At 39.2% G+C, this 72,089-nt stretch overlaps 2 protein-coding genes across 2 annotated transcripts; one reads left to right on the plus strand and one right to left on the minus strand.

Moving 5' to 3' along the window:
- The first annotated feature begins 1,915 nt into the window (after positions 1–1,915).
- Positions 1,916–4,817, plus strand: LAMC1_19 (Laminin subunit gamma-1). Its single transcript, XM_051208623.1, has 4 exons — positions 1,916–4,396; positions 4,449–4,657; positions 4,690–4,744; positions 4,793–4,817. The coding sequence occupies exon 1, from the start codon at positions 3,403–3,405 to the stop codon at positions 4,012–4,014; it is 612 nt and encodes a 203-aa protein (XP_051070828.1). The 5' UTR covers positions 1,916–3,402; the 3' UTR covers positions 4,015–4,396; positions 4,449–4,657; positions 4,690–4,744; positions 4,793–4,817.
- Positions 4,818–4,940: 123 nt separating this feature from the next.
- POLR3B (DNA-directed RNA polymerase III subunit RPC2) lies at positions 4,941–54,764 on the minus strand. Its single transcript, XM_051210808.1, has 14 exons — positions 54,728–54,764; positions 40,608–41,107; positions 38,516–38,898; positions 34,752–35,012; positions 28,158–28,499; positions 27,323–27,525; positions 25,845–26,073; positions 24,971–25,177; positions 20,795–20,953; positions 20,084–20,279; positions 13,690–13,868; positions 8,713–8,985; positions 6,373–6,612; positions 4,941–5,422 (listed from the first exon to the last, which is right to left on the minus strand). The coding sequence occupies exons 2-14, from the start codon at positions 40,981–40,983 to the stop codon at positions 5,051–5,053; spliced, it is 3,420 nt and encodes a 1,139-aa protein (XP_051070829.1). The 5' UTR covers positions 40,984–41,107; positions 54,728–54,764; the 3' UTR covers positions 4,941–5,050.
- Between the last annotated feature and the right edge of the window lie 17,325 nt (positions 54,765–72,089).

Consider the following 72,089-nt stretch of genomic DNA (forward strand, 5'->3'; position numbering starts at 1 on the left):
CCTACCAGAGAAGAACATTATTCTCGTAGAACACTGGTGGAGTCAGAGTTTATGGTGAACTGTCATTGGTTATTTCAAGTGGTGTTCGTCAAAGTTGTTCGTTCTCTTCACTTTTATTTAACTTTGTCATAGACATGTGTTTAGAGATGACACTCGTCTGACTTTTCAGGAGTTGATTTTCTACCAGGAGATTCACTTATTGACTAAAGATACACAAGTGATATAGTTCTGTTTGGTGAAAACGCTGACAAAATGTAGCCTACTGACCACCTTAAGCAACAGTGCAAGCATGTTTGGAATGGGGTCCTCTCCCTCCGAATTTATGATATTACCTCAGGATTGGCTTGAGTCATCGCCTAAATTGATGCTCCACTTATATTAAAAGTCTCGTCAGTACTGATGCTACAGTGTGACGAGATCTCGGCACAAATTCAGATAGCTCGATTAGCTTTTGTCAACTTGTGTCACTTGTAGCATAAGTGAGATATTCGTCTAACAACTAAAGGGAGAGTTTACTGTGCAGCAGTTTGTTGTGTTCTCCTTTATGAGTATGGGTTCATCCATTCTTTGTTTCCCCAAGAAATTCTAAGTCCATAACTTTTTTTATTCTGTCAATTTATATTTACTTTTCGAGTCGTACACTCGATGCCTGATCTTTCCTAATACCTCTGATACTGTTAATACATCTACTACCCCTGGGATTTGGCCTGACGACTTCATCTCTCTGTGTTAATGGGATATGGCAACTTGAACCGATCATTCAAAGTCAAGAGCTAACAGTGAGGGAATGGATCGATACGTTGATATAGGACTATACTGACTAGTTTTTAATGTGATAGTATGTCTATCCCACACTATTACATATATGCCCTGAATACCCGGTTTTTATGACAAGAGTGAATAATCAGCCAACGAATAAAATGTCAGATGCAACACTATTCCTGTCTGCAGCTAGAACGGAACAAAAAAATTGAGACGTCTGCGCCTACTTTATGGTTAATTTCTGTGGTGTTTGTATGAAAACATGATGGTTGATTTCGAATTCTAAATTCAATACGTTCATTTGTACTCACCTAGTTTTATTAGGCTTAAGTTGAACTGTTTCGGGAATTCCTATTTAATACAGTTTTTTGCGGCATACATAGTGGCAAATATAAGTTACATTTGAACGGCTAGTTCTCGTCCGTGAGTGTAAACCTCACCCCCATTGGCAATTTTAACCTTGTACCTGGTGACCAGCTAAAAATGAAGTTGGGATTATTATCTACACCATCGTAATTTATGATCGAGGGCGTGTTTCGTTAAATGTTGTTTTTGATGTCTTTCATGAAATGGATGATAGTCCATAGTCTGTAAACTGGACGTAATCCCATTTGATTGGCCTCGGTCGCTGATCGTCCAAGTTTATGAGGAAGGACAAATATTCTCTTATGACAATCACAAGGGAATCAGTTCAACTAATATAGTATCTATAATATTGAAGATGATGATACTTCGAGGTCTAACTAAAGCTTGTGAAGAGCGAACTCGAAAAAACCAAGCCGGTTGCAGACCTGGACGTTGATGTATACACTAAATATTCATCCTTCGGCAGATTCTGGGATATAGACATACTTTTCAACGTCAAAGTATAGTTGTGCTCCTTGACCAAAAGACGGCGTTCGACTCTGTTGATCGAGAGATTTCGTAACAGTGTGTCTTCGAAAGGCCTACCAGAGAAGAACATTATTCTTGTAGAACACTGGTGGAGTCAGAGTTTATGGTGAACTGTCATTGGTTATTTCAAGTGGTGTTCGTCAAAGTTGTTCGTTCTCTTCACTTTTATTTAACTTTGTCATAGACATGTGTTTAGAGATGACACTCGTCTGACTTTTCAGGAGTTGATTTTCTACCAGGAGATTCACTTATTGACTAAAGATACACAAGTGATATAGTTCTGTTTGGTGAAAACGCTGACAAAATGTAGCCTACTGACCACCTTAAGCAACAGTGCAAGCATGTTTGGAATGGGGTCCTCTCCCTCCGAATTTATGATATTACCTCAGGATTGGCTTGAGTCATCGCCTAAATTGATGCTCCACTTATATTAAAAGTCTCGTCAGTACTGATGCTACAGTGTGACGAGATCTCGGCACAAATTCAGATAGCTCGATTAGCTTTTGTCAACTTGTGTCACTTGTAGCATAAGTGAGATATTCGTCTAACAACTAAAGGGCGAGTTTACTGTGCAGCAGTTTGTTGTGTTCTCCTTTATGAGTATGGGTTCATCCATTCTTTGTTTCCCCGAGAAATTCTAAGTCCATAACTTTTTTTATTCTGTCAATTTATATTTACTTTTCGAGTCGTACACTCGATGCCTGATCTTTCCTAATACCTCTGATACTGTTAATACATCTACTACCCCTGGGATTTGGCCTGACGACTTCATCTCTCTGTGTTAATGGGATATAGCAACTTTAACCGATGTACATAAGCATAGGTTCTACGTTGTGCATAACTGACGATGAAGATATCACACCATCATACTAACGATCTGTCAAGTGTAGGATAGTCAGTTTTGAAGGAAAAAATAACAACATAACAAAAGACATAGGGTCAATAAATTGTATGGTAGAAAGCATCTCGAAACATCTACAATTGAGTGACAGGATAAAGGAAAACATAACATAGCCGCAATGACGGACTAAGATACTGTTCGATGAATTAAACACGTGAAGTTTATTCCCAGCGGCTCCCGTTCTATATTTTAACATCCATAGATAATAGCCTATTAATCAGAACTATAAAAAAGTGGGGAAGATACGTGAAATAAACTCGTTTCTCTCCTTTGCGTCAGATACTCTGTCTATTACGCAGGACACCAACACAACTCTGATCAAGAACAGGTGACTGACTTGACCAGCATGTGAATATATTTCAACAACTGATTATCATATAATTTAAGGTAGGGAAATATATGTAACACATCAAACACCTGTCAGACTATCTACTAGCGTGACATCCAATCGTTATTTTGCTCGCCCACATATCAATATGTTCTCATTGGCAATTATTAATACTTCGAGTAACTATTGAATAGACTAGCTCCATTGAATCCACTGGACAGCGAAGCAGCACACATAGACCTTCCTGTAGATATCACTCCACCAACGATCGAAGAAATCAGGAAGGCTATCAGATAAATCAAGAGCGGGAAAGCAGCAGGAAGTCAGACATTGGAGTAACTGAAAACATGCTTCACCTTCTATTCAAGAAGATTCGGAAAAACTGCAGATGGACTAGAAAAAAGGACAACTCATAAAGACACCAAAGAAAGGAGATCTGAGTAAATGTGGAGTCTACAGCGACATCACACTACTGGCAGTACCAGGCCAAGCTTTCAACGTAGTGTTGCTGAGCCGGATGAAAGACACAGATAACCTGGACCTTCTATCCCATGCACACGAACAAATGCAAGTGAAAACAACTAGTGTAGCAGCAGCCTCTGCATCAGTAGACCTCAACATACACAAGGGGAAATGCAAGATCCCTAAATACAACACGACGAACACCAACCCAATCACACCTGATGGAGAAATTCTGCAAGAAGTTGAAACTTTCACGTATCTGGTCAGCATCATCGACGAACGTGGAGAATTGGACGCAGACGTAAAGGCGAGGATTGGCAAAGCAAGGGCCGCATTCCTACAATTGAAGAACATATGGAACTCAAAACAACTTTCAACCAATATCAAAGTGAGGATCCTCAATACGAACGTCAAGGCAGTTCTACTGTACGGAGCTGAAACTTGGAGAACTACAACAACTACCATCAAGAAGGTAAAAGTATTTATAAATGGTTGTCCACGCAAGATACTCAACATCCATTGGCCGGATACCATCAGCAACAACATTCTGTGGGTGAGGACAAACCAGCATCCAACTGAAGAGGAAATTAGGAAAAGACTTTGGAGGTTGATACGGCATACATTGCGGAAATCACCAAACTCCATCACAAGGCAAGCACTAACTTGAAATCCTGAAGGGAAACGGAAAAGAGAAAGGTCGAAGAACACACTACGTCGGAAATCGGAAGCAGATATGAAAAGGATTGCTCAGGACAGGGTCCGATGTAAAGTACTAGTGTGTGGCCTATGCTCTCGCACGAGGAGTAACAGGCGTAAGTAAGTACCTGGTCACAATAAAAGGTAGTCCTAACCACTAAACTGAATTTGTCATTTACTGATAGCAAGTCGTAGAATGTATATGCTATATCACTCACGTGATGAATAGTGGCTATTGTTACCAACATAGGCAAGATCATAACGAGATAACGCCTAGTCTTGTTCATAGAACGAGTATCACTATTGTCCCTCTAGAAATTTGAGTTATACTCTATTATTTGAAAGGTAAACATGTATGTCTGACAGTAATTCTGATGTCAAGCTAATTTTCATTTGACCGTGTAGATTACCATTATATCTCTCCGATACTTGCCATTATTTTGGATATACATGATTAAAGACTCATATTTAGAAAGTAAGTGAATTTTTATTTACCTGGTTTTAGTATGGAAAGTAGGTTGATCAGCCATGAGATCAATAGGAAGATTTACGACCTCATCAAACCTTGTTTGGGAAGTCAATGGTTTTTACGTTTTGTCAATATCATGATGATAGTAATTCTATTGAATACATCAAAATATGATAGGTACCCTATCAAATTAGTTTCCATACTACTACTTAATGAAAATTGTTATTTTAAGGTAAGATAAATAATTTCATTACATTTTTATCAAGTATTTAAACACAAGCGTATTTAGATAGATGAATACAAGGAACATGGACGTCTTTCTTCGTTTACCTTTGACTTGTTAACCCGTTTAAAAATTTCTTAATTGGTTCTTAATCAGTTCCCTTATGTTGTACTCACTATCGATTCGCAGTAAATGGAAATAAGCATTGATAAATATAAGTAAAACATGTTCAAATAGTGACAGCTGATTTTATACAAATTCATAAGAATTATATAGCAGTTATCAACAACAATTAATTTGAATATACAAAATGAATCACCTAGATTTAGTGTGTATGCTGCTATGATAAGCAGTCCTTAAACGAAGGCGCGGCAGAATCCTCATGCACATCAGTTCTTGGAAAAGCAGCTTGCAGGCATACGGCATACGGACAGAAACAACTTGACGGCTACTTCGACAATACTGACACCAGTTAGGTGATGTAGCTAACAAACCACATTTTTCACATACACATGCATCATAGGCATCGCTGGAAAGCAAAAGACGTTCTAATAGTAATTGTGAAGTACCATAAGCAATAAAACAGTCTCGTTCCATTTCTCCAACTCGTAAACCTCCTTCTCTACTACGACCCTCCGTCGGCTGTCGAGTCAATGCTGTGACGGGCCCGCGTGAGCGAGCATGTACCTGAAAGTGATAGTGCAATAGTTTAAGAATAACAATACAATGTATCCAGTAAGAAAAAAGCAAATCAAGTCCATAGACACTGCGAAAATTGTACTAGGCAGATCGACAAAACACTACTCCCAAACTTTAATCTGTTCAAAGTAATGGGATAAAATATGTTTGGATATATGCAACTAAGTACTAGGTATGTATTCATTCAGAAAAAGTAAAATGTTTTATATTGAAGCAGAATTATATGGGATTCGACGGTTTGATAACAGTGATAATAATTCAATTTGCGTTTCTAAATGTCACCGTTATATTAACACCAACAGTAATAGCCAAGATCCTCAAACGAAGGGAACAGCAGTGACAATGCGAAAAGATACAACTATCTACATTTTTGTGATCAAGGTAAGGTGAGGTAAAACTGTGGTGTATGCTATGTCTGTCAACATAAGTAGTATGTAACACCAATCAGAAGTGGAATAACTGACAGAAGAAAGGGTAAAGTCCTCAGATTCACTAAGCTTGAGAAATGTAGACATATTACTCGAAATATTTGGAAATATTTTGCAAATTTTGTCAAATAAAACATAGCTATAGGACGCTAATGGTTTAAAAGTTGATTTGCATCTACTTTTATTCTGAAAAGAAGTTTTTTTAATGTTTCATTCTAGACTCATTTTCAACTAAAGACACCCTAAAAATGTTTTTCATATTTGACCAAAGCACTCTCTAATTTTTACATTAAAAACAGTAAGTTGGTTATCTGCACTAAGTCTTCGTTCACTAAATAACCACTTAGTATTTCGGTGGTTTTTATTTTATTAGGACTTTAACCTGTTTTCAAAAAATCTATATGACTACTCTAATTCCAAACAGAGGAAAAATAAAGGCGAAAGGAAACTAATCACGCACCCAGCAACCTCAATCTATATCAAATAAAAAATAAAAAATTCGACACTTACTTTGTCCATAACCATATGCTTAAGTCGCTGGTAATAAACAGGACCAAAGTAAATAAACGCTTCAAGCGGGGCTCCAGTAACTCCAGAATACAAAATCTCCTTGCCAAGATAATGATACCCATGATCAATGAGTACTTGTGAAAGGACTTCAGCAGGATCCCCAGAAAACGCTGAACCGTCTCGAATTTTTCCTTCGATGGCCCCGGCTTTGCTACCCAAGACTTCTAACAATTTACCCACCTTCAAAGTAAATACAGACAATAAATTTGCGTAAAAAAAATAAAATAAAAATTAAAAACATGCTAAGTATGAAGAGTTGCGAAATGAGTTGATAGTTACCAAACAGAATCAATCCCTCAAAGTTACAGAAAGTTATTCCACGATGGTATATTCATCAGTTTACAGATAGTGACTTCTAAATACTAAAAATCTAGGTGACGAATTCTAACAGAATGTATATAGATTATTTGTTTGACATCGATTGAACAGAATCCACTTTAATTAAAAAGCCAAATCAGCATTTCACAATTTAAAGCGATCTTCGGGAACGCAAGCTACTATAAAAATGAAGCAAATATTTGCGAAATTCTAAGATTACTCTTTCAAAAACAACATAAATTACGTAATACTTCGGATGAAAAATATAGCATTTACATTTTGAGGATGCTAGATCCCCAGAATTTATTTAGTAAGCTTTTCTTTCCGTAATTTTATTTTGGAAATTTGAATTTCTCGTTTTTGCGCCAAAAGCGCCCATTCTTAACTTTGGATTGTATTTCCCACATGAAAGGACATTAAATGTCATTGGTTGGTTGCTTCTTTTAATACGCTATTGTGTGACGTTGTACATATACGCTTGAGTTGTATGCTTGTTGTTGTTCATGATTCTGGCTGCTTATGGAACATACTTTCCCTCATCTGAACCTGGAATTCTCTCTCTTGTTAGCTGGACTGGGACAAATTAGAATAGTTCAGCTGTCTTGTCGTTGCATCGCTGATCCTGCGTCCCGTTCGTCGATTTTTAGGTGATCTCGTAATCTCTTCAAACATAGTGTTACATTCACAAGCACTACTTATGGACAGATTTATTTTGTTCAAGATTACATGGTTGATATAATTTTACAGCGGTAACTTTATTGGGAAATCTTCTTAAGCTCATTACCTCATCCTAAGCATTTATCTACATAGAAATGTGTTTGAAGTAATCTATTCCTAATAGCTCGACGAATTTGAAAATAAATTATTGATGTTTCATGACTATGCACGTTGGTTTTCTCCAAAGAATCGATCTCAATCGCACACAAGTTTAAAAACGTTAAAGCAAGAAATTAGATCAAAACGTAGATGAAAACAAGATTAAGGATACTACTTCCATAATTATCAAAGGTGAACATTCACGATGCACGTTCCTTGTGTTTGTATGTTACACTGTGGAGTGATTAAATTTGTGCATGTATTTCGTAGCATAACAGGTGAAAAACAAATCACGCAATCTAGATGGATAGGAAGGTTTCTTTTATTGAAGTCTACAAACTTCCTGTAGAGTTTGTGTATTCTTGGACCAGTAGGTTTACTTTCTGATTTTGGATACGCAGGTAACAGTTTTGTCTGGATAAAATTCTGCCATGACACAAAACCTTTTGAACTTAATTATTTAAACACAAACATTGGTACAAGAAGGCACCAAATAGATATGCGCCACGTAAATCATTCGATTTGAGTGAGGGCGAACTTTCTGAACACCGTACCCAAGTATGATTGAATGTGTTTCTCTCGTTTCTTCTGATGAATGTCGAGCTTGGATATCATTCTGTAATTCATATTTCTCGGATTCATTCCTTATATTTGAAAAGTATTCTTTAATGCTTAATCATTTTAATCATTATTAATACTGTAGTTATTTCGACTTTGTTTATCTTGGTAATCTCATATTGTGGTGCTTATTTGGTATGGCAACTTGGGCTGACATACATTGGTGTCAAGCTCTGTTGATTATGACTGACTGAAGTTCAGTTTTGTGTTGAGACGAAGTGAATTTTGCAATTTATTTGAGAGAAATTGCTAGGGTTGAAGTTATCACAAGTTCACTTAATCCCCAGCAGAAATCATTTTGGAATATGTTTAGTGATTTACAAAGGGTTCTAATCTAGTTCTGCTTTAGGGTTCGTTATAGATAAGACTATGCATTATCTTTACTGATAGCTTGAAAAATAATAGGAAATCACGATACAGTTAAGTTTATCAGGAGGAGTTGAAAACAATGGAGTGACCGAAATCTTTAAACCGTATATCCCTTGATAACAATGGTTCGAAGGAATTTTGTCAAAAGCATTTACTTACCGTCATCCTACTGGGAAATCCATGAGGATTCATTATGATGTCAGGAGTAAGGCCATTCGTTGAGAAAGGCAAATCTTCTTGACGAACAATAAGTCCAACGACTCCTTTTTGACCATGGCGACTGGAAAACTTATCGCCAACTTCGGGTCTTCTAGTTTGACGCAACAATATCTTTACTACTGCTTGGTTTCCTTCTGATGTGGAAAACATAACTTTTTCTACATAGGACGGTTCTATCCCTTTGTAGTCTACGGGACAACGCTTAAATTCCGTCTACCAGATGAAGAAAATGAGAAAGAATATGGTAGGATCAACGGGGAGAGATTTGGGTTCGATGTTGATTTTTTATTAGAAACAAATGAAATAGTAAATGCACCAACTTAAAATGAAGAAATAAACTAGAATAAATCATAAGATTTGCGTCTGAATTTAAATCTAAATACAAAAAATTAATTTCACTTAAAACCATAACCGATGGTGATTTACAATGTTCAAATTAAGTCTAGCGCAAATCAGTAATTAACATAATATCAACTTTGTCAATTCATGAACTAATTTTTGTGAGCTTTTCTCATTCTCCTTTTACAATGTAAAAAAAAGATGAGTGTTAGAAATATTTAATCATCACAAAGAATGTTACACAAGAAAAGTGGTACATATTTTGTTAATAGCTTAGTACAAGTATTGAAATATGGATACTTTTATAGTTCAACAACACCAATAATTTATATATTGTTTTCAGTATCAAATGAGTTCTCTTGGATTGACACTATTCACTGATTTTCAGAGCATTAATATCAGATACTATCAATTGTGGATTGTTTGTATAAATATAAACAAAATCCCAATATTGCCAATCACTTTCTATTGCCGGTGGTGGGTAACTGTCTCGCACCTAATATGGCTGAACTTCACTGGTCACGACTTCTCATTAGGATTCTGAAAATTTACTTTCGAATTAATTCACTAGTGAGTACATGATAATTATCAATATAGGAGGGTTTACGGAGATTATTGAATGTTATTAAAATCACCAGTGCTTCCTGATCCTTGATTGTCATCTAACTTGGTTCTGTTTGTGATCTCAATCACACTTTGTTGATGAGACACAGAATATTCCCTGGAAAAAGCCCAAAGGGGCCCTGAAAACGCTGGGAAACATTTTATCCAATCTGCAATGAATAGAAATTCTTCACAAACATCTATAAAGTGAAGAGTCACGTATCACATTCCTGAATGGATGATTGACCCATCCTGCTACTATGTTTAGTAAGGTTCCAGAACCTTCTAGAAACCCAATGCCATCTGAAACGCTATAAATATCCTCGTTTTTTTTGTACATAAACGAACCTAGGAGTAAAGCGTTCTTTCCATATTTCGCACCTTTTCTCTCGTGTCGTATAGTGTTAGCCTGGGTTATTAGAAGAGCTTATGAAATAAATTCCAGCGTTCATTCAGAAGATTACTTACTTACTTACACCTGTTACTCCTCGTGAAGGAGCATAGGTCGCTCACCAGCATTCTCCATCCAACCCTGTCCTGGGCAATCCTTTCCAGCTCCTTCCAGTTGTAATTCATCCTTTTCATATCTGCTTCTATTATCCGACGTAATGTGTTCTTTGGCCTTCCTCTTTTCCGCTTCCCTTCAGGATTCCAAGTTAGAGCTTGCCTCGTGATGCAGTTTGACGATTTGCGTAATGTATGTCCTATCCATTTCCATCGTCTTTTCCTAATTTCCTCTTCAGCTGGAAGTTGGTTTGTTCTCTCCCACACAAGGCTATTGCTGATGGTATCCAGCCAATGGATGTTGAGTATCTTGCGTAGACAGCTATTTATAAATACTTGTACTTTCTTGATTGTGGTTGTTGTAGTTCTCCAAGTTTCAGCTCCATACAGTAGAATTGCCTCGACGTTCGTATTGAAGATTCTCACTTTGATATTAGTTGAAAGTTGTTTTGAGTTCCATATGTTCTTCAATTGTAGGAATGCGGCCCTTGCTTTGCCAATCCTCGCCTTTACGTCTGCATCTGAACCTCCATGTCTATCGACGATGCTTCCCAGATATGTGAAGGATTCTACATCTTCCAGAGTTTCGCCATCAAGGGTGATTGGATTGCTGTTCTCCGCTTTGAATTTGAGGACCTTGGTTTTCCCTTTGTGTATGCTGAGGCCTACTGATGCAGAGACTGCTGCTACATTGGCTGTCTTTATCTGAATCTGTTCACGTGTACGTGATAGGAGGGCTAGGTCATCTGCGAAGTCCAGATCGTCTAATTGGTTCTGAGCTGTCCATTGTATTCCGTGTTTTCCTTCAGATGTCGAGGTCTTCATAATCCAGTCGACCACCAGAAGAAAGAGGAAGGGAGAGAGTAAACAGCCTTGTCTGACTCCGGTCCTTACTTGGAATGCATCTGTCAGCTGTCCTCCATGCACTACTTTGCACTGTAGTCCGTCGTATGAGTTCCGGATAATATTGACAATCTTCTCAGGAACTCCGTAGTGTCGAAGAAGTTTCCATAATGTCCTCCTCTCTACACTGTCGAATGCCTTTTCATAATCAATGAAGTTGATGTATAGTGATGAGTTCCACTCAACTGATTGTTCGACGATGATCCGTAGTGTTGCAATTTGGTCTGTGCACGACCGATCCTTACGGAATCCAGCTTGTTGATCTCGAAGTTAGGCGTCTACTGCATCCTTCATCCGGTTCAGCAACACCCTGTTGAAGACTTTCCCTGGTATTGACAGTAGTGTAATGCCTCTGTAGTTTTCACATTTGCTCAGATCTCCTTTCTTTGGAATCTTGATGAGGTGTCCTTCTTTCCAGTCCATCGGCACTTGTTCCTCCTCCCAAATCTTTTTGAATAGAGGGTAAAGCATGCTTGTGGTTACTTCGACGTCTGATTTCAGTGCTTCAGCTGGTATGTTGTCGGGTCCTGCTGCTTTCCCGTTCTTGATTTGTCTGACGGCCATTCTAATTTCTTCCGTCGTTGGTGGGTTGACATCTATAGGAAGATCTGTGTGTGCTGCTTCGATGTTCGGTGGATTCATTGGAGCCGGCCTATTCAGGAGTTCCTCGAAGTATTCTACCCATCTGTTTCGCTGTTGTTGAATTTCAGTGATTGGCTTGCATTCTTTGTCTTTGACCGGCCTCTCTGGTTTACTGTATTTCCCTGATAGTTTCTTCGTTGTATCCTAGAGCTGTTTCATATTTCCTTCTCTAGCAGCTTTTTCTGCCGTCGTTGCTAATTCTTCCACGTATTTCTTCCTGTCGGCTCTAATGCTCCTTTTCACTTGCTTGTTTGCTTCTATGTATTCAGCTTGTGCTTGGACTTTCTCTGCTCGTGTTCGGCTGTTGTTAATTGCTGTCTTCTTGTTCTTCCTTTCTTTGATCTTGTCCAGTGTTTCTATAGAGATCCATTCCTTATGATGGTGTTTCTTTAGACCGAGAACCTCTTGACACGTTGAAGTCAATGTTTCTTTGATGCCTTTCCAGTTGTCCTCCATGGTGGTTTCTTCTTCCTTCAGTAGATCTTGAAAGGCTTGGAATCTGTTGTTGAGAGCTATCTTGAATTCATTGAGTTTGTCAGTATCTCGAAGGAAGGCTGTATTGAACCTTTGTATTGCTGTTTGTCCACTTGTCCAGTTCTTTTTAGCTTCAGTTTTAAATTGGCTACAACTAGGTGGTGATCTGAAGCTACGTCAGCTCCTCTCCTGGTTCTCACATCTTCCATTGTCCTTCGGAATTTTTTTGATGCAAATATGGTCTATTTGGTTCTCTGTAGTGTGGTCCGGTGAGATCCATGTAGCCTTGTGTATACGTTTGTGTGGAAATATTGTGCCTCCTATGACTAATTTGTTGAATGCACACAAATTTGCAAATCTTTCTCCATTTTCGTTCCTCTCTCCCAGTCCATGTCGTCCCATAATATCTTCATATCCAGTGTTGTCTATTCCGACCTTGGCATTTAGATCTCCCATCAGAATGGTGAGGTCCTTTCTTGAGCATTTCTCTATGATTGACTGCAGCCGCTCGTAGAATTGATCTTTAATGTCGTCGTTGCTATCATTGGTGGGTGCATAACATTGGATAATATTCATTAAGATCCCCTCCTTCTTTGTTTTGAATGATGCTTTGATGATTCTGGATCCGTGGGATTCCCATCCTACAAGTGCATTTCGTGCTACTTTGGACAGCATTAGAGCAACTCCCTGTGTGTGTGGAGCATTTTCCTCTTCGTGACCGGAGTATAGCAGCATCTCTCCCGTAGCTAGCCTTTTCTGTCCAGCTTGAGTCCAGTGGGTTTCACTGATTCCCAGTACTGCCAAGTTGTATCTCCTCATTTCCGTTGCTATTTGGCTGGTCTTCCCGGTTTCCCACATTGTTCTAACGTTCCATGTACCTATAAAAATTTTTGCTCTGGTTGTTAGAAGGGGCATCGGCCTCGTGGCTTCCGAAGGAATTCGGCTTTCACCATGAAGCGTCATAATTCTTCTAAATGAAGACCTTCTAACTCTCAGGGCAGAGTTAAAATGGTTTGAATTATTTTTTCTGGTAAGCGTTTTTTTAGCGAGTTAGTTTTCTACGGGATGGGGACGCTAACCCCATGCCCAACCCTCCTCCTTTACCCGGGCTTGGGACCGGCAGTAACTCTAGAAGAGCTACAGGCGGAGTTTCATTCAGAAGATATGTCATATTTAACAACCATCAAGAACACCATATACTGATGATGTCTCAGCAGTTTACATATGAAATGTAAAAATACAATTATTGGACATAACCGTTCATATCGAATTTGTTCTGAATAGCGAAGCAAATATGTAATGATCATCATCTGGACACTTGGTCACAGAGTTTATTTATAAAACTAATAAGAATGAATGTATTTTGTACTGTATATTCCCTACTAAGATTTTCATAATTAGTTCAGTATTGAGAGAAAAAGCGCAAAATAAGTTACAAGACATAGAATTTACCACGTTCTCAGGTGTATTCACATTTAAACTAAGCGATCCCGCATTATCCAATACAGCGCTTGAACTAACAACAGGCATTTCCTTATTGATAAGGATTTGACGGTCGTTAACACAAGCGCCAATGTACGCAACTCCATCCGCCTGAAGCACCTCATCTCCACGACGAAGAACGCCGGTCTCTAAGTAGAGCAAAATATAGAGAGATACAGAGTAAAGACTAGAAGGTGGATACAAAGTGTCGACAACAATGTTTTGTATCATGATCTAGATGAAATATTTACCTTTCGTTGATTAAGACAAATAACTGAATGGAACTCTGACGCCTGCAAGAGAGGAAATACCTTGAAACACTAATGTAGAAAAAAGGATACAGCTAAATAATGCCTATTTCAATATGGAAATGCAGAAAATTATCTCACGTATATAGAAATGAATGCTTAAACTATCGTAATAAAGCTTCACCGTAAAGAGTCTTCCCAACTGTTGCTGCTACCTTGGCGTGGTGGTCGGGCTTGTCTATCGTGATGAACCAATCGGGCTATACTGGCTGATAACCACCATCATACTTCTAACATTACACAAGACCACTGACCTCATAATTAATTTCCTCTTATACTGACTATCAGATCTAAACTTACTCCTTCGACTTTCTCCTCAAATGTCATCATGGCCACCAACTCTGGTGCACAAATTACTGTCCCAGGTCTACCGAAACCTCGCTCCAAACTACACATTGGAGCCATCAAAATACGCATCCTATGTCGAGTCGGCCAGCAAGCCTCCTTGGCTAAAACCATAGAATGTCGTGCTATTCATGTGTTCTGTGTCGTCGAAACACGAATACAGGATCCTAGTGTGGTCATCCACTTGACCTCATCTCGCCAAAACGTAGGGCCGAGGAGATACACCCTCTCGTGAACGGACAGGTGTAGGTACAGAACTTAGTACGAGGCCAGAACAAGCACTATTAGGATGGATCCTCGTTAACAGTCACCTATGTGCTGTTCGACTAAACGGCTCCGTAAGAACTCGAAACGTTAGGGACACACGTTGTTGCCTTTTCGTTGTTTCTGCCTACGCTCCCATTGACTGCACACCGGATGAAGTGAAAGATGACTTTTACGGAAAACTTTCTGAACTTCTACATAAAGCTAAACACTCCGGCATAGTACTCATAGCAGGTGACTTTAATGCTCATGTAAGTAGCTCAAACCAAATAGAAAGACATTAAGGTGGGCATTTTAGTATTTCAGCTCAGTGAACAGATAATAGTTATCATCTGCTGCGACTGTGCTCAGACGATCGTTTATTTTTAGCAAGCACAAATGTAAGCATAAGGAGAAACATCATCTAACATGGCCCCCTAATGCCCTGGTACGGCCGAGAGTGGGGATAGTCCGCTCTCCCTCTCGAAATACTCTCACACGGCCGCGCGTATACAGCATCTGCCAGGGAAGTCCTACTCATTGCCTTCTCGTGGCGGAGGTGTTGTTTACGAAAATGAGAGGACGGAAAGCGAATGTCCGGCGCTTTAACCGGATCCCAAACCAATGGTGCACATGGGCTCCAGTATCCTGAGGGAACAAATGGCGTATGAACCAATCGTTGGTCACCGGCTACCATGGGACTGCATCTCCTTACGATGCTCCACTGCCTTGTGGGTTAGACCTTTAGGTCAAAGGCTCGGGGAGTGGCCCTGAAGCAGTTTTTCTGAAACCACGTGCACCATTCAAACTGGCTGCCTTCAACGTTCGCACACTTATGCAGGTCGGACAACAGATAGGGTTGGCTATGTCTTTGGAAAGTCTTCATATCGATGTCTGCTGTCTATCCGAGACCCCTACTCAAGACTCTGGTGAAGTACTACAAATTCGCTCTCCATATGTCGCTTCAAAAAGCTTCTTTTACGTGCGCTTATCCGGGGACCCTGTGGCATCTTCGTCTGGTCTCGCTGGCGTTGGTGTCGCACTAAGCGCTGGAGCTGAGGCAGCACTAATCGACTGGATCCCCATTAACAGTCGGTTGTGTGCTGTTAGATTAGAGAATTCCATCAAAGTGAGAAGAAATCGGCGTGAGAAACGATGTCTTTTCGTCATCTCCGCCTATGCTCCGACAGATTGCAGCCCGGATTCAATCAAGGATGAGATTTACCACCAGTTATCTGTTCTTCCCCAGAAAGTGCATTCGACAGATATTGTAGTACTAGCCGGAGACTTGAATGCTCAGGTGGGGCGTCTAGGCACAGAAGAGAGTCGTTTAGGTGGCCGATGGGGACTCGTTGGTCGTAGGACAGATAACGGGGACCGTCTACTGCAACTGTGCACAGACAACAACCTGTTTCTGGCTAGCACTAACTTTCGGCACAGTCAGCGCCAACGTGCCACCTGGCGTCCTCCCTCTGCATCTCAGTCCTGGACTCAGATTGATCACATCGCGATCAGCTACCGCTGGCGTGGTTGTGTACAAGACTGCCGCTCCTTTTGGAGTACCTATCCGGACTCTGACCATGCCTTGGTCTGCGCCAATCTTGCCTTACTTTTCAGTGGACAACGAAGTGACCGCCACCAAAGGATTGATGTTAGCAAGCTGGTTGCAACTTCTGTTGCAAGTAAGTATCGAACCAAGGTAGCCTCTAGGCTAGCTACCACTCCACCGAAAAGTATAGATGAGCATTGGTTGCAATTGCATGACGCCATGAAAATTGCGGGTATAGTCAGTTGTGGGTTCGCGAAACGTCCGGCTTATAAGCACTGTGTTTCTTCAGGCTCCTTACAACTCATTGAAGCCCGTCGGTCTACTCCAGGTGTCCGTGAGTTTGACCATAAACGAAGGATGTTACGTAAGGAAATTAGGCAAAGCTTGCGTGAAGACCGAGAAGCCTGGTGGTCGAAGCGTGCTAATGAGCTGGAAGCAGCAGCTGCATCTGGTAACTACCAGAAGCTCTTCCAACTCATTCGAGCCACTGGCAGCAAGAAGTCTGGTGTGAGTGAAACAATTTGCGAGGATGATGGGATGCCAATCACTAACATCCATCGACGTCTTAGACGATGGGCAGAATTTTTCGAAGGGCAGTTCAACTGGCCTGCTGCTCCAGCAACATCGGTCAGACTGTCCTGCACTCCATGGCCGGTGACGACTGATCAACCAAATGAGGCGGAAGTCCGCAACGAACTCCAACTCTTGAAGCACTACAAATCACCGGGTCCAGATGACTTACCTCCGGCCCTTTTCAAAGATGGTGGTGGCTTTCTGGCTAACGAACGGACAACGTTGTTTACAAAGGTCTGGGAACTAGAGAGTATTCCAACGTCAAGGGATGAGTCGATAGTTGTCCCTATCTTTAAAAAGGGTTCACGTCGTTCCTGTAACAACTATCGAGGTATAAGTCTACTTCCGATTGCGTCCAAACTATTAGCTTCTGTCATACTTCGCAGGTTGTTCAAAACCCGAGAATGATTGGCTCGCGAGGAGTAGGCTGGTTTTCGTTCTTGTCGAGGATGTATTGGTCACACCTTCACCCTCCACCAAATGTTAGAACACCGCCATACTTATCAAAGGCCAACAATCGTAGTGTTTCTTGACATCAGGGCTGCCTTCGATTCGTTGGATAGGACTGTTCTCTGGGATTGTCTAGTGAAGAAGGGTGTGCCTGAGAAGTTTGTTAACATCCTAAAGGCCCCATATACAAACACCCCAGGCAGAGTGAGGGCATACAACCACCTCTCTCCATTGTCCCATTCAAGCAGTGGGGTTAGACAGGGTTGCCCAATCTCACCATTCCTCATCAACTTTGCCATCGACGACATTCTGGAAACAGCTCTGATGGATGTAAGTAATGGCGGTGTGGATCTGTTGCCTGGAGAAAGACTTCTCGACCTTGAGTATGCGGATAATATTGTCTTACTGTGCGAAAATACCCAAGCCATGCAATCCGCACTTAATCAGTTGGCAATCAGTGTCCGTAGGTATGGTATGTGCTTTGCACCTTCGAACTGCAAAGTACTTCTACAAGACTGGCAGGATTCCAATCCTGTACTCACCCTGGATGGTGAGCAGATAGACGTAGTCGAGAAGTTCGTGTATCTGGGTAGCTGCATAAGTGCTGGTGGTGGCCTGATTGATGAGATCAATGCACATATAATGAAAGCCAGAGCGGTTTATGCCAATCTGGGCCATTTTTGGCGCCTTCGTGATGTCAGTCTAGTTGTAAAAGGTCGGATCTACAACGCGTCGGTGAGAGCAGTTTTGCTCTATGCTTGTGAAACCTCGTCTCTCCGAGTTGAGGACGTTAGACGACTCTCTGTGTTTGATCATCGTTGTCTCCGAAGGATTGCTGACATTCAGTGGCAACACCATGTCAGTAATGCAGAGCTTCGGCATCGTGTGTTCGGGTGCAGAGACGATAATTCAATTGGTGTCACCATCTTGAAACACCGACTTCGGTGGCTTGGACATGTTCTACGAATGTCGTCCCAGAGAATTCCACGTCGTGCATTATTTGCCGACTCTGGGACTGGTTGGAAAAAGTAGAGAGGTGGTCAGTGTATGACATGGTGTCGTGGTATGAAAGAAAGCTGCAAAGGGCTGGCTCCTGTTGGTTCTTCACGACTCCCTGACTGGGGTCCTAGAGATGGTGCTACACAGTGGCTAGAGACGTTATCAGATATGGCTCAGAATAGAAGCCAGTGGCGATCCTGCTGTAACCTTCTTTTACTTTTTCATAAAAAGTGGTTGTGTCTCCCTTACCTGAAAGATTCCTTCTGATTGTACCTTTTCGTTCCCTCATTTCTACCTTACTACCTTACACCAATCTCCTCGTTATTGTTCTCGTTTTTTTGCGCCTCTTAGCTTTTTTTTCTATTTCTATTCGAATTCTCATTGTTTTGTGTGGCGCATATATATTGGCGCTGCCTTGTACCAATATTCATGTGTTCAAATAAATAATAAATAAATATCGCCAACAGTCATCGTTGGAGAGGCTTCATAAAAGACTGTCGCTCGTTCTGGAATACATGTTTGGACTCCGATTATGCTCTAATAGTAGTCGAACACGTCGGCAACTTCACTCATGCTGGAAGTCTGATCAGCCCTAATGGTTTGGTGTCTGATGAAATCTCTGCACAGATTCAAAATGCTTGTTTGGCTTTTGACAACATACGTCATCTATGGCGAGGGCGAGATATCTGTCTATCAATTAAAGGACGAGTATACTGCGTAGCAGTTCGTTTTGTCCTACTTTACGGTTACGAAGCGTGGCCATTAAGAGTAGAAGATACATGTAAGTTACTAGTATTTGATCACAGATGTTTTAGAAATATTGCCAGCATCTGCTGGGATCACCAGGTAAGTAATAGTGAGGTTAGACGCATGGTATTAGGGAATGATGGTAATCCAGTTTATGAGGCTATGAATCTTCATTGACTGAGATGGTAGAAGAAAATTAAGGGCGGCCAAACCAAAACGTGGCATCAGTACTTTAAGTTACTAGCTTCTAGTCTTAGCCATACTGGTAGATGCAAACCACTTGGTTGAAGTTCGTGTGACTATCGTAACGAATGATTGGAGACTCTGGGTGACATGACTCAAAATCGATCACAATGACGTAGATGTATACACTCTCTGTCTTCCCTTAAACTATGAGATTAAAATTGCTTTATACTTTCATTTCTACAAACTAATTCTTTCTTCATGTATTATATCCTTATATGCATTCTTTCTCTTTATATATTACCACCATTGAACTAACTACTTCTATCAACTCGGTGTTCATCTCGTTGTGCTAATGAGGTGTGGCAACTTGGACCGATGCATATATGTGTCTGGTTCTACGTTGTAGCTGACTGACTGACAAATATGTAAGAATAATAAATCATGTATAGAATATAAACCACTCAGTTATTTCAGGACATTGCTTTAAAGATGACATGAGGTAGAAAGTTAAAGAGAGAACAATGTCACAAACAGACGGTCTTCAAACCAGGTAAAGCACTTTAAAACAATGAAAATAAGGTGATTGTTGTTTCAATTACAATACGCTAAGTTCGTCAAACTAGTACAATTGAAAATTCGTTTTTACTAAATGAATGTACCAAACTTGTAATATGTCAGCACTATATGGTAACATTTTAAAAGGCAAAATACATTCATTAAAACAGGATGCATGAAGAAAAATAATAAGTGCACCACTCTCTAAAGTAGTGAACTGTATATATATATTTGTAAATAGGAAGGCCTAGTAGAACGATAATTAGAAGTGGTAAGATTGACTGCTGGCTTATTTCGACACATACTTTGTATGGTAAAAAGCAGTAGTAACTGAAGTGTAAATGAAGGAACATAAGAAAATAATGATACACGCATCAGGCAACATTTAAGAAAGTTACTGTTCACCTACCTCGCTCTATGCTAGGGCCCATTAAGCGATCGTAAACTGCATTTTCATGCATTTTGAGATGAACACCCGACCGACGATAAACACAAGCACGAGCAAAACCTCGATCAATTGAAGCCTGGTTAATAACCAATGCATCCTCAACGTCATACCCAGAATAAGACATTATTGCTACAACTGCATTTTGACCGGCAGGGAGCTTATGTGAATAAAGTACAAAATACGAGACGGTGTAGACGTGAGTACATTAAATCATATTCACTATTTAGACAAACGACCATTAAAATTAACATGATTCATAACAAGCTATATAATTTCTAAACTGTAAAATAAAAAGGAAACAAATGCAAATCACACCCTTATCGTCAATCATGAATAATAAATCATCTTAAGATCTTTAGGGTTATAAGTAACGAATATGAATATATATATATATATATATATATATATATATATATATATATATATATATATATATATATATATTCGCTATAATGTGATTAAATCATATTAATCACTACGAAATAAACTGGATTAACTACTCATAAAAGGCATAAACTGATACTGTTTACCTGCTCTCTTAGTAGTGCTCAGTGGTAAAAGTTGGTTTAGTATCATATGGAAAAAAAATTTGGTTTGAATAAGATTATACACAGAGAGCATATTTTAACGTTAGGTAAAAACAAAACTGCTAATTATATGACAAAAGCTTACCTCATCAAAATGCATCATTTGAATAGTTTTCGACTGAACAAGGGGTTTTTGAGGGTAGACCATTTGACATTGAAGCGTATCAAAACGGATTTGCTGATTAAGTGCAACAGTGCCAATAGCTTGCTTACCCATAGCACATTGATAAGTATTTCGGGGAGACTGTAATATTTGAAATGGAAATAATGAGAATATTTTATCAAATATACACCATAAAAAAGAAAAGAACACTCACTAAAGCATTCATTAAATGTTGAAATTGTAAACATAAATTACTAATTTTATATCTCTTAGAAGATTCTTTGCAATAAAACCAGTAAGAAGAGTAAACGAAAAGCTCTTTTAAGTAAAAAGTATATATATATATATGGAATAAAAGTTAAAGAAACAGTTATGTTCAATCAAGTGTATGTAAACGGAACTATCAAGGATAGTTACACCGAGAGTAACATGTTTTGTGGTATATTAGCAGAAAAAGCTATTTGCGCTGGACATGATATTATTATTATTATTATTATTATTATTATTATTATTATTATTATTATTATTATTAATGGCTTTATTCAATATTATCTTTTTGGTACAATATAGAATTCTCAGCACAGGGTATTTCAACAAGTTACTTACTGAACAACGAACAAAAAGGCAGTAGCAAGCACAAAAAGAAATAAAAAAAAGGTTTTTAAAAAAAATAAAATAAAAAAAACTGTACAAACTTTTTAAAATTAAAGACATGTTAAGAATGTAAGTTATTGACTAGGTTAATTCTAACAACCTGTTCGTCACAGAGTATATTTGCTAGGTAAGGTATTATAGAACTTTTATACTTTTCCTTGCGTGCATGGATTTTAATGTAATTACGTCTCGTTCTACCAGAAGATATACAAGGAGAAAGATAAGAGTGAAGGGGATGGTTAGTATCTGATAAAATGACACCTGCCAGGAGTTTGCATGATTTTAAATGTCTATCCACAACCATATTAATTATGACCTCGAAAGATTCACCACACACCTTGCTAACTGCTTCAGCACTCTTCGCAATACAGCAAAGTCTTTTCTCAAAAGCCCGGGAAAGAATAATGGAGAACAGTAAAGAATAATACGCAATATGCAGTTGACAAATTGTAAGAGTAAATGACGAGTAATTCCAAGAGCATGCAATTTCTTTATGTAGTAGGTCAGACGGAAAATCTTCTTCGATAACGATAAAACGTGGGAAGACCAAGACAGATCAGAGGAAAAGGTGACACCAAGATAATTGACCTTCGACACTGAGTTTATCAAAGAGTCTCCGATGGTACAAGCACTATGGGATCTCAAAATGGTGTTTAGATTCCGTTCATGTCTCATGCTAAAGTTAACAGCTTGACATTTAGACGGATTAAGTATGAGACCATTACCAACAGACCAACAATCAATACGAGACAAAAACTCGTTCATTTCTATGGGATGTAAAGAGGAAGATATAGGCATACATACAGTGAGATCATCCGCATACTTCACAAAAGTGTTTTCTGTGGAAGATGGCAGGTCATGCAGAAAAAAGGAGAATAGAAGAGGTGAAAGAACAGCTCCTTGTGGTACACCTTCATGAGACAGTAGAGACTCTGAACTCTTTCCTCCAAACACAGTGTACTGTTCCCTTCCAGAGAGGTAGGAACATAGCCAGTTGGTTATCCAGCTGTCAGTGTTGACGCTGATTAACTTGTTAAGTAAACGTTGTCTTGGTATAGAGTCAAAAGCTGAAGTATAGTCCAGAAAAGCACATCGAACATACTTCTTACCCTTTTCTAAGTTGAACACTATGTTGTGATGCAGAACTGCAACAGCATCTAAAGTGCTTCTTTTGCGCCTGTATGCAAACTGGTATGGGTCAGTATGTTCTTTTATCGCAGGCTGAAGTGGAAGTATTAATAATTTTTCCATGGCTTTGAGGAAGGGTGAAGTTATTGCAATAGGTCTAAATTTTACATTCTTATCACCAAATGCTTTCTTGGGTACAGGAATTATCTTCATCTTTCTCCACATTTTCGGTATGAGATTAGATGAGAAGGATCTGTTAAATATAGTTGTGAACGGATGACACAGAACGTCAGCACATTTTTTAAAAAGGATGTTTGGGATACCATCAGGTCCCAAACATCGAGATGAATTAAGCGACTGGAGACATCCTCGTACATCAGTTTCAGTGAAAGTAGGAACACAGCTATTTTTTAAACCCGTGGATAGAGGGAGCATCACATCAGATGACTGACGTACAAAAGACTTATTTAAGTCACAAACATTCAGCTGGTTATCGCTTCTAAACTTTCTGTCATCTGTAAGTTCTTTAAAGAATTTCCACATACTTGGAGAGTTTTTGCAAGATAAGAGCTTTTGAGTAAACATACAGTTGAGACGTCTAATCTCTAGGTTTATCAGACCATTTAGTTTACGAACTTCATTAGAGTTCTTCTCCTTGTACATTCTTTCTTTCATCCTTCGTAGTCGTTTTAGTTGTGAAGATGTAAGTCGATCAAAACTTACAAAAATGGTCTCAGTGGGACAACAAATATCAAAACAGAATTTAAGGTAACAAGTGATAACATCAGTAGTGTTTTCGAGTGAGTCATCTGTAAATAATTCCCAGTTAGTCGTATGAAACATGTTTTTCAGATTTCGGATATTTTCTTCTGAGTAATTCCTATATTTGACTTTCCTGGTTTGACGTAAGAGTGTACTCTTCCCATGCTTTCCATATACTTTAGGTAGAACACGAATTATACAGTGATCTGAGCTAGACAATGGAGCACGTTTACGAGTCGCATATATACCCACATCATTAATGAAGACGCAGTCTAGATGAGCATCCAAACGGGTAGGAAAATCCACTACATTTTGGTGACCTAGTGACGTTAGGAAGCTACAGTCACACGAATTGAAATCACCACATACAACTGAAAGTGAATCACTGAAGGCAGTAACAGCGAACTCAGTGAATTCATCAGCAAAAACAGATAGTGCAGATGATGTGCAATCTGGAGTCACGTAGATATTGGTAACATAAACATATTTGTATTTATTCAGATGTTTTGGACGACATCTTAGAGTTAGACAGTCGATAAAGTCATTTGAAAACTTACACAAACGAAGATCGACACCAGTTTATGTTTACAAACGTAGCTACACCGCCACCACACCTCTTTTTATTGTTCGATCGATCCTGACGATAAATTTTAAAATCACGTAGTGATACAAGGCAGTCATCCTGTAAATCATTCAACCAAGATTCTTGAATTGTGATGACACCACAATTACGATACGTATTTTGACTAAGTAGGAATTGCAGATAGTCCACTTTGTTGATTAGTGATCGGCAGTTAGAATTTAGTAGCTCGGGAATTGACATACGATTAATGTTCATTCTCTTTAACGCATATTGCCAACCACCACGATGCCTTTTATAGTACTTTTTCGTAACTTGTGCAGCGAAAGGTCGTAGGCTTTTCATAAAAGCGCCTGAATAGGTTATACGATTAATGGACATAATTATAAATTAAAACAAATGAAAACAGATAACTTGTTGAAATAATCAGATGGCAGAAACAGGTAGCCCAGATATTCAAGCAGGCCGCCTGTAGTAATAACAGTAATAATAATACTAATAGTAGTAATGGTAATAAGAATAATAATACTGTAATGTACCTGTGCTCGTGATTGTCTACCACGAGACTAGATACCCGATCGATAAGCTATACACAGACTGGAATCACGTTATACCGGATAAAGGATTCACGATCAAATAAAGAGAACCAGAATATAGGCTAAACAATATTTTATTTACCACAATTACAAGTAGTCTATACTCAATGAGTTCAGAATCGACATCAATAATCAAGAGTTCACACTAAACAGTAAGTAACCTGAGTGTCTGTCTGTATTCTCTCAGTGGTCAATCATAGCTTACTTTCACTGACCACACATCAATTAGTCATGTGCTTTTTAATTAGGACGCCGTGAAAACAATAAACACGTCAGGTTTTTAATGACTTTTAAATAATTATTTCAACACAAATCATGTTTTACGGTTTGGTAAAGAGATAACAGCTATCACCGTACCTATAAGATCTAGGGTACCTTAAATAAAGCCTATATTGAATAATTCAAGAGATTATTTATTTAATAAAGAACAAAGTTTACTTGATTGTGATCCGGATAAGGAATTAAACCAGCAACGACACCTAAAATTGTGGCGGGGTCGATTTCCATATGAGTATAGTGATTACCGTCGGTTAAACAGGACTCGTCCATTGCAACCAGACAATCGTTGAGTTCATTAACATCCAAATATTCAACTAACCCTTTTTTCAATAGATCATCCCAATTTAGAACATTGTGGCGTAAATCCTACAAGTAGTAATTAGTCATGTCAAAACACAATTTAAAAATACATCAAATGAATCAAGGTACCAATTTATTGGATCACCGGAGAAATTATGACCCAAATTAATCAAAGTAATAACATTTTATTAATGCAGAGCAAGACACATTAACAGAACCAGGATGATCAAATGTTTGGGACAGTGAATGCAACTAAAGTTATGGGATTCACGTCATCAGATAATATTTAATTACCCTGTGAATAAAACAACCGAAAAATCCTTCACTACTACATATACATAATTTAGAGGAAATCATTATTATCAATAAATACATAACGTTTGTTGGTACTCAAAGTTTCAAACTGGTCTGAGTAGTACATCACCAACCTCAAAGCGTTGCCGTTGTACTCGATTTCACTTACTTTGATTCAGATAACCAGATACTACCACTTGTTTTCACAATCGTAAAAACCTAATCAATAACAGACAATATATATTGGTAGAATTCGCTAGCATTAACAAAATGCAATTGTCATAACTCCTCTTTACTAGCAATTTTACGACATTTGGTAATTCCTGAAAAGTAGATCATAACCTGACAGCATACTTACTTAGTAATCTCTATATCGACTGAATTATGTGAAGCACACTTGGCACTCTAGTTAGAAAAAAATGTCGCCACAACAACTCACCTGAAGAACAGATTCCGTTACGAGTGGTCTTCCATTGCACAGAATAATATAAGGCCTGCAGAATCTGCCACCATCACTAACGACATGAACGCACTGATAAGCTTGCTTGATATAAACAGAAACAAAGCCGTGAATTCTACCCGAACGCCGAAGACCTCTAATCAAAACACATAGTTTCCCAGGGTGTTGAGTGAATCCAATCGGTTTTCCATTTACATATATTACGTACCTGAAATTTATTAGATATTAAGGAATGTATCCGCGACTAACATAGTAAATATTTTTATGTAAAACTGTTGAAATAATGACAGTAAGAAAGAAACAATGTGGAACCTAGCTGATAAAACGACCAAGAAGTAGGTCTAACATTTAGGTCCTATGTACTGGGAAGTGTTTTGAAGTACAAAACTGATTTCCTCTAATTACTTATCCCATCTAACCATGTTTACTTGCCTGTTAATTATTTGTACGTAAGCATACTAGCAGTCAACACATTTGTGGACTTATCCTGTCTATTTTTCCGTACATCATCAGTATTTTTCCAAATTTGTTTTTTTGACAGGAAAATCGCAACTATACAAATGTAATATATCCACTAGAGAACACATCTAATCACTATAGAGCAGCGGGGTTAGTAGCCTAACCAATCGATTTGGAAAGCTTATCAAGAAATCTATATCTAACATGTACACTTCAAAGAGTGAATCTCTTATGCACAATCAGTGATTTCAAGTCATCTATACTCAACTGGTGGTAATCTGTACAGATCGTCTGCTTTCGTAGACCACTTGTCGAGATGTCGCTCGTCACCAACCCACCGGAAGTAGTGAAGCTTCTGAAGTACATGAAGTAATCAGCAAACTCAACTACCTTAATCTCTTTATTTAGGATAGGCATTTACGGATACAACCTTACGAATACAGCCTTTACAGGACAGGAAACGGAGACAAAATATTCCTGGACTTTGAGATGGTGGAGAAGATTCGTAGCTCAGGTGGATGATTTCGATGGAGTTTTGTTCTCTGAGCTGGATGGCTTGATCGTGAAGCTTTCAGAAGATTATTTCTCCAGAGTGCTCATCACACAGAACCTTATCATCTCTGCGTTATAAGTTCATGAGAGGGATTTCAGATAGATTTATCTGTTAAAAGTTGAAAGGACGCTTCACTACCTTTACTAGTATCTATATGACAAAATTAAATAAAAGTGTAGCGCGAGAGCGAGCCTCAAGTACAATAATTTAGGTGACCCATTCGAGCGACAATTTACCCAATTCTGATAATTGATTAGTTCACAGTAATCGTAAAATTCAACTATGCTGTTGCAAAACAGCTATAAACAGCAATGCAAATTGAAGGTATGAATAAGATGGCAGGCCTCAAAAATCCACTTGGATTAGATAATTGGTTCAATAAATTTATTAGTCAGAGGAAAATGTAAATTAAAGTAATATTATTAAAAGGCGAACATCAACATACTCATTTTTAGCATATCTCATCTGGTAGAGTGGAAATGTATAATAGTTGCTAATTAGCTCAATCAAATGTGCATCGTCTACTTCGACCGTAACATGACACATGAGAGCAACATTTTTAACAAGTCCACAAGCTTCCCCTTCAGGTGTGTCAGATGGGCAGATAAGACCCCATTGGCTTGCATGAATAGAACGTGGACCAGAGACCTATAGTAAGAAAAACGATACTCTGTATAGCAATGTAAACAATCCATTATTACGAAGAAATGGAAAACATTTATCCGTTGCACCTAGTAAAACAACACTTCAGGAGCGCATAAACTATGATACTATATGACGCGAATAAGGAGTAGAACGTATTACAATGATTCATCTTACTTTGTCTTAGTGATTTCAGAAAACATTTTTGCGTGTTTACATTATCTTTATTTAACTTAGCTAGAGACTACGAATATATTTTCTTTGGAAAAAAATACTGCATACAGAAAAATTCAAGGGTTATGTTTTTTACACAAGTGAATAATGGTGTTCGTAGTCTTTTTTTTACAGAAAATTGACGAATAGCAGTAGATACGAGTCGTGAAGCATGCATTTTTGTAACGCTTTTCGATAGTGACTATAGTTAAAGTGTAAAACGCACATTTCACCCTACACAGGACTTGTCAGCTCGATGTAACTGAATCCAACAGCATTCGTCGATTTGTCTACCGATTATGGTACTTACTTCTGTTTGAGACTGATCGAATTCGTTGTTAAATATGGACAATAGTAAAATACAAACCCTTACAATTAGCAGTAATAATTTTATTCCTCATCAATCACACTTTCCAAAGACTAACCTTACGAGTTTTTTCAAATTGGCTCGTCATTCGAGTCATATGTCCTAAGGCAGCAACGTAAGATAAACGGCTAACAACTTGTGTAACACCATGTCGCATCATACGGAATCGTTTTATGATCCAATTTCCAGAAGAAATTGCTCTATTTAACTGTTCGGTTATCATCCACGTTTTGATATGTCGAGATATATCAAAAGGTGTACATCGGCGTTTTGTATCAATCTTGGACACTGTTAACCAGAGATCTTCGTTAAATGTCTTGAAGACGTCTTCGAATAAAAGGGCCAACAAGCTACCAGCCAATTCGATACGTTTGTTCCCATAAAAATCCCGATCATCTGGCTAACAATCATAAAATTGATTTATTTTGAAAATTGATATACATATTTAAAAATATGCATGGAAAAAATTAATTAGAAGATATTATAGAAAATTGAAACAGAAACGTACAGAGTACGAGGGGATAGTTGTGTAAGTCCCAAGTAACTTGGAAGAAATTTATGTTAGGTCCCTTCTAAAACGTATACGTAAAACTTGTGGAAATGTTTACATCGGAGCCTTTAAACGTTACTACTGAATAATAGGTCGTTTAAGATAGGATATTAGTATGCTTCATTTGTTAGGAAAATAAAAAACAATTCTACCTGGGATGATATCCAACGATGGACCTTTAAGAGGTTAGAATCTTCGTCCTCACAAATCAAGAAGATTGAGGCCAGTAAAACAATACATAATACACGATATTGGTAGAAATAATCTGTTTTAATTACGTCTTATTAAGTGACCAGTTGGAAAAAAATGAGGATGAGAATAGAAAATACTAAAAAAGGGTTGTGCAAGGTAGGACTTTCCCAATAATTTCTCAACTAACAAATTATTTTGTTGAAAGTCCCAGTTACTCAAGCCAAACCCTTAAATCTAACAATTAATGATAATTGTAATAGCAACACTAGCGAGCCTGAGTTTTAGTGAGCAAACAATTTTCTTTAAAGGCGTTGATAAATTAGGAATTGATAGGGCTAAAGTTTTGCCACCACAAATGTTCAGATAAATTTGTTGGTCAAATTCAGTCCTGGATGTCAACCTTAATAAATAATAAATATTGGGACCATTGGATGACGTGTGTGGCTATCATAACATATTAGCTTAATGAGTGACTCGTCGGTGCTTGAGGCGATAGATTTTCAGATTAAATCTTAGTGTGAACATTAACACTAGGATGAATTTACATCAACCCGGTGAGTTTCAAATAGAACTAAATGAGTCTTGGATTTCATTGTTGATCACTATCTAAAACAATCGAATTTCATATGTTACGTATAAGACAATTTCGGTATTTCATGACATTCATTTTTAAAAATACTCTATTGCTACATATCCCAGGAAAGTTGGCGATACATTAACCCTAACCTTGGATCTCGGTTTTAGCGATGAGCGAAAATTTCTCAGTGATATCATAAAGTGTGAAAATAATTCAATCTTAATTGGTTAAATTATGAAACGTAATCAAAAGTTTTTGGTCTGGAAGAGGTACATTGAACACTGATCCCCAAAATGTCGAATTTCTCCTCAAACAATTACTTCAATGGAAGCTAATAAGAAGGTTTCAACTACTTCCAGGACATGGAGTTACTGCTGGAATTTCTGGTATCAGCTATTCAGATTCCAAAGAGAACGCCGTAAGTACACAAATGTACGACGACATTAAAAAACATTATAGATTCCGGTTTTATCCTCTGAAAGAAGTTACAATAAATGAGAAAATAAGTATGCGAATAATAAGCATTGATACAAAATACTGACTTCAAAGATTGGCTCATGATAATCACATCAGTCAGTAGGACAATGACTTGAAATACACTTACACCGATTAAAAACAGGATGGTTTTTAGTTTAGTGTTCATATGTCATTAAATGAGCAAAGAAACGTTTATCCTTCTATCACTTAACTAAGTATTTGTAAAAACCTTTTGTCGCGATCATCATTAGTCGAACCATTTATCCCATGAAATAAACTTATTTACGTTTACTATTCATTCTGGTTTGGTTTTATAAAATTAATTTACCTACTGCAAATAATCAAACGTTTACATTTTTTTCTGAACAAATTTGAATTCTTTATCCTGGTTTGCTTTGTTTTCAAACAGGTATATATCTAAATGTTAAAAACTTGACTCCTATGAGAAAATGTAATCCCATATGTAGGCTTGTATGCCAAACCGAATAACAGTTATTGTGCTGAGGAGAGAGATAACCTTCGACGAACTATATCTTTGTGCGTTGGATTACATTTTCACAAACGACTCAATGATTGAAAGTTGATCTCACGTTACTAAGATACTAAATTAGTAGCATTAAACTCCACTGAATAAGAACTTTAGACAGTCAGTGAGGAACTTTACGATTTCATTATAAACAGGGCTGTGCATAAGCATTTAGAACCTTGCACAACTGGTAAGAGTTATCAAATCTAAACTATCCACTTAACACATAAGACATTCGTAAATAAAAAAATAACCGGAAACATATGAGGTTAAAAATACACAAATACGAATCACTGTTGTAAATCTTACTAAACAACTTGGATTTATATGTACACACACCAATTTTAACGTAAAGAAGGATAGGAACGCCCTGTTGAGATATTTTATGCTGAGAGTTCCACCTCTGTATTAAACATATGATATTGAATAAAGAGATTATTGCTATTATAGATGACTGTATTCTTTAAAAAAAGCCCTTCATCTATGCAAATTTATTAGTAGGGACAAACTAGAGCTTTTAATCCTTAATTTTAGATATGAAATCCATACTTGCAACTAAGTGTACCTGAGACAAATCAGTCCTAAACGCAGCCAAATAGATTGAAATACTAGTTTAGGGTAAAACACCTCATGGTCAACACTTGGTTAACACACAATTAAGTTCAATTATTCCAAGCCCCGAATGCACTGGGATGGCTGAGAGTGGGGTGGGCCCGCCCTCCAACTCGAAATGCTCTCACGCGGCCACGCGTAACAAGCCTTTGCCAGGGAAGTCCTACTCACTGCCTTCTCGAGGCGGGAGTGTTGTTTATAAAAATGAGAGGACCAAAAGCGAACGTCCGGCGCTTTAACCGGATTCAAAACCAATGGTGCACATAGGCTCCAGTATCCATGAGGGAACAAATGGCGTATAAACCAGTTGTTGGTCACCGGCTACAATGGGACTGCATCTCCTCACCATGCTCCACTGCATTGTGGATTAGACCTTTAGGTCAAAGGCACGGAGTGTGACCCCCTAGGAAGACCACCTGCTTTGTTCTGGGAACTCGGGCAGTGTCACAGACCACACACAAATCAAATAAAAGGACTATATTTACTGAAAATACTATTCACGTTTCGATTAAAAGTCAAACAATTCAAATCATTATTATTTTTTACGTCACTTATTCACTCTCTTTTATTCCCGCTCTATGTATCCTTATTTTTCGACTTATACAGTAGCTCGCTTATGGTGGAAACTCGGTTCTATCTAAACGCTCTCGAGCCACTGCCTGGTTGAAAATTGTATGCTACCACCAAATACGAATACTGAAGCAGTTTTTCTGAAACCACGTGCACCATTCAAACTGACTGCCTTCAACGTTCGCACACTTATGCAGGTCGGACAACAGATAGGGCTAGCTATGTCTTTGGAAAGTCTTAATATCGACGTCTATTGTCTATCCGAGACCCCTACTCAAAACTCTGGTGAAGTACTACAAATTCGCTCTCCATCTGTCGCTTCAAAAGCTTCTTTTACGTGCGTTTATCCGGAGACCCTGTAGCATCTTGGTCTAGTTTTTCTGGCGTTGGTGTCGCACTAAGCGCTAGAGCTGGGGCAGCACTAATCGATTGGATCCTCGTTAACAGTCGGTTATGTGCTGTTAGATTAGAAAGTTCCATTAGTCACTGCTTCCCACATTCACAGCCACATTTGGCCAAATTTTGTACAAATGTTATTTTCTACTTTATGCTACGTTGTGGTCTGTTTGATTGGTATATAAACTCAGTATGTTTGAAATATAAGGATTCATATCGCAGAGGCTCGGATTGGTGTTCTGGACTTAACTGGCTGGGCTAGGCGGAAAGGAGGACCAATCAGAACTCTAAGCTGTTCATACGGGTTTACGCGTCATTGATCCGATCGATAAGTCACTAATTGGCGGTCACAAGTTATAACAATTGGAGACGGGGATGGGATTCGAACCCACGCGGGGAAACCCCAAGTTATAACACCTGTGAAGACTGATCAACCAAATGAGGCGGAAGTCCGCAACGAACTCCAACTCTTGAAGCACTACAAATCACCGGGTCCAGATGACTTACCTCCGGCCCTTTTCAAAGATGGTGGTGGCTTTCTGGCTAACGAACGGACAACGTTGTTTACAAAGGTCTGGGAACTAGAGAGTATTCCAACGTCAAGGGATGAGTCGATAGTTGTCCCTATCTTTAAAAAGGGTTCACGTCGTTCCTGTAACAACTATCGAGGTATAAGTCTACTTCCGATTGCGTCCAAACTATTAGCTTCTGTCATACTTCGCAGGTTGTTCAAAACCCGAGAATGATTGGCTCGCGAGGAGTAGGCTGGTTTTCGTTCTTGTCGAGGATGTATTGATCACACCTTCACCCTCCACCAAATGTTAGAACACCGCCATACTTATCAAAGGCCAACAATCGTAGTGTTTCTTGACATCAGGGCTGCCTTCGATTCGTTGGATAGGACTGTTCTCTGGGATTGTCTAGTGAAGAAGGGTGTGCCTGAGAAGTTTGTTAACATCCTAAAGGCCCCATATACAAACACCCCAGGCAGAGTGAGGGCATACAACCACCTCTCTCCATTGTCCCATTCAAGCAGTGGGGTTAGACAGGGTTGCCCAATCTCACCATTCCTCATCAACTTTGCCATCGACGACATTCTGGAAACAGCTCTGATGGATGTAAGTAATGGCGGTGTGGATCTGTTGCCTGGAGAAAGACTTCTCGACCTTGAGTATGCGGATAATATTGTCTTACTGTGCGAAAATACCCAAGCCATGCAATCCGCACTTAATCAGTTGGCAATCAGTGTCCGTAGGTATGGTATGTGCTTTGCACCTTCGAACTGCAAAGTACTTCTACAAGACTGGCAGGATTCCAATCCTGTACTCACCCTGGATGGTGAGCAGATAGACGTAGTCGAGAAGTTCGTGTATCTGGGTAGCTGCATAAGTGCTGATGGTGGCCTGATTGATGAGATCAATGCACATATAGTGAAAGCCAGAGCGGTTTATGCCAATCTGGGCCATTTTTGGCGCCTTCGTGATGTCAGTCTAGTTGTAAAAGGTCGGATCTACAACGCGTCGGTGAGAGCAGTTTTGCTCTATGCTTGTGAAACCTCGTCTCTCCGAGTTGAGGACGTTAGACGACTCTCTGTGTTTGATCATCGTTGTCTCCGAAGGATTGCTGACATTCAGTGGCAACACCATGTCGGTAATGCAGAGCTTCGGCATCGTGTGTTCGGGTGCAGAGACGATAATTCAATTGGTGTCACCATCTTGAAACACCGACTTCGGTGGCTTGGACATGTTCTACGAATGTCGTCCCAGAGAATTCCACGTCGTGCATTATTTGCCGACTCTGGGACTGGTTGGAAAAAGTAGAGAGGTGGTCAGTGTATGACATGGTGTCGTGGTATGAAAGAAAGCTGCAAAGGGCTGGCTCCTGTTGGTTCTTCACGACTCCCTGACTGGGGTCCTAGAGATGGTGCTACACAGTGGCTAGAGACGTTATCAGATATGGCTCAGAATAGAAGCCAGTGGCGATCCTGCTGTAACCTTCTTTTACTTTCTTTATAGAAAATGGTTGTTTCTTTCTTAACTGAAAGATTTCTTTTGATCGTACCTTTCCGTTTCCCCCATCACTATTATTATTATTACACTACCTTACACTAATCTGTGGTTGTTAATGTTCTTTTTTTCTTATACGCACCTTACCTTCTTTTTCTCTTCCCATTCTCATTGTTTTGTATGGCGCATATATATTTGGTGCCCCTTCTTACCAATATTTTTGTGTTTAAATAAATAAATAATTCCAAACTGATGGTTTTTGTTAGAATTTGGAATGAAATCTAATTAAAACAGGACATGAATTAGGTAACATCAAAAATAATAGCTCCCAATAAAAAAACTATGGATTATTTGTATCTTTTATGAAAAATAACGAAACTACGAACATTAGGTAACGAAGCTTTATTTACAATACTTATCGTCGGCGTACCTTACGTTTATGTACCCAGCAAATTGACACTTAAGTTTTAAAACTTACACGTCTAGAGGAGAATATAATTTACTGGCCAGGTTAAAATGCAACACGAAGTGCATGGAAATGGATTCATGATTATATGAGTTAATATAAGTGATATGTATTCTTAATTATTTTTACACTAACTGAATTCAGTTTCACTACTTTATCACACCTGTTTCAATATGTTTTACCATCGAAAAAAAGATTTACAATTTTTCTATTCATGAGATAAAGTAACTGATTTGATGAACTGCATATAACTCAAGTTATATGATGAAATAGGACTTACAGGAATACGTTTTTCGTTGGCTAGTATTAAATAACGAACCATCTGACCCAAGAAGAATGCACGCGGCGCAAAGTTAAGTTTTTCCATTTCAATATGTGTAATAATTATATCTCGTAAAAATCTCTGTATTTCTAAGATAATATCTGTCTCTAAAATATTAGCAGCAGTTCGTAGCGTCCTACTAGTTCCGAAAGCAGTGCGATATCGAGGTTGTCTTAAACGTGAATGTAACCAATTGCAAGCATCTAAACAGGTATGGATCTGAAAAAAAGAAAATCCAAAGTTGAGTGATTTTAACAACTTTGAGTACACTTTAAAGATGAAACCATTTACAAAATAACTTTCGTTATCATTTCACATTAATGGATCATACTATTTCACTTCGGAGTGAAATGATGGCTGCAGTCAAGAGTCAACTGAATTCGTGAATAACAGAACCAAGCACGACAGCAATTAATCAATTGTAAAAGCCAGTTTCAGTATCCTTTTTAACATGGAGGAGTTATCAACGTTGTGAACCATTGGATAAACACGGTTACAATAATGGTTTAGAACAATCAACATCCAAATTGATTTTTTTGTTATATTTCCCGAAAATTGGTCACATAATTACAGAGTTTTACAAACCATTTGATACTAATTTCTTTAGTTTTAACCTATCGATTTTACTGCGTACAAAAAATGCTTCGTTAGTAGCGTTTAAAAGTAAAAAAACCATAATAGTCAGACAATAGTAACGTAGAACCTGGTACGTATGTACATCAGTCAAGTTGCCATACCCCATTAGCGCAAGCTGTTGGAATTGTTAGGTCAAATCCCAGAATAGTAAAGTAGTAACAATATAAGTAGAGATAGAAAAGACTATGCATCGAAGATACGGTTCAACAAAATATAAATTAGTGAAGTAAAAACATAAAAAAAGTTATGAGGAATTGGGGGAAGACAAAGAATGGATGCATCTGCGCCATTGTGTATAAAAGAAGGGAAACTGATATATATCTGAAGAAAGAAATTCATTGGCTCCTCAGTAACTGTTTTTTTATTTTGTCTGTGAATGGATCATAATTGTTAAGTAAGAATAAGTTTTCTGTCGATAGCTGTTCATTTCAGGGAGTTCAAATCAATAATTTGGATTACGTGAGTACATGTTACAAAACGACTTCAACTTCAAACAACACAACCAATCAGATAGTCATAAACCGACATTCACAGCTTCAGTTATTGAAAGTCTTCATAATACAAATTAGATAAGTTCGAACGAATAACCATAACTGTAAAATAAAAATACTCCCGTGAAATGATATTATGTTTACGATAGTTGTCAATGAAGAAAACTCGTTTACTGCATTCTTCTATTACTTAGAGACTGAATACAATTTATGAAAACTTTACCTAGAGTTATTACCTTTATTCAACTCATCAAAAAAAGTATTTGAAGCATTTGCAAATGAACATGGTAAGGGATCGAACCAAAGACGAAAATGAATTGAACTCGTTCCTCATTTAACTATACTCTCACTATTTATTGTGACTGCAATTTACAAATGTGTGGCATCGCGGGTTAAATAAATGTACCTTGTTCTCAGGAGAATATTTGCTTACATACCCACAATTTCGCACTAGACAAAACTTAAGTATCTTACTAAAGTTAGAATACAAAGACATTAGCACCTACGTAAATGTAGAACGGTAAACAATCTCAAGGTAGGTAATTAGTGAGAAAACATGTATCACAACTCCTACATTTACATATAAAAATAAAGTAAAGGAGACAATACGATAACTACCAATAATTATTTAGTGATCGGCAGAAATTAATAACCACATTTATTTATCAAATCGGCACTTGATACATTTCAAATGTATTGAAACCTGCTATAAATGAGTGAAATAATTTCTATCAAACCTTCTTCATTCTTAAGACAACTTTCTTAGTGCTGTGTACATTCTGCTGCGTCAATTCTTTCAACCCATAAACTGTTATTATGTCTCATCTTTTTTTCATACACATCACTAATTAATTCCCTATTGCTCCGTTTTTATATTACTTCTGATCAAACCGTACAAACATCGCAATTTTCTATTTGTATTGCTGTAGGTCAGATATTCGAGTTATATTACTCCACGAGTTTTTAGCCACGACTGAAAAAAGAATTAATCTTCTTTATGGGTTCGTCTTCTGATTAGACACTGGGTTGGAAGGAGCTCCAGGACTAACAGGAGTTCAGATTTTGACAATTGTTCATTAATCACTAATCGAACTAGCTAATACAACACAATAACGACCTGTTCACAGAGGCCCCAATATAACTCAAGAACATTTTTCTTTTGAAGGTACTTTATGTATTTCAACACCTAAATATTGGTACAAAAGGGCACCAAATATATATGCGCTACACAATATTTGTGTGTGTGTGAGCTGTGATACTGCCCGGGTTCCCAGAACAAAGCAAGTGGTCTTCCTAGGGGGTCACACTCCGTGCCTTTGACCTAAAGGTCTAATCCACAATGCAGTGGAGCATGGTGAGGAGATGCAGTCCCATTGTAGCCGGTGACCAACAACTGGTTTATACGCCATTTGTTCCCTCATGGATACTGGAGCCTATGTGCACCATTGGTTTTGAATCCGGTTAAAGCGCCGGACGTTCGCTTTTGGTCCTCTCATTTTTATAAACAACACTCCCGCCTCGAGAAGGCAGTGAGTAGGACTTCCCTGGCAAAGGCTTGTTACGCGTGGCCGCGTGAGAGCATTTCGAGTTGGAGGGCGGGCCCACCCCACTCTCAGCCATACCAGGGCATTTAGGGGCCTTTTGAAGGTACAACAAACAGTGACAGGTGTGGCGTCATTAACTTAACGGATGCATAAGGAGAAAAAGTTGTATCATCTTTTCAACTTCAAATCAATTAGTCCCAGGACTTAAGATGTATCAGAGAAAAATCCTTTTTCTTTTGAGACAAATAAAAGCATTGTCTCATCAGAAGTTCACGGAAATTCGGCCGAAATTCTTCTAGAAAAATTACAGACAGATAAGCTGAATCAGTCTGGCTTTCTATTTTACACATAAATAATTGATACAATCACTAATATCACTAATGCATTTTATCAAAAGATGAGAAATGAATGTATGACGGAAGAACATATAAGTCAATTCTTAAATGGGCCGTCAGTAAGCAGTGATACAGAAGATGCAGTAGTTGTATTTTATTCTTCCCAGTGATTCAGTGCGGCCGATTTCAAAACCAAGCTCCAGTTATAACTACATTGAAGACAGAAAATATAACTGGCAAGTTGAAAGTCCGCAACAGAATGAGGTCTCATCAGATGTTCATAAAGTTCCAGTTGGAACAATCCTGTAACAGAATAATTGGCTACATTTTAATAGTGCAAAGACCACACAGCATGCAGACGCAGGAACTATAGATAGAACCCTAACTGAGAACATATAATTCTATTGTATGGAGACATTTGTCAGAATATACACCAAATACAATACTATAACCATGGCTAATGTCTGTAGGAAACGAAAAACTTACAATGTGGTGTCATATGCCGAAAAATTCCAGATTATAAAGAATTTAGTACTATTATAACGAGATCTTATACTCTTACTTAGAGGAGGAGACTAACGTTGGCTCTAAATGACTTAATTTGGAGATATAAAGAAGCTTGTATTAAGGCTATTTCTTCGGCCTCAAAACTTAGCCCATAGTATGCTGAAAGGTTGGCAAAATATGTAAAACAAGTGTCAAATGAATCAACTTACATTATATTCCAAACATAATTTAAGGCTAGGAACAAAGTTAGCCCAAACAGATTCTTCTGTCCCAATAAGCTGCAATAGTTCCTGGTCAGAAGTAATGTTCATTGCTTTAAACAATATGGCAATAGGGACATCCACGATGAAGGAATTATGAGAAAGGTAAAATTTATCATCTTTCGTAACGATGTTAGTCTTAGATTTCGTTTGAGCAGAGGACGATGTCACAGAACACACTAATCCACGTTTACTATCTTCTTCAATGATCAGACGATTCTTGGAAGTTTGTTCCTGCATGAGAACTACTTTTTCAGTACCACCAATAATGAAGTAACCGCCAGGATCCAATGGACATTCTTTAAGTCGCATAAGCTCCGAAGGACTTTTACCTAATTCATTTAATGGACATAAAAATGATAGCCTGTAGATAAGTACCCCCAAAAAGAAACGAGTTATATTATTGAGGGCTTCCAAGTATCTAAAATAAAGTAACTTCGGTAGTTGCAAGGAAATTTAATGTGAGAATTTAAACAGACGTGGACCAAAACAGGAAATTAACGAAGGGGATATTTGAAATAAACTGCAAACAACTCGATTATTTGCTTATCACTGCATAAGTAGTAGATAAACTAAAATTTTTGAGAAATTATGGATTTTGAATAGTTAAAAGTAATTTGTTGAGCTAAAAATGAAGAATAGTTGTGACTGGCTAACATGTACTAGAAAATTATGAATCCTTGCATAGAATCCCAGAAATTAAGCAACTCAGTGGCTTGAGACGTAATTAGATATTTGGTCAGAATAAAGGCCTGTATTGATTCTACTACAATACTGTACTTTTTATAAAGAGAGGTTTATCTTTGAGAAATAAATTTTATCTTCGTTGAATTTATGCAGAAACTCAAGACTGATATTGTTATATCCTAGTGAAGATTAAATTACGAGTAACTTCTGAGACCTTTTAATGGACAAATATTATCTATATATTCTTATGTTATAACTATTCAGTAATTAGATTGTGTATATTTATATTCATCTTATTATAAGCTTTATTTTGACCTATAGATTCTTATTGTACGATTTACTGTTCCTAAATTATACTCAGTTTATTAATTATTGTCTCCCACGTTCACAGCTACTTTTTGGCTTTATTGTGTATGAATGTTATTTCCTATTTTATGGTGCGTTGAGGTCTGTTTGGTTGATGTATAAACCCAGCATGTCTGAAATAAATGATTCACATAGTGGAGGCTGTTGTTGGCATTCTCGACTCGGCTGGACGTGCTAGGCGAGCGACGGACCCCTAGCTTTCTTCCAACCTACTCCTACACCAGAAAACATTGCACGTCGAGGCAGTCGGTGGTTGGGCATACGTAACACATGTCCAAACCATCTCAACTGATGAAGTCTCATTACTTCATCATTTGACTTGCTACCCTAACCTAGTACCCGTTTCTTAACAACTACATTACTTACTCGATGGTCCCAGGATATGCAAGCACTGCTTCCAAGACACCCATGATCGAATACTAGTAACCTACGAATATCCTCTACTCTTACCGGCCATGTTTCACTGTCATAAAGTAGGACGGAACGAACTGCTGCACAGTAAACACGTCCTTTGGTTGATGGACGGATATCTCGCCTACGCCATAAATGACGCAAGTTGGCAAAAGCTAGTCGAGCCTTCTGTATCCGTGCTGAGATTTCGTCAAACATCAGACCACAAAGGCTGATGAGACTCTCAAGATAAGTGAAGCGGTCGACCGTAACTACATAAATACATTAGCTTTTTGTGGTATAAAGCACATGATCACCATTAAAAGACGCTGTTTCATTTTTTAAAAAAAGCATTATTCACTAGGTCCTCCTAAAAATACTTTACAAATTCCCAGATCAATTTCAAAAGCACTAACACTTAGGTACTGCAAATAGAGTAGACACAAGACTAAGTAGTGTGACAAATGAAAGTATTGATATATGTTTATACTAGATGTAACTACTAGTATGGAAGATTAACACGAACGAAACATTAAAGAGAACCTAGGAGGATTGAAAAAATTCACATAAATGTTCGTAACCTATCACGGAGGCTTACCATTTAGTACACATATGGAGCTTTTTAGCATGATTGGCATGCGACCAATAAGGACACCTTTTTTCGATACTACTTCGTTCTGTCTAACAAACGTAACGTCAACAAGAATTTCGCCAGCATATGTTAGGTCACGGAGTCTGCAGTCATGAGGAGTAACACGGCTGGCGACAACCCCTCCATCATTTACTGTTGGAGGTTTGATATATATGTCATTATACTCTAACCACCAATTGGCTTCTGGAACACTGACACGACTGTTTGCTCGGACAATATTTTTTATTTCTGTTTGAATAAAATGATTGAAGGAGTCGATGTGAAGTTTAACCAATCCCTTTGAGGCCAGAAATGATGGAACAAGATAATGTTTTTGATTCATAATTTAAATGATGAAATAGAAGATTATAACAACAGACCAGGCAACTAATGAATGACAATTCTCGAAGAACGATAGTTGAGATAACTTGTGTTCAGTGAGATGAGCATGTAGAGCAACCGCTGGCCTAAAAAACAATCATCATGGAAAGGTTTGTAAAATCATGCCAATAAGGGAAATAAATCCCGACTTAACTCATAACCTGATCCCTATGTACATTTTCCAGTAAACTCTATGAAAACCATAGAAAATTAATCGTTGGATTGATCATACAATGTTGCACGTAAATATAGCTTACATATTTCAACACAGTACATGAAGAGTAAGTCTGATAAAAAAACCGTATTTTGTCAAAATCCTCAATGCACTCACTTGACTAAACTAAAGAATTCAGAAGTAGTTACTTTATAACTTCGAAATGTAGTTTGCTTTAGCTCATGAGAGTATGCATAAATGTCTTACCAAAAAATTAGCTTCCTTTTTTTAAAATTTTAGGTGGCTGCTCAGGAGAAAACTTTCAAGTGAGTTGATATCAGGCATAAGACCATTAGGCAGAATAATAAGTTTCCTTTGTAGTAGAATTACATGATTACGTACAAAATGTCTTTTAATCATGTTTATTCTTGTAACTAGTGTCTTGTAAGTTATTTAGGCACCAACGAAATTAAGACGTGAGTAACGCGCTTAATTCATGTCTGACATGCCTTTAGGATCCTGAGGGTACGCGTGGCATACGAAGTTATTTTACTCACTGATTATCACGACATTTCATTCCCCAACGCTGCTTTACTTCCTTTTGGAGTAGATATCTTAGTTAAAAACTTGAAGGGTAATTATTTAAAGAAGTAATGTGTTTTAGCCCAAGTATTCGGGTAGTAACTTGTCCCACATATAAGTAAGATGATCACTGCTAACGAAGAAATATTAAACCCATCCCGCCTAGTTGAACCTTTATTGTGTTATGCTCCGATTCACTATTTATTTAGACACAAACATTGGTACAAGGAGGCACCAAATATATATGCGTCACACTTCGTTATTTGTGTGAAGGCTGGAATATTACCCGGGCACCTGAATCGAGACAGATGGTTTTCTTAGTAGGTCACACTCCAAGTCTTTGACCTACTGGTCTAATCCATGAGGCAGTACAGCAACCTTCCCTCAGGATTCTGGAGCCCATGTACACCATTGGTTTGGAATCAGTTTTCCAACTTCCCTAGGTGGATCCTCTATATCCACCAACCTGTTTGAAACACAGGACATTCGCTTTTTTTCCTCTCGATCTTGTTAAACAACACCTCTGCAGCGAGAAGGCAATGAGTAGGACTTCCCTGGTCGTGGCCGTATATACGTGGCCATGTGAGAGCATTTCGAGAGGACTCTCTCAATCCTCGGGCTGTACCAGGGCATTTGAGGGCAACGACAAACACTTCCTACGGTTGACTAGATCCACTGTTAAAATAAGAAAATTGAAACAGATAGGAAGGTTTAATTGCAAAATCAAGGGTATATATACATCCCTCGTTCTGAATCAGACAAAAACATGTAGGGCAAGAACTTGACCTGGTACATAATCAACTTCTAAAGCCGCGTTTATGATCTCCTACCTAACATCTGACCATGTGATAAAATGTGAAGTGTCTGGCTTTTTCACGCGTACGTAATATATTTAAACTCGTCCGGACTGTCAATCTCCTGACGTCGTTCTATTCACAGTCTTGACGCTATTCTACTAGATTTTTATATAAAGACATATTGCAGTAATCCCCCCGGAAAATCGCCTTCTTTAATTTGGGAATCATCACTATCCATCCGAACTAAATTTATAAGTATTTTATCATGAGCAAACTTATTTTACTTCGGGTTCGAATTGTTATTTTCATTCTGTTAGTAATTTTACTTAACTCACTTGGCAACTTGTCTTTGTTGAAAATTCTACTCTGTTTAAGTGATCATTTTTCAGCATCATAACTGATGCGAAATCTGATAGTTCTCGGAAGCATACGTACAATCCAAAGTAAACATTTATCACATCCACAGTTTTATGATCAGACAAAATCTACTCCCAATGTCTGCTACAACTCACAGACCAACACTGGGAATTCTAGTCAAGTAATCAAAACCAGTTCATTTAACGTAAGCTTATCCAGAGACCCTGTGGTACAGACGTGCAATCTAGCTGCGTTCAGTGATGCACTAAGCATCAAAGGAGAAGCATTATTCAACCGGCCATACCAGGGTATTTGGGGGCTCTCAGACAAGCTAATATTTTATTCAGCCTGACTTCTAAAACTGAACCACGTCTCATAAAGACCTCCGCAGTTCACAAAGCAGGTATAGCTATTATGTGTTTATAAACTGGCTGTGAGCTGTGGGAATTACGCCAATTTCACATTCGAGTAGTTTAAATATGGTAGGTAACTAAGGAGCAGCTAGAGAACAATTACACTATCCCATAAATAAGTTTGCCCATCAATCTAGTAACCTGGACTGAGATAGAAAGACGGTTTTGTTTTTAACCGAAACAGACAATAACAATTGCTAATACCAGTTTACTCGATGGGTCAGGATAGTCTTCTGGTGTTACCTATCGCTCCAGTATCCTGAAGGAACAAATGGCATATGAACCAATTGTTGGTCACCGGCTACAATGGGACTGCATCTCCTCACCATGCTCCACTGCATTGTGGATTAGACCTTTAGGTCAAAGGCACGGAGTGTGACCCCCTAGGAAGACCACCTGCTTTGTTCTGGGAACTCGGGCAGTGTCACAGACCACACACAAATCAAATAAAAGGACTATATTTACTGAAAATACTATTCACGTTTCGATTAAAAGTCAAACAATTCAAATCATTATTATTTTTTACGTCACTTATTCACTCTCTTTTATTCCCGCTCTATGTATCCTTATTTTTCGACTTATACAGTAGCTCGCTTATGGTGGAAACTCGGTTCTATCTAAACGCTCTCGAGCCACTGCCTGGTTGAAAATTGTATGCTACCACCAAATACGAATACTGAAGCAGTTTTTCTGAAACCACGTGCACCATTCAAACTGACTGCCTTCAACGTTCGCACACTTATGCAGGTCGGACAACAGATAGGGCTAGCTATGTCTTTGGAAAGTCTTAATATCGACGTCTATTGTCTATCCGAGACCCCTACTCAAAACTCTGGTGAAGTACTACAAATTCGCTCTCCATCTGTCGCTTCAAAAGCTTCTTTTACGTGCGTTTATCCGGAGACCCTGTAGCATCTTGGTCTAGTTTTTCTGGCGTTGGTGTCGCACTAAGCGCTAGAGCTGGGGCAGCACTAATCGATTGGATCCTCGTTAACAGTCGGTTATGTGCTGTTAGATTAGAAAGTTCCATTAGTCACTGCTTCCCACATTCACAGCCACATTTGGCCAAATTTTGTACAAATGTTATTTTCTACTTTATGCTACGTTGTGGTCTGTTTGATTGGTATATAAACTCAGTATGTTTGAAATATAAGGATTCATATCGCAGAGGCTCGGATTGGTGTTCTGGACTTAACTGGCTGGGCTAGGCGGAAAGGAGGACCAATCAGAACTCTAAGCTGTTCATACGGGTTTACGCGTCATTGATCCGATCGATAAGTCACTAATTGGCGGTCACAAGTTATAACAATTGGAGACGGGGATGGGATTCGAACCCACGCGGGGAAACCCCAAGTTATAACACCTGTGAAGACTGATCAACCAAATGAGGCGGAAGTCCGCAACGAACTCCAACTCTTGAAGCACTACAAATCACCGGGTCCAGATGACTTACCTCCGGCCCTTTTCAAAGATGGTGGTGGCTTTCTGGCTAACGAACGGACAACGTTGTTTACAAAGGTCTGGGAACTAGAGAGTATTCCAACGTCAAGGGATGAGTCGATAGTTGTCCCTATCTTTAAAAGGGTTCACGTCGTTCCTGTAACAACTATCGAGGTATAAGTCTACTTCCGATTGCGTCCAAACTATTAGCTTCTGTCATACTTCGCAGGTTGTTCAAAACCCGAGAATGATTGGCTCGCGAGGAGTAGGCTGGTTTTCGTTCTTGTCGAGGATGTATTGATCACACCTTCACCCTCCACCAAATGTTAGAACACCGCCATACTTATCAAAGGCCAACAATCGTAGTGTTTCTTGACATCAGGGCTGCCTTCGATTCGTTGGATAGGACTGTTCTCTGGGATTGTCTAGTGAAGAAGGGTGTGCCTGAGAAGTTTGTTAACATCCTAAAGGCCCCATATACAAACACCCCAGGCAGAGTGAGGGCATACAACCACCTCTCTCCATTGTCCCATTCAAGCAGTGGGGTTAGACAGGGTTGCCCAATCTCACCATTCCTCATCAACTTTGCCATCGACGACATTCTGGAAACAGCTCTGATGGATGTAAGTAATGGCGGTGTGGATCTGTTGCCTGGAGAAAGACTTCTCGACCTTGAGTATGCGGATAATATTGTCTTACTGTGCGAAAATACCCAAGCCATGCAATCCGCACTTAATCAGTTGGCAATCAGTGTCCGTAGGTATGGTATGTGCTTTGCACCTTCGAACTGCAAAGTACTTCTACAAGACTGGCAGGATTCCAATCCTGTACTCACCCTGGATGGTGAGCAGATAGACGTAGTCGAGAAGTTCGTGTATCTGGGTAGCTGCATAAGTGCTGATGGTGGCCTGATTGATGAGATCAATGCACATATAGTGAAAGCCAGAGCGGTTTATGCCAATCTGGGCCATTTTTGGCGCCTTCGTGATGTCAGTCTAGTTGTAAAAGGTCGGATCTACAACGCGTCGGTGAGAGCAGTTTTGCTCTATGCTTGTGAAACCTCGTCTCTCCGAGTTGAGGACGTTAGACGACTCTCTGTGTTTGATCATCGTTGTCTCCGAAGGATTGCTGACATTCAGTGGCAACACCATGTCGGTAATGCAGAGCTTCGGCATCGTGTGTTCGGGTGCAGAGACGATAATTCAATTGGTGTCACCATCTTGAAACACCGACTTCGGTGGCTTGGACATGTTCTACGAATGTCGTCCCAGAGAATTCCACGTCGTGCATTATTTGCCGACTCTGGGACTGGTTGGAAAAAGTAGAGAGGTGGTCAGTGTATGACATGGTGTCGTGGTATGAAAGAAAGCTGCAAAGGGCTGGCTCCTGTTGGTTCTTCACGACTCCCTGACTGGGGTCCTAGAGATGGTGCTACACAGTGGCTAGAGACGTTATCAGATATGGCTCAGAATAGAAGCCAGTGGCGATCCTGCTGTAACCTTCTTTTACTTTCTTTATAGAAAATGGTTGTTTCTTTCTTAACTGAAAGATTTCTTTTGATCGTACCTTTCCGTTTCCCCCATCACTATTATTATTATTACACTACCTTACACTAATCTGTGGTTGTTAATGTTCTTTTTTTCTTATACGCACCTTACCTTCTTTTTCTCTTCCCATTCTCATTGTTTTGTATGGCGCATATATATTTGGTGCCCCCTTTTACCAATATTTTTGTGTTCAAATAAAAGATAAAAGATATCGCTCCAGCCTCGTCCATATCTTTTGTTCTCATTACTGCATAAACTCTTTTCCAGTCTATTTATTTAAAACACAAATATTGGTACAAAGATGTATCAAGACAAATATATGCCAGAAAATAAGAAAATGAGATTGTGAAAGGATAGAAGAGGAAAGGACTGTACAATCAAGGTAAAAAATAAGTAAGTAGTAGTGAAAGTAGTATATAACTAGAGAGACCATTCAGTAAGGAAAAAATACAACCAGAAAGAATCCTGTCAGTTAAAAAGTTTCTTACTTTTATGAAGAAAGCAAAAGAAAATTAGAGCAGGACCGCCACTGGATTCTATTACGGGTCATATCTAACATCTCAAACTACTGTGTTACACTATTTCTAGGACCTCTAACCTGGAGCCGTGAAGGACCGACAAATGCTAGTCCTGTACAAACAATTTTCGTCAACATCCCAGGTCCATGCTAAAAACTAATCAGTCAACCAGCTACAACGTAGGACCAGACACATATATGCATCGGTCCAAGTTGCCACACCTCATTAGCACAACAACATGAACACCGAGTTCATAGTAGTTAATTCAATGGTAGTAATATATAAAGAGAAAGAATGCATATAAGGATATAATACATGAAGAAAGAATTAGTTTGTAGAAAGAAAAGTATAAAGCAATTTTAATCTCATAGTTCAAGAGAAGACAGAGAGTGTATACATCTACGCCCTTGTGATCGATTGTGAGTCATGCCACTCAGAGTATCCAACCCTTGGTTATGACAGTCACGCGGACCCCAACCAAGTAGTCTGCATCTACCAGCATGACTCAGACCAAAAGTTAGTGACTTCAAGCACTGATTTTATGTTTTAGTTTGGCCGCTCCTAACTTTCAACCATTCCTAACACTAGTCAGCATTGCGCGTCGTGGTAATCGGTGTTCAGGCATACGTAACACGTGCCCCAGCCATTTCATTCGACCAAGATTCACAACCTCATCAACTGATTTACCATCATTACCTGATACCCTGCATCTAACTAATCACCTCTCCACTTTTTCTAGTTAGTCTCAGCATCCGTAAATAATGTATAATATGGAAATTGCTGGGATAATATCCATTGTATGTTAGTCTATGTTTGAGTTTTTATCGCTTTTTGTTATTTATTGGACTCATTGGGATGTTTTTGATACAACAATTCAATAGATGTCACCGAAACCCGCTGGTCTTTCCTAACATTTTAATTTAGGTTGATAGCAGAAATCCTTGCTTTGTTTACAGCCTACTGGATAACACAGCTTATTTAGAACGAACCTTTGCTTCATCACCGACTAAGTACTATGCTAATCCTTCCCCAATATATTTTTGACTATTTCATTTCTCAATTGATATCTAAAGGGTCTCCCTGGTATAGGTTTTCTATGTCTATTAAAACGCATAGAAATGCGTGACCTCATTTGAGTATGATCGGTGTTTAACCATGTACTACAGGGGGTTTAACAGTCTTTTGCTGAGACCTGAAAATAGACGGTGACGATATGGTCTATTGTTTCTATTGTTATGTTGATGTTTGAAGTCATCAATATCCCTCTTTAAATCTACAGCTAATAGCTGCTAGGATGCAGTAGTTATCTGAGCATGATTGCAGAAGACGGTTAGTGTTATTTGTTTGTTGTTCTGAAACGCTAAGAGAACCACTTGTTTTTCAGACTACTGATTGGCGTTAAAATCACCTATTATTATTATTAAGTCTGAATGTTTGGCCTACTAGAGATTCGAAAGCTTTCTGTGCAACTAATCTTTTAGTTAATGAGAGCTGCTATATGGGAGAAAAGAGAGGCAATAACGCGTCTATCTTTTTGAGTCCTTACAGAACTGTTTAGTGCATATGTGACTATCTCCTAGAAGTCCGTGAGCCTGTTCCCTCAAGTTTAGTGCTATACTTACCCCTACCACGAGAAGCTGCTATTCCATCCTTAGATATACGGAGGAATATCCTGTCGGGCAGGTGAAATCAATTGAATGACTACACTGGGTTACTGTGCGTTTGCTTCGGATACAGCAGATATATGTCGCGAGATTTTGTGGTCTAAGCTAGTGACTCCTGTTGCCTTATTTGACATAAGATTCGAAAATTGAAAATTCCAATAAGTAGTTTAAAGTGGGGTTTAAGTCGTTAGTATTGGGGTCACATGTTAAAGTCGACAACAGATGAAAGTTGGTAGTGGGAGTAGAATATTTATTAATGAAGAGGAGGGTTGATTTCAAATGAGGTGATTTCGTAAGTTGTTAGAGGTATGAGAGCGGCCGCTACCTCCCGGTTGCCTGTATTGTAGAAAGAGGCTTATTCCTGAGGTACCTGAAAACGAATGTGTTAAGAGTGCTACTGAAGACCTGTGGGCGTACCCGCAGTGTCCAAGAAGCAGATGGTTGAGACATCATACACGATCTTGGTGAGAGTAGTTCTTGATGTGTTAGCTCAGTACTTTTAAGGACTTAGTTCGAGTTAGAAATTCGTGGGCAACGGCAAGTTGTATCGTGGAAAGACAGCACCGCTGACATTGCTAGTAGTTTGAGGGAGATACTGTACTGCTGTGATACTCCTGGCTCAGAACTGATCACAATGGCACAGGCAAATACACTGTCTTCCCTTAAACCGTGGGATTAAAATTACTTTATCTTTCTCTCTACGAACTAACATTTTTCCCTGTATCATATTCTTATATGCAATCTTTATATATTACTACCGTCGAAGTAATTGCTGTGAATTTGTTCACCTTGTTGTGCTAATGAGGTGTGGCAACTTAGAACGATGCATATATGTGCCTGGCTCTAAGATGTAGCTGACTGACACTCCTGAAAAGTCGTCAGAAGGAACTCGCACTCAAATCATGAATTGATTGCTTTCAAGGCTTACCATCCTCCAAACAACGTGCTTGGCACGGTAAAACATAAGGGAACGAGCGTTCCGGCCTATGTGGTTCAACTAGATCATCAAGATGTGTAAGCCCGACAATCACATCAAGGAAGCGGCTGCAGTCAGACATTGTAGGTTTTTCTAAACCTGTGAAAGACGGGTTCGTGGAGAGTTAGCTATTCTTCGAGGTTACAGGTGCATAGATCGATTTATCGTCCATGCACAATATGTAATTGGATGCAGCGGTGGTAATTCCATTAACCCTACCATCATAAAACGCCTGTTTTGGTGGCCTGTATATATTTTACAAATGTCACCTCTATGGCTTGCACTTTGTGCATTACTTACCTACTCCGGAACTGGATGAGAAAAGTGCGGAGGTCAGTTTGAGACATGAGACTGTTATTTGATAGACTGGGGTCTTCCAGTTCACCACGACTTGCAGGTAGGAGCCCCAGTAACAGCGTATCTCAAAGTAATTGAACATTCATAAATAAGACTTAAAATAGAAGCTTGTGCTGATATCGTTTTGATTTTCTAATACTAGCGAGATTGATCCACAATGTGGTGAGGCAAAAATGGTGAAAGTCAAAGACATTCTGTAACAAAATTATTTGTTTCACCAAATATACACCATCTAGAAACATTATAACAAGCCTTTTTTAAAAGCGTGCTACGAACGGGAAGTTTATTCCTAACGTGATTTGCATTTATCAAACTTTTGCTTTGTTCTTACGCAACAAAAGTACCATTTCTGACCAAAAGAATCTATCCTGAGCTAAACGTTCCGTAGATTACTTTTTTTGAGTTTCACCCAATTTAATAGTTAACTGTGGTTTTGCCTCAGCTTACTATTCGGTTTTTTACGTAAAGACTAGTTCAGTTTATCTCATCCGTTTTATCCATTTTTGTCCGTTTTCAGTGTGTTTTTTAGTGTATTTTTTACGGTCTTAGGCTTTTGCTAGCATCTACAACACAGTTTACGTCAATACAGTCATGATAAATTCATGCAAACGACCTGGATGCCGTTTTTCTGTTACATCTTGCATGCAGTGCGACAACTGCAAAGGTTGGTTCCACGAAGCGTGCACAGATCTCACAGCAACTGCTTACAACAGACTCAGCAAGTCGGATCATAAGTGGGAATGTGTTACGTGCAGCACGGATGATGCAGTCTTGCTGAGTAATATCATTGTCCTACTGACAGGTCTGCAGAGCAAGTTGTCGGCAAACTTGGGAAAAGACAGTCAAAAAATGGGTAGACAAACAAGACAGCGCATTGAAAACGAGAACAGGGATGTCGACAGGTCTACCAACGACGAAGCATGCAACAGCATTAATGATGACACGCTGAAACTCAGCACCATGATTACGACGACGGTACTCGACTCCCTCATCAAACTCAGGTCTCACAGCTCAAGGTCCTTGAACGCGACAGTGGTTCCCAAAAACTCTGTAGGTGATTGGACCCATGTCAAAAGAGCTAAAAAGGGCCAGGTGTCACAGTCTAAGTTGAACATCCCAGCTGTTGAACGGAAGTCAACTGGTGATCTGGTCGCACAGTCTACCCCCAAGATTGTCTGTCCGGTCATCAAAGAGCCAAGGATTCATAAACGTGCTTCGACTCCCAAACAACAAGGTGCTAAACCTGAACGCACCGGAAAACCTGGGACGACAATAACGGTTCGTGATGACTCTCTCACAGTCATGAACTTCAAAGACAACCCTGACCTTCCTCTCAGTTTGCAGGACAAAAATGATAGAATGCTCTGGGGAGAATTGAACAAGAAACTTGGACTTCCAAGAATAGAGCCTTTGACAGTCACACGGCTCACTCGGGGAAAGGAATCTAAGCATCAAAATCACCAGATGCTACTTCGTGTAACACTTAAGAATGCTACCGACGTAGAGGATGTCTTACTAGCGAGTCATTTACTGAAATCAGATGGGAATGTAAGAATACTGCCTGACACACCGTATTCTGAGCGCAATCTCATCCGGAACATCCCCAAAGAAACTCGCGATCAGTTTTTCCGCGGGAGGAATAAAATCGTACAAGGTATACCGGAAAATACTGACCCTACTCAATCAAAGACTGACATCAGGGAATGGAAATTCACCAAACAGTCCTTGAGGCTCAAAAACACACTGACTCAGTATGTGACGAGACTAGCCAAGAAGGATGGTGATTCTAGACCCCGTCTAATGAAGATAACCTCCCCATCTTCCCATATGGCGGCTGCAACTCTGGAAGCATTTCGTGCCAACAGACGTCGACTGCCACCTGGAATCCACATGCACCCGGATAGGCCATACGAAGCTAGGACCAAACACAAAGGCAAGTTGGAGCTGATCATTCCACTTGTGGACTGTCTAGACGATAAAAAGAACGTGTAAAGGACAGGGCCTACCACCTCGGCAAACCTCATATAGGTGGGCTACCTGTCCATTCACGTAAGGCTCATACAGACAAACAGGAAGAACCTCACGCGTTTCAAATTGAAAGCATAAACTGCTCATATATGAACGCCGCGAGTCTACCAAACAAATTGGATGAACCACGTGAACTTAGCAATGCTAATAAGGCCCATCTGATAGGAATATCTGAAACCTGGATATCTTCTCAGTTCTCGGACCATGAGTTAGCACTACCTGGGATGTCTTTGTTCCGCAATGACAGAAAATCAGGATTTTGGGGCGGAGTAGCTGTTTACATACGTTCTTGCTTTGAGGTGCATCAAGTTCATAACCTCGAGTTTAACAATCTTGAGGAATCTACATGTTGCTCTGTAAGATTGTCCAGTACTTCGAGGTGTCTAGTCGGAGTCATTTACAGGAAGCCAACTGCCGACATCGAGTACGATAGTCGTATGCTGGAAGGACTATCCCGCTCTACTCGTCTCGGTTTCACACACATCCTGATTCTAGGAGACTTTAATCTCCCTAGAGTCAACTTCGCGGAACACACGTATACTGGAGGCGATAACTCAATTGAAGCTCAGTTCTTCAACCTCATCGGTGACTTGGGATTGTACGAAAACGTGAGGTCGGCAACTCGTTGGAGAAACAGTCAGACACCATCGCGCTTAGACTCTGTATTCACAAACGAAGAATTTCTAGTTGACAACCCTTCAATCCTGGCTCCCCTGGGGAAAAGCGATCATGCCGTCATAGCCTTTAGTTTTGTCAGCAAAACTAAGCTAAGATACCCCACTAACAACTTGCGTTGGAATTTTAAACGGTTGAATAAACCAGCAATACACGACTATGTACAACAGGTGGTTTGGGATGTTCACCCCCAACTCGATGTGGACGGTCATTGGGACTTACTGCACACACTCTTACGTGCTACAAACCATTCAGTTCCTCAAACAGTTCCCAAAAGCTGCAAGCCACCTATAATAATCAATAACCGTACCCTTCGCCTGCTAAGCCGCAAAAGGCACTGTTGGGCAGAATACGAACAAACTGACGACGGAGCGTACAGGCTATATAAACATATCAAGAACATATGCACGAAGGCTATAAGAGAAGATAGGTTTCAGTACCAGACAAAGCTTATGGACAAATTCGCCTTCAATCCTAAAAGCTCATTACATTATGCAGCTCCTCTTCGTCAAGCCAAAACTGGAGTTTCCCAACTGGTAGGTCTTAACGGCCCGACCAACAACGATCGCGACGCCGCTAACCTTCTGGCTGAACATTACTCCCAGACATTTCAACCGACCGACATTAACTTTACTGATGACAGTTTCGTTTGCAATTCCACAGAACTTTCTGAAGTGAACCTAAGCGCTGACTCGGTGTTCCGGAAACTTCAGCACTTAAGATTAGACACTTCTCCTGGCCCGAACATGGTCTATTCTGCCATACTGAGGGAAGCAGCCTCAATCTTGGAAACGCCGCTTAGCGTGATGTTCTCACACTCGCTAAGTCGAGGAAAACTATCGGAAAATTGGAGGCTGGCTCACATCACACCAATTTTCAAAGGAGGTCGACGCAGAGAACCTTCAAGTTACCGACCGGTGGCTCTTCTCTTCATACCTTCAAAACTCATGGAGTCCCTGATATGCGATGGTATAAATGACTATTTACTGTCCTTATATTTCTTCTCACCCCAACAGCATGGTTTCAGGAAGGGTTACTCTTGTATTACCAACCTGATGACTGCGGTGGACAAATGGACAAGCATCCTTGATCACAAGGGGAAGGTTGATATCATCTACCTAGATTTCTCAGAAGCTCTTGATAAGGTTAACCATACATGTCTTATCAATAAGCTCAAACGAGTGGGTATCAGACCACCTCTAATCGATTGGCTCACTTCATACCTGAAAAATCGGCATTTTAAGGTCAGGGTTAATTTAACTTTATCTCAGGCTATGGAATATCCTAGTGGGGTCCCCTTGGGCTCAGTACTAGGACCTCTTCTCTTCTTGATCTACATAAGTGATCTTCCTCAACAGGTGACGTCAGACTTATTACTTTTTGCCGACGACGTGAAACTTTAGAGATACGCAACCAAGACGATATACAGGCACTTCAGGAGGATCTGACTCGACTTCAAAGTTGGGCAGACGATAATGGACTTACTCTTAACACTTCAAAGTGTAAAGTAGTCCATCTGCGACATGTTGCAGACTACAGTTATAACTTAAGAAACTCCTCTTTAGTAATATCCCGAGTCGAAAAAGATCTAAGAGTCCTGGTGCCCTACGATTCAAAGTCTTACGCTAACTGTGACAAAAATGCCTTCCGAGCAAACCTTGCACTGGTAACATTGAAGCGCATTTTTGGCCAGTTTGACGGAAGAACTTTCCATATAACCTTACGAAGAGCGCCTCCATTCACTACAGCTTTACCCATTAGAGTATAGACGTCTTAGAGATGACCTCCTGATGGCTTATAGTATCCTTAACACTTCTGGACATCCTCTCAAACACCTACTTAAGCTTAGTTCCAACACTAACCTAGGAGGTAACACCCAAAAACTGGAGACACAACATAGCAGAACGGACTGTAGACACAACTTCTACTCCTTAAGAGTTGTCAAATGCTGGAATTCGCTGCCGGCCGAGCTAGTCCAAGCGACTTCCCAGGAGTCCTTTAAGAGGCAACTTGATCTATTCTTAAGGACTAAGGATAGTATCACACTATGATTTACTAATTTCTTTTCCTCTTTTATTGTTAACATACCTAGGTTCCTGCCTGGAGGATTTGGTGATCCCCTGCTACTAGACACGGAAGCCTGTTAAGCGAAAGCTTCTTCTATTCCGTCCACAACCATTTAAACCATTTGAACATACCAAGTGTAACGCCAGTATTGAGAAACGCGGTTCAAATGCTTTGTTTTGTCATGTACAGAATAGCAGAAGCTTCCGCTTGACGAACTTCTGTGTCTAATAATAGTAAGAGCATCATCGATCAATTTGGATAAATTTCAATAATGCAAAGAGAAACCAAAGTTTATCAGAATTATGTGATATATTTGCGCAATACATTTCGAACAGTGAACGCACGTGTACTTGTTCAGACATTTTTATCTGAAAATTAAAAGGTCAAATGGACAGGTGAAAAGTAAGCCTTACTGTAAGGGGCCATATGGTGTCATATACTAATAGAAAACGGGTACAATGAGAAATTCAAATCATCGTAAACTTTATCGGTCTTTTCAACTTTTCCATCCGTCCCGAAAAAAAGCATATTAGAGTACATGCCGAATTGCACTCATATGAACATAAAGACCTAAAACGTGCGAAAAATGGAAAAAAACATATGCATGCGTTTCGTTAACTTGCAATGGCGTAAAGACGATTCTTGCCGAATGACTTTTTGGTTTTTTGGGAAAAAACAAAAATGAAAACAGTAAGTAAAAGCATATTAAAAATTGTTTGATTTGCTTTATTGACACAATACAAAAATATCGAGGCAAAACGGTGTTATGTAGTGTATTGCATGCAGTAATTGTCTGCGTGTTCGAGAAACCTTACTCTTCCGCCAGGACGCATCGTTTGGAGTCGGTTGTCACATACCACCTAAGTGTCATCGCGATTGCGGATTATCAGGTGAGGTATCGTAATTTCGAAGCTCTTGTCTTTCGATCGTGTCGAAAAAAAATCGACATGATTAGGGTTTCCCTCCAAATACACGGCTTTGAGGAAATCGATACTGATTCTGTCGTTAGTTCTCTTCCTATCGATTATATAGTACTTGGGTTTACGCTGAGAAACTTTAAAGGGTCCTTCGTATGTCGTTTTGAGGAGTCGTTGCAGTGAGTTGCGACGTACAAAGACGTGTGTACCCTATCGTATGGCAGGTTGAAAGAAAATATTAGTTGATTGTGGTCTAGTGGAAACATATTTGACTGAACGCATGATGCTTGTAAGCCATCTCACGTAAGAGATTAGAGTCATATTCATTGAATAAGATGAAGGATTGTGGTGTTTGAATGAACCAATGATACCTTTGTACTGGTTGAATGTTTGATTTCGAATTCTAAATACAGTACATTCGTTGTGCCTGTGTCTTCTTAATTCAATTGCGTTAATCCTGGAATTCCTAATTCATACGACAATTAGAATACTATATTGGCGTCGTGATGGAACCTGCAATGGAAAAGTTGGATATTCATTCAACTCCTGAAGCTATTGAGGATTATTTGGAAAGGCTCGAAATTTGGAGCATGACCAAGAAAGATGTTAAAGGTGAGAAAATTGTGGCACATTTTCTGACATTCATTGGGAGAGAAGCGTACAGCTTATTAAAAACTTTGGCATATCCAGAAAAACCTATCTCACTCCCTTATTCAACTCTTAAAGAGCTATTGTTAAGTCATATAAAATGCACCAGTTTTGAATGCCGTGAAAGGGCGAAGTTTCATAAGATGGTTCGTCAAAATGACCAAAAGGTTCGGGAATTCATCCTTGAATTAGAGAAACAAGCTGCCAAGTGTAATTTCGGTGATCAACTTCATGTGCAACTGAGAGATCGATTAATTGCAGGAATTAACATACCAAGTTTGGAAAGAGAGCTGTTAAGAATGCCAAACTGTTCCTTTCAAGATGCTAGAACTGCATGTATTAACTACGAAGCAGTCAATGAACTTGATATCCAGTCGATGAAGATTTCTAATACTTTGCTTAGTCGTCGTGATGAACTACAATCTCAGGGTCAATCAAACTTGCGTTCATTTAACAGTGATTCTTATTCTCGTGTAAATATGAAAGGTGTTTCAACGAGGAATTATAAAGCAAATCACAAAGGTGAGATGAAGTTCGGTAAATGTTTATCATGTGGAAAGTTTCATGCTCGCAATTCATGTGTATTTCGTAATGCTAAATGTTTTAAATGTGGTAAGGTAGGACACATTCAGTCAGTATGCAAAGCTACTGTCCATTTTGCTTCGAGCTGCACTAAATCTTGTAATTTAAATTTCAATAATTCGGATGTTTCTAGTGATCATTTGTCTTTGTCCACTATTTCGAAAGGTAATGCTCATATTCAGAAGCGATTATATACATCGCTTGGTTCATTTCATGACTTTATTCTGGACACAGGCAGTATAGAGTCCATTATTTCATTCAAGAACTTGAAAGCTTTAGATCCTAACGTTGTTGTACGACCCACTGAAGTATTAATACTGGGGATTACTGGACACAGACTGCCCATACGAGGATGTTGTGAATTGCTAATCAAAGATGATAATTCTTCATACATACCTTGTGAATTTTTAGTTAGCGAAACAGGACTGTCAATATTGGGTTTAAAGAATTTGAAAAGGCTTAAGGTGGAGTTGTCCTTCTTAGTTTCTAAAGAAAATTCTGATACTTTACTTAAAGATTTGATAGCTATGTGTGCTAAGTGCAGTGGAGGTATGAAAATTAGGCCTATAAAACTTCAAGTACAGGGTGATCCCGTCTTTCGTAAAAGACGAATAATTCCTTATGGTCTTCGAGAAGCAGTACATAAGACATTAAACGATTTGTGTGTGAAAGGCATAATTGAACCAATTCAGTCTTCAGCATGGGGTACTCCTATCGTTACGCCACTGAAGTCGGACGGCAAGACCCCTAGAATTTGCGGTGACTATAGATTAACTCTGAACTCCCGTTTGTTGAAGCAAACGTGCAAGACGGTAGAAGCTGAAGATATTCTAAATCGACTTCATGGTTCTAAAGTGTTCTCGAAAGTTGACCTAAAAGATGCTTATCTTCAAATTCCTTTAGATGAATCTTCATCTATTTTGACGACAATTAACACTCCTTTTGGTCTGTTCAAATACAATTTCCTTCCATTTGGTCTAAGTTGTTCTCCAGCCATATTTCAGGAAGTTATGAATAAAGTAGTTAGTGATCTTGAAGGTGTTGAAGTTTATCAAGATGATCTCATTGTTCATGGCTCTAATAAGGTAGTTCATGACCAGAGACTTATTGCTTTATTGCGTCGTTTAATTGAGAAGAATATAACAGTGAATCCAAATAAGTGTTCAGTTTGTGTATCTAGTTTTGAATGCCTTGGATACCTAGTTGATAGTAATGGTTTTAGACCAGATATGAAACGACTAGCTCCACTGACTAATGCACCGTCTCCGAAAAATCTTACAGAATTACGTTCACTAGTGGGTGCTCTTCAATACTATTCCCGTTTTACTCCTAATTTTTCTTGTCGTGCAAATCGTTTATTTAATATTTTAACATCCAATTCATTCAAATGGAGTGAGGAACAAGAGTCATGCTTACGAAGTCTGCTGAAGTTTCTTCAAAGTGATGCTGTTCTTCGAACGTACTCCCCTAATGTACATTCTGTGCTTATTACTGATGCATCACCTGTGGGAATTGGTGTAGTTTTGGGACAGGAAGGTAGACCAGTTATTTGTGTTTCACGCAAACTTACTGTTACTGAACAAGGTTATTCACAGACTCAGCGAGAAGCATTAGCTGTGTTTTGGGCTGTTAAAAAACTTCATAAATATTTATTCGGAAAGAAATTCACTATTGTTACTGATCATGAAGCTTTAAAGTTTATTTATCATCCCGAAAAATCCTTAGCACGTTCCTCAGCAGCTATGGTTCAGCGATGGAGTATTGCTTTGAGTGCATATGACTATACGGTTCAGCACAGAAGTGCCAAACAGATTAAACATGTTGATTACATTTCTCGACAGTCATTACAAGATAAACCTATTAATACTTCGGATTGTTTGTTAGTGCAACCTTTACCAGTGAGACGTTCAGATCTCATTAGAGAAACTCGTAGATATTTTGGATGTATACTCAGTGCTATAAGGAAAGGTTGGAATGCTAATTTGAAACGGAGATTTCCTATCTATTTTTTCAAAGCGGGATGAGTTATCTACTACTCCTGATGGTATTCTGTGTTTAAATGATCGTGTTGTCATTCCTCCTTCATTGCGTAAATCTGTTCTTGAAGATCTTCATAGTAGTCATTTAGGTGTTGAGAAAATGAAGTCCTTGGCAAGGCTCACATGCTGGTGGCCAGAGATAAATGCAGATATATGTCGTACGGCAAACAATTGTGAGAAATGTCATCAGTTCAAAAATCATCCTTCGAAGTGGGTGCCATGGCCAGTATGGTCTGAGGCCTGGCAGAGGATTCATGCTGACTATTGTGGACCATTTCTTGGTAAATACTACGCACTAGTAGTCATTGATTCTTTTTCAAAGTGGCCTGAAGTTTTTTTCACAACTTCACCAAATTCTGATTTCACAATACAAGCATCAAGAAAGGTGTTTAGTCGAGAAGGTGTTCCCTTGGTGTTGGTGACTGATAATGGCTCACATTTTGCTGCAGATACAGTCACTACCTGGTTGAACGGTATAGGGTGCAAACATCTATTTACTGCTCCCAGACATCCGTGTTCTAATGGTCAGGCAGAGAATTTTGTTAGGACATTAAAGACTGCTATTGATTCTATAGCCCCCTCAACATTTAATGAGCTGGAGAGGGGAGTAGATACCTTTCTATTGCAATATAGAAATGTCAAACATTCGGTGACGAAGGAAACTCCAGCGAAGCTATTGAAAGGAAGAATTCTTCGGTCGAATATGAGATGTCTGGAGTCTGCAGAAGTTACATACTATCGAGGAAATGATCTTCGACCATCTACGGGTATTGTTTTGAAGAATATCGGAAAATCGATGGTGCGAATTATAGACATCGATGACTTAAGTACACACAGTCGACATGTAGATCAAATACAATTTCAGGAACCAGGTGAGTCAGTTCCAATTTCAATTGTTAATCCTAATGCTAATGAGCATATTCTAGATAATACAGAATCCTTATCCAATACAATGTCAGACAGACTCAGGATGAATTTGAGAAGAAGACGTACGATTGATTACAAACACCTAGACTCCAATTTAAGCTGTGGCGGATGTGGTGTTTGAATGAACCAATGATACCTTTGTACTGGTTGAATGTTTGATTTCGAATTCTAAATACAGTACATTCGTTGTGCCTGTGTCTTCTTAATTCAATTGCGTTAATCCTGGAATTCCTAATTCATACGACAATTAGAATACTATAAGGATCCACGAATTCTACTAGAGGTCGAAGTGTCGTTCCATAAACGAGTTGAGCTACCGTGTATCCAATGTCAAGTTTCGTTGCATTGCAAACACCGAGTAAAACAAATGGTAGAGCGTCGGTCCACTGCGAGACGTTTCTGCTGAGAGTGACGTTTTAAGCTGTTAGTGGAAGCGTTCTACCAACCCGTTTGCTTGTGGGTCGTAAGCGATTATTCTGAGTCACGTGATTCCTAATAGGGTAGTTAGACGGCAGAAAAGTTCAGATTTGAACTGACGTCCACGGTGTGTATTGATAGTCGAAGAGCAGTAGAAGTTCGCAACATATAGTTTGACGAAGACGCGGGTCGCTGCTTCAGCACTAACGTCTTTGATGGGTACAGCTTCTGAACATTGAGTAAGAGCATCCGTTTAACACCTAGTCAGTCAGCTACAACGTAGAACCAGACACATATATGCATCGGTCCAAATTGCCACACCTCATTAGCACAACGAGATGAACACCGAGTTCATAGAAGTAGTTAATTCAGTGATAGTACCATATAAAACAAAGATTGCATATAAGGATATAATACATGAAGAAAGAATTAGGTAGTATAAAGGAAGATATAAAGCAATCGTAATCTCATAGTTCAAGAGAAGACAGAGAGTGTATACATCTACGCCCTTGTGATCAACTCTGAGTCATGTCACCCAGAGTCTCGAACCATCGGTTACGATAGTAAAAATCCTATCGAATCCGAATGGTCATGGTCGAAAGGAGTTTTGAAAGACGTTAAGGGCTATTTGTTATGTATAATCAACCTAGATTTCTGACAGCGTACACTGGAGCGTGCCCACTCCCTATCGATCTTATTCTTATCGGGCCAGCAAAATCGTTAATCTATGAGCTTGATAGTTGCACGAATATCTGGATGAGAACGTTTTTGCAACGTATTGAAGGCGTTGCGTCGATAATGTTTCTGTACGATTGGACGATCCCTACTTGAAGATGTGTCACAGTTAATCTACCTTTCTTGTTCCCATCTGCTTAGCGCGTAGTTTCAGGGTTAGTGAAGGTAACTTGTGTGAAAGTCCAGTGTCTTCTTTTTGAAGCTGGGCGAGCTTGAGAGGGTCAATTCCTTGGAAACTGTTCAAGGAAGCTATAGGATACAAGGCGTCAGCAACCACATCGTATGCCACATAAATAATAACAGCAATATATTTCTGCAAGGGCAGGTACACGCCATTTTTACAGGCATGATCTACAAATTACACTATATGTTGGCTCAAAGTATGCTTTATAAGCAGGGTCGTTAAAAAGATATAATCAATAAAAGTGAATAACCATACACTGATCACGGTCTTCAAAAATATTTTCCAAACTAGCATCGCGTCCACGCCACGCACCAGATTCAATCTCTGCATAACTGGGTTAGAATTTTAGTTGTGCTAAGTATTCATGCAATACAACTTTTTCAGTTTATATTTGTTTTAAAGTAGCCTAGTAGAGTGCTTGGTTTGAAGTGTGACCCTAAGAAAACGCGTACCTTGAGTTTGTTCCAGACGTCAGAAGTTTCATAGCTGTGCTCTCCGAGCAAGATTATTAACTTGGTGCTGATGGACAGGCATAGAGCTTCATGGACACATTAAAAAGAGTACTACTGAAAACGAGAAGATTAATATCGAAGTAGACCATAATCCTACAATGGGACAAGTCAGGTTATTAATCAATTCCTAAGGCCCTATAGAACAGGTCACAAGATTGATCTAAATTCAGCTTTTGTAGTGTTGTATAAAAGTCTAAATGGGCGTATACTAAGGTTTATTGAAGCTTTAGCCATACGAAAATTCAAACCCCCATTGTGTGTTCAAAAACAGTTTGTTCTTACCTTAAACCAACCCTGGTAATACCGACTTATTATCCAGAGTGATTAGGTTTCGCTTTGTGTTCGCATTATTATTATTATTATTATTATTATTACTCTTATCATTATCCTTATCTCCTCTTAACCCGTTTCCTGTCTAGTTGACTTTTTATTTTTTGTATATAAATGTTCTTAACAAGTATATGTGTGACCAGATTGTTCGAAATGTATTGCGCTAATATATCACATAGTTCTGATAATCATCGTCTTCTAATATAATTATCGAAATTTATAGAACTGCACCTAACCCTATCATCTCCATGAATGTACACATCAATCAAATACACGGAGAAAAAGGAAGGTAAATACAGTCGAGTGAGTCTTCTGCTGGAGATAATTACAGGTACTTTAATGATGGGAACCCTAACAGATACTCATAGACGCGGATACCAGGAAAGTCGGAAAGCCGCAGGAAACCAGTTGTCAAGTTTGTAAGTAGACCTGAAGAGGTTTTATTTTTTGAAAGGAGGAAGGTGTTTGGCAGAATCAGAAATCTCGAAAAAAGACTAAAAAGACTCTGAAAACATTGAGCATCATCCTACCCGATCAGAATTCAATAGACGTTTTGCCAGAATTATCTAGGATATGAAAAGTTCCAAGTCATGTTTCTGGTGTGATGATTGCATGTACTGCTACTATTTTTAGTAGCGTTCCATGAATTTCCGGAAGCCCAGTGCCATCTAAAATATTATAAATACCCTAGATTTTCTGTACATTAATGAACCTTGGGGTAAACAGTTCCTTCCATATTTCGCGCCTCTTTTCTCACGTTCAAGTAGCTATGAAGATTTAGCCTGAAGCGTACTAGAGAGCTTAGGAACCCGAATCCAGCTGTTAATTAGAAGACTTACCACTAATGCCATCTTACACCTCAAGCCCACAGATGTGCAGCATTATCATCCTCATTAATCGAACTATTAGCACCAAACTACAGAGGAGAGCCGTTTTTGCTTCTTAAAACGAGACAGTACAAGGAAATGGATAGAATACAAATATGGGGGTTCTCTTAGTTCGTCAAATGTTAACAATGTGTGTTGTTTGTGTCCTAGAAATTTCTTTGAATTCCCGCTTGCTATGAGGAACACTAGAACTGTAGTGGCATTGAACAATAACCGCACAATCCACAAAGCTGAACACGAGACTACTCAGAAAATAGATATTCAGTATTTAACGCGGATAAAAACCTAACGATGGAGAAGGCGCAACAATGAATTGAATGGACTGAGTTGATCGGATGGCATGGCTCGGCCATGCAGGCGTGGTCCCTCTGAATGTTACCTTATATCTTCTACTCATATTAAATATATTGTTCCTTCTCTGGCCTAACCTTGTTCTACATCATGTATTGGTAATTGATACGATACAGTGAGTTGGTGTATACGATGGTGTGACTTCCACGTAAGATCTTATAGATTAGGCAGTTATATCATGACAAATCTAAAATTTTAGGATTAGGTCTATTATTAGAGCAGTACTAATATCATAGTAGACCATAGTTCTACAGAACCATGCATTATGACGGATAGTGCGCAGTAGATGTGTTAAGTGTTTTTTAGACGAATAAGTTTATTTATGTGCGTACAGTCCTTGGTATTCGAGATTTAGTGACCCGAAACAAAGTCGAGAAAGCAATGAGTTTTAAAAAATGGTTTTATAATAATAATTTATATTAAAATAACAACATGTCTGTCCCTGAACCGTGTTGCAGATTGATAATATTAAGGAGTTGATCTAAACTATGTAGATCAGTTAGGTCCCCACGTTTCAGAATAGATCGTTCTTAAAGTTTCGTAAGGTCCCGAAACATCACTAGTAAACATATTAGGTGTGACGTACCTGTTAAATCCGCGCGGTAGTGCCTTTACTAATACGAAGAATTGTACATATGTATCGGTCATTTCGTGCTCATAGAAGTCGGCATTTGTGTAGCGGATCCAGGTTTCGATATTGTCCGTCCAAAAGGGCATTAGCTGAAACGGTGATGTTGTAGAATTACGGTCTACTATAATATTAGTACTGCTCTAATAATAGACCTAATCCTAAAATTGTAAATTTGTCATGATATAACTGCCTAATCTATAAGATCTTACGTGGAAGTCACATCCTCGTCTACACCAACTCACTGTATCGTAACAACTACAAATACATGATGAAGAACAAGCTTAGACTAGAGAAAGAACAATATATTTAATATGAATAAAAGATGTAAGGAAGTATTCAGCAGGGACCACGCCTGCGTGGCCGAGCAATGCCATTCGATCAACTCCAATTCATCCAATACATTCTTCCCGCCTTCTCCATCGTTAGGTATTTCTCCGCGTTAAATATTGAATATCTATTTTCCGAGTAGTCTTGTGTTCAGCTTTGACGATTGTGTGGTTATGGTCCAATGCCACTACAAAGACAAAGACATTTCAAACAAGCAAGAAGCCAATGCAAAACATCAATGAAAGAGAATAAGATTCAGTATCATATCGTACTAATCGAGTAATTTGTCTCTATTCCGAAAAGTTTATTCCATCATAAAGCCTCTGACGAGCCAAAACCGGAGTTTCCTAGTTGTTAGGTACTAATGGTCCAACGAAAAACGACAGTGACGCCGTAGAACTCCTAGAAGAACTGTTCTTTCATGCATTTAAACCGTCACATACAAACTGAATTTCAACAGGAACCTAAGGGGCGAAACAGAGTGCTATATTTGCGCATTATAAAATGCAGCATCTAAACAAGGACACTTGTCCTGGTCTGAATGTGGTTAAGTTTACTGCACTGGAAGATGATGCGTTTATCTTTTCAATACTGCCTAGTGTTATGTTCTTACGATCGCTAATCCAAGTCAGAGTACCAGACAACTGAGAACTGATGCACATCTCATCATTTTTCAAAAGACATTTAAGCATCTGGTTGAAAGCACCTCACGCAATACCCTCAAAGGCCGTGAAGTCATTGCTACCCTCAAACGTCTTCATATCCCAATGATGGGGTTTCAGACAGGATCACTCCTAGATAACCACCCTTTTTACCTCGGTGGATCTGTGGTCGCAGGGGAAAGGTTTATTCAGATACAATGGTTTCTCAAAAGCTTTCTATAGGGTTGATCAACAGGGTAAACCTGCTAGGTTTCAAGGTACTGTTAATGGGCTGGTTCACTTAGAATCTGGGTAATCAACTTTTCAGGGTTCAGATAGACTTGACCTTTTTCCAGACTACGAGATGTCCTAACAGTAACCTCCAGGACTCAGTACTAGGGACTCTTTTCCTTCTGATTTTTATGTAGATGACCTTCACGAGCAAGCATAATATGAGTTATTGTTTTTCGTGGACGATTTTAAGCTTTGAAGGGAAGCCTGGAGCCACGATAACAAGCAAATACATCAAGATTAGCTGACCTCATGTCAAAGAGTAAAGTGGCCTGTCCAAGATATGTTGATGACTACGCATACAACTTAGGTTATTTCCCTCTGGAAGTATTTCGATTTTAAAAGGATCCAGAAGTGTTGGTACCCTGTTATCTAAAGTGCTGTGCTAACTGAGGCAAAATGATTTTGATGAAAACCTTGCACTGGTAATGTTTAAACTTTTTTTTCAGTTTTACATTTAATCTCCGACAGCCTTATTCCACCTCATTTTGAGTACGTATGCATGGTGTTTCCTAACTCACTCCAGGAGAATAAGAGTAAACTAGAACACAGGCAAGCCATGAAATCAATTTCTGGTCTTAAATTCAACCTCATATAGTGAACCTCAAATCACGTAGTCTTCATTATTGTAATAATTATTATTCATTAATTAGTTTATAGGGGTCTCAGAGGTGACCTGATGACTTATAGCATCCTTGATGCCCCTAAGCACTCTCTTATAAATTAACTTGAACTCAGTCTCAATGCAAACTTTAGGAGTAACACACAGGAATTAGGAACGCGTATAGCAGAATGGGCTATGGTCACATCTACATTTCACAAGTAGTCAGGTTATGGAATTCTCTGGGATGGTTCAAGTGTCTTCCCAGGATTCCTTCAAGATTGAACTTGAAATATACATGGGGACTTATGACAGCATTTCACTATTACTTACTGGTAATTCTCCAATTACTGGTAAACATAACTGGGTTCATAGCTAGAGGCATCGGTGGTCCACTGCTTCTAGGTACGGAAGCGAAAGCTACTTTAATTCCGTCCACAAACATTAGAAACCATTTGGAATATTCGTCGGCACTATCATGTTGATTAACAGCAAACAGATTCAGATTCATGTGATAAAAACAAGGCCTACGGCCTGTGTCTGTCATTCACCACTGAGCCGAGAGTGTCTGGCCGTTTCTTGAATGAACTGATTGAAGGAGCAGACACGACTGCTTCAGGTAACAGTTTCCAAGAATTGTTAACTCGATGTGAAAACCTGTATGCTGCTATTATTTCTTTGGTTCTTGGTTTTTCCATTGGCCCGCTATGTCTTTTGAGTTGTCGTGATCTGGTAAGAAGCAAAAGAGAGGATATATGCGATATATCAAATCACCTCTTAGTCCGCGATCAGTCAGTCAGCAATAGGATAGAACAATGTGATTCAGCTTCACAAGCTGTTATTTGTACGGCTAACCCCGGAGTTCTGGAGTTGCACAGAAAGCTGCCCTCTGTACTTTTTCCAGGACATCCGAGTCATTTTTCAAACGAGGGCTTGCAGCCTGAGCGCAGTTGTCCAGTTAGATAGCACTAAATTTGTGTATACTGTAGTGAACGTACTGGTATCTAACTTTGTAGGTGTCCGTCTTAAAGCCCATAGGTCTCCAAGCACATTAGCTGCAACCTCCTGGCAGTGCACCGTGTTCTTAATATTATGACTCACCGTCACCCGAAGACTTTTATGAGACCGAAATACGGGTACGGGCACTTCCCCTATGCCGTGCCTATCACCTTTGTATCCCCAAAATGTATGGAAACATACTTGACTAATTTTTTAGACCAGTTGATCGGGACATCTAAGTTCTCCAGAAGTGCACGTGCATCTGTGTCTGCTGTTGTTTTTCGCAGGATTTTTACATCTCCAGTGTATAGTAGCATTGAGGAGTTAATTGCATATAGGAGTTCATATACGTACAGCATAAAAAGTAAAGGACGTAGGACAGAGCCTTGCAGTACTACGTTAAGTACTGGTCTCCAGGAGGAGAACTTTGAATTTATTCTCACTTTCTGTCCATAACCTACCAAGAAATCCTTAATCCACTTTTGAGGAGGTCCAAAATTCCTAGATATTCTAGCCTCAAAAGTAATGTATTTTTCTGCACTTTATCAGATGCTTTACTGAAGTCTATGTGGGTAACATCTACTGATTTAGTGTAATTCACCCGGTCCTGCTGATGGCTTCGTATCTAAGGTTACAAGCGCTTTTAGTACATCGTCTCAACCGAAGTTCACAGTGAACATCCGATTATGTGACTTCGTATTTCGGTCGAGCTCTTCTTCTAGAAAACGTTCATGGGTGAAAACTGTCCCGAAATAGTTTGTCACGGCCTTTGCTTTGTCCTGACTATTCTATATCATTTGAGATGCGCTCCCTTCAATAATTAGGTAGGTAATCCAATGATACGAGAACAGCCCCCTTGGCTGTTTGTTTACAGATTGTGATTACTGCTTTTAATGTTTTTGTCAAGATGCCTTGATTGTGTTAAAACACATTCTGGACCGACCTGTGGCGTCTAATTGCATTTGTTATGCCAAGGCTGATGGTGACTTTCCAATATTCCTTTTGTTTTAATAAACGGTTAATATCCCTGTCTATCCAATAATAGCCGTACTTCTTTCTTAAGACTGTCCAGAGTATAAACGGTTGAGTCGCCTTATTTTATAGTTGCGTGAAATGACTCCATGCCTCTTCCACCGATGTCTTGAGTCAATTTCTCAGTTTTTAGCCGAGGCTACAGGGTTTATCGCCCTCATGTCCGCCTTCCATATGTTAGGGTGGGCCGTTGCAACTGCTTCACAGGCAATCTCAGCCGTGAACTTGAATAAGATGACTGCACGACCACTTTTCCGCAAAGTTGTGGGGAAAGTCATTTGGCTGATAGCATCACAGTGTGTGAAGATTAAATTCAAGAGAGACGAGGAGTTTCGTAGGTCACATCTGGTGGGATCCATAATGTGGTGAAATAAAGCTAGGGAGAACATGGTTTCTAACAATTTGTAATCAAACTAGACCCTAGTTCGAAGTTTACCTAATTTATAGACGGTGCATTAAAGTCACATAGTGTAGGGTATTTAAATATGTTTGACCAGGATTTAAGTTTACTTAGGGGGAAATCAATTACTACACATTTTGAACTGTGGCACACTGAATTTATTGACCAAAATACAAAAATTTGGTTTGAGCACGGAACTAACAAATAAAAGTTTATTTGATCAGGTCAGACTACGTTCCTCTTTATAGCTCAGGAAGCGTTTTTCGGTGACCTGTAATAAATTATATCGAAACGCAAACTGTGTTCAATTTTAACGGTTCCAATTTGAGAAAGAGAATAAATTATATCAAAAATGCAAAATGCCTCATTATGGTACAGGGTATGCGATACAATCAATGATTTCTCTACCAAAAACTAACGTGCTAAACAACAGAAGAAATTTTTCTTAAACAACAGTTAGGTACCTGAGAATCAGTAAAATATTCTCAACAAGATGACATTACATATCTATCTGAAAGGATTCCGGCGACCTTACCAGACAGGTAGTCAAAAATTGACAATCATTCTCTGAACCACGCCGCGACCCTGGGTTTAGTCAAACACGTCCCTAATATTAATATCCCGACAACATGCAACAAGTGGATAAAGTGACAAACGACAAGTCTTTAGCCAGGGCCACGACAAAGACTCAGAAGAGGAAGATTGAAGAACATAAGGTGCGGTCAAAAGAGACCTGAATGAAGGTCAAATACGAGAGAACGTGAAGGAATAAATAACCAACAGTACTGTACAATAAAATGCTCTGGAGGAATTTTCAGCCCGTTCTTTCCGACACGCTACGAAAAATCCAATATCTTTCTGCTTACTTTTCAGTCGACATCACACCAGTTCACACGTCCCTGAACCGTGTGTCACTGGCTCGACAGCTTGTATGTTTAAGTTATTTTTCATATGCAATATAGTCCCACTAACCCCAAGGTTTTTACTGTCAGCCCTAAAAAACGAGAAACCAAGCAACTGAATTTTACTACAATACACTTCTTGCATAAACCATGTTTCGCTGATGTCAATGACGTCAGGGAATTTTGTGTTCACTACGGTTTTAAGTTCAGCCATTCTATTTAATAGGCTGTATGAAATACCTTTAATTCTGTGAAGAACTTTCCTGTAGCATCCTGAGTGGATCGTCTCGCTCCAAACTTTTGCAGGGTTAAAACCCTTAGGTGTAAGGTATTTCACACAGCTCCGGTGGTGCTCATCCATTTCTACCTCTACCGATCGTCCCTTAATACGATCAGGCAGCCTGAGATCCTCGGGGACATATATTCCAGATCCAGTCCGTTTGCGCGAATTTTCTAGTATTAGGTTATTTTGAGGGGCGGCTTTTATGCTTACTTTTATAAACAACGTTTTGTCCTCTTCTATAAAGCTTATAAATGTCAACCCCTGCAACTGTTCTGGAACGGGTTTGTTTACTAGGTACTTAACGTGTCTTAGATCGTGTTCAAATCTAGACTTTGTCTCCTTTCCGGAAGACTGCTCTAACATATGAAATATGACTGATCTCTCAGAGAGATCTGTCTTGACAAACTGTGAGGCTTCGGTTCCTAAAATTTTCCCGTCCTTTCAGTCTGATTTGGATTTAGACGTAAAGGGCTCACTCTGTTCTCTTAACTTCGTAGATATAAGTGTAAGTCAATCATTGACCATATATGGTCTCTTGATCATACCATCTACAAACCTCAGGCTATGCTACTTCACAGTCCGTTTTGAGTTGATATGTGAATCCGGAGCTGAAACTGTCGACTCATATCTTAAAGTTCACTTCCGTTTGTTCTTTTTTAGTATGCTGTTTATTTTTTCTTGCAACTATGCCTACATCTGCGTAGTTGTTATCCGCTATGTTATGAATCTGTCTGGGCTCATGGTAACGCTCTCTGTCTTCTCAAAAACTAACAGCTGCTCATCTACTTCCGTTTTTTTTTCTGAGGGCACTTTTCCAGCCATATTCAGCAGCTCACTCAACTCAAGAATCAGCAGAGACTTTTTAGAATAGCGTAGTTTACACAGCCAACGTAATAATGACTGGTGACATCCTTTGTAAGCAGCCGATGTGGGTCTGGTGCACACGTTATGACATCACTTTTTGCACCTGTCACATTACACTTCTTATCTAAATGATTCCGATTTTGACTACAGTTCGGGTGATTAAATACCGACTGTTGTTTATTCTTATCTTGAAGTCACTTCTAATGTACAAGGGAGGTGCCCATGTGCTGTTCAATGACCGGATAATTTCCAAGACTATCACGTGCGTGGTAGTGCCTTCACTACCACGAAAAACTGTGCACACAGTGCTCGTAAGAGTCAGCTTATGCATAACAGAAAAAGGCTTCCATATCGCCAAGCCAGAACTGCATAAAGTGAAAGCTTGAGGGCGAAAGAGTTTCAATCTTAAATAGCTTATGTGTTTATCCCGTCATTATGAAGATATGATATCCAAAAGGGCGAAAAATACCTCAGATTTAGAACAATATCACTATGTGTAATAACAGAAGTTATAGATGCTGGGTAATTTTGCAACAACGAACAGATTCACAGTTTACTGTTTAATGTGCCGATTCACGCCAGTCTCGCAACTAAATATCTCACTTATTCGGGGTTGGAAAACACCTTAACACGTAAAACCATTATGGATGTAAACCTACCTGGTCAAATCAGAAGACATGACTGAGGGGGACCGATGTTTTATTTGGAAGGCTATTGATTTGTCGACGAGCATTTGGTCTAGGCTAGCTGTTAGTTACGAGAGCTGTGCAACACGGCGTATCCACTCGTGAGTGCCTGAGAGCCTTTCAGCTATCATATATCTAGGAAAACTAATGATATTGGCATCACTGTCGAAGACAAAGAACAGTTATTATGCGAGTTTACTAAACACTACTTTAGGATTGAAGCGTGTGTACTTTGATCACGTAAATCAGTTAGCGAAGATAAAGAGCAATTGAATAACAATATAAATGAATAAAACAGTCCACAAATAGAATCGTTCAACACGCTATCAACTATTCTCTTGTAAAGCGCTTCAGATAAGTATGTGAGCCACATTCATGTTTGGTGGAGGCGATAACGACAGTGTAGTATCACGACACTTTTTGCGCTACACATTTATTTCTACTCTGTGCACATCTTTACATACTGACATGATATACTTGATGTGCGTATACTGTAAAAATAATTATCACAGAAGTTCTATTGCCTTATGTACTCCTCTCAAACAGTTCTCAACATTTTCGCAATTTTTAAATCATCGCAACAATATAACATCATCGAAGGTTCGTCCTATATCAAGCATCAATACGATAGCGTCACCTTAGTTACTTGAAGGATGGACGTTATCGGATCTATTGTGGCCGAAATCGAAACACATCTAAAATTGTCCTAATTTGACCGCTTCTGCGAATTCTCGCGAACTACCGAAGTGGCGCACCAATCGTTTTACGACGGTTTGGCCTTCAAATACTCAGCAAACTTCATTAGTGGACGATACACTGAAGCGTTGTCTTGAGTTCGCAACGCAACCACCTGAAATCGGCGCCTCGCAACACAACACACAACAATTTCCAGGCCTTAATGAAATAACAGAATCACTAGATTCCTATTATATTTTGGCATTAATATCAATGAAAACCAATCTAAACAGTGACTCTTAGATAATGTTTAAACAAGTTACATTATCTTTAGTAAATTTTTGGTTACGTAAACAGTGAAAGACATGAGGCGTTACTCTTCATTGTAGGATAAAAGATACATTTTAAGAAGTATTTTTGCCACACGCCCAGCTGCTGCTAGCTAAAATAAAGTTCCTCAACTATGGACACTGATTGTGACCACGTTAATTTTAATGGGCACCACTAAATGAACGCGCTCTAATAGGCATTGCAACAACATTAAGGCATGTCTTAACGCGAAAAGATCATTCGTCCACTCAAACTAGTATATTTAGGCTGTCCCACTAATGATTAATTATGGTTCAGTTCAG

Source organism: Schistosoma haematobium, chromosome ZW (genome assembly GCF_000699445.3).
Source record: "Schistosoma haematobium chromosome ZW, whole genome shotgun sequence".
Taxonomy (NCBI): Eukaryota; Metazoa; Platyhelminthes; class Trematoda; order Strigeidida; family Schistosomatidae; genus Schistosoma; species Schistosoma haematobium.

Coding starts and splice junctions, on each gene's coding strand:
- LAMC1_19 (XM_051208623.1), top strand. CDS start 3,403: ATGAAAGACACAGATAACCTGGACCTTCTATCCCATGCACACGAACAA.
- POLR3B (XM_051210808.1), bottom strand. CDS start 40,983: ATGAATCAAAAACATTATCTTGTTCCATCATTTCTGGCCTCAAAGGGA. Junction 6,613..8,712: donor GATTTCCCAGTAGGATGACG/GTAAGTAAATGC, acceptor TTTACTTTGAAG/GTGGGTAAATTGTTAGAAGT. Junction 5,423..6,372: donor AGCATATGGTTATGGACAAA/GTAAGTGTCGAA, acceptor TATCACTTTCAG/GTACATGCTCGCTCACGCGG.